At 36.9% G+C, this 64710-nt stretch overlaps 1 protein-coding gene across 1 annotated transcript; it reads left to right on the top strand.

The window, feature by feature from the left end:
• Positions 1 to 13009: 13009 nt before the first annotated feature.
• On the top strand, positions 13010 to 55168 carry Ccnb3 (cyclin B3). Its single transcript, XM_048796617.1, has 12 exons — positions 13010 to 13188; positions 17578 to 17689; positions 20066 to 20152; positions 25953 to 26083; positions 30956 to 33962; positions 35216 to 35311; positions 36685 to 36777; positions 47866 to 48003; positions 50367 to 50522; positions 51274 to 51423; positions 54562 to 54692; positions 54921 to 55168. Exons 1-12 carry the CDS (start codon positions 13076 to 13078, stop codon positions 54988 to 54990), a joined length of 4284 nt encoding a protein of 1427 aa, XP_048652574.1. The 5' UTR covers positions 13010 to 13075; the 3' UTR covers positions 54991 to 55168.
• Positions 55169 to 64710: the final 9542 nt, after the last annotated feature.

Genomic DNA, 64710 nt, shown 5'->3' with positions numbered 1-64710 from the left:
CCCCAACACCCAGGATAGACAGGCCTCCCCCCCTGATTGGGGGACTCCCTGGACCAAGGGTGCAGTGGCATACAAGCCCCCCCCCAGCAACCCAGTTTAGACGGGCCTTCCCACTCAGAGGGGGTTAGTCCACTAGACCGAGGTAGAGGGACATAGGAGCTCCCTCAGACACCATAGTTAGATGGGCCTCACCCCCTCAGAGGGGGACGTCACTTACACCAAGGGCGCAATGGCATATGAGCTCCTCCCTACACATGGTTAGGTTGTAGGGACAAAGGAGGCAAGGCACCAAAGATAGCAGGAAACAGTTTTATTTGGCTGCAGCCAGGTTCAGAGGGCACAGCTTTTGCTATAATCAATTAATTCCCCTAAACCCGGAGTTCAGGGAGTTTCAGAGTTTTATACCCAGCATGTAAGGGGAAGGGCTCAGAAGTTCACAATCTGCAAAAGTTCACATAAAAGCAACTTTTTCTTTCACTGTTCTGGGCAAATTAATTCTTCAAAGACAACACCTGAGAAGGGGAGAGCTTCTTCTCCCCTTTCTTTCCTCCCCCTGTCAGTTGTCATGGAGCCCAATTGTAACTTATCTTAAAAATGTAGACATCTCTGTGAAGCCCAGCTCAAGGCCAGAGGACTTGTGCACATTTTCTTCAAAGTACTATACTGGATATGTTTGTGAAACACACACATACTTATAATCGGCATGACATTTGAGACTTTTCTTGAACTTTAAAGCAGAAAACTCATTACCAATATTTATGACAGTAGCTTCTAAAGCATTTAGCTTAGTTTCAATACTTTCATCAATATTGATCTGATTATGAAGAGCTTTGGAAATGTTCTGAGCCAAATTATTAAGAAAATCTCAAATTTTGAGATATGGCCACTGAAGCTGTGACCATGGAAGCAATAAATGAAACTAAGCCAGCCACTCAGAGTATTCCAAGTCCAAAAGCTCGCTTAGGTCTAGACAGATGGGCATGTATTTGTTGTAAGACTTGAGAACCAGCATCAGCATACAATGGCTCTGAGATATTAGCTGGCAATAAGACAAAAGAGAGCTGGTGAAGTATCAATGTTCCCTTCCCTCTATTATATCTGGTGATACAATTAGTTACATTAAGTGTATTATAGGCTACAGATATTTATCATCTTTTCTTTGACTTTAACATCTCTAGTAATTAAAACATAAGGGGATTGAACTCAGGCTCACAGGTCATAACAAGAACCTTCCTTACAATTTCTGCCTACTAAGTAAAGGCTTGTCAGTAAAATATAAAAATTCTGAGGCTACAATCAAACACCAAACATCTTTTTGGATGCCCACCTTTGCTGAAGGTCAAGATGTTACTAATAAATCCTCCAGGGGTCACAGCAGCACCCTTGCATAATTGATTTCTTTTATTATTGGTTGTTCAAAACATTAACATAATTTTTGTCAATTCTAGGAGACCAGTCTAAAATATACCCACTATTTCTAGATACCTTATGTTATACTGGCAAGACATTTGCACAATCCATCCACTTAGGAAAGGTGCCAATTTCTGTTGTAGAATAATTAGGGCAATAATACATTGGTGGATATTTTATGTAAATAATGGGCCTGTATAGGAAAATTCTATTTCAGCAATCTTTCTATTTTGACAATTGTCCAGATATATAGTCTTAATTTCTAAGGACATGCATGATTGGCTGGTTTAGGTTTCTCATATGCTGTCTTTTCTCAAAATATACTCCCAGTCAGCCTGCTTACCATAGGATCAACATATAGATATAACTGACCATTATAGTCAGTACAATTAATCTGGTTTCATGAGTGGTCTTTCCAGTCCACACTGAAAGGCATATTAAAGTTGGACCTGAGAGACGGGTCCACAGAATTCTCTTCATAAATTTTACTTACCTGACAAGCTCGTGAAGCTACATGGCTGTAAACTCTGCAGCTGGAAATTTACCTTCCTGTGCCAGGTTTTTCAGTCATTTTCACAATGACAGGTGTAAACTCTCCTTTGAAATCTGATTTAATTTACTTAATTATGTTCAGCAGTAGTAAGACTCTCAATATTACAATTTAAGAAAATTTTTGAAATATTTGTAAGATCTAGTGTGTGCATATAGGGTCCTGTTTTTACCTTTTCTCTTTTTAATAAATTGAATAAAAGGCTGGTATAAGTCATAATATCATTAGTTTTAAGTTATAGATAATAGTAGACATATTTAAATAATAAGAAAGGATCTATTATCTTTAACTGGTCATAAAACTTTGCAAAGGTCACTTAAAGGGACTATGGCAAATATAAACTTAGTCTTTATTAATTATATGACTTGATTTTGACTTTAATAGAATTACCAAAAATGGAAAATATAATAAGTTGTATAGAAAATTTGTACTTTGAAATTAGCTTCAGATTAATTTAAATAATTATCTTAATTTGAGATGAGGCTAGAGAGACAGAGTTTTTAAATTAGCAGTGGTGGTCTTTACTAGGGGCATGAGAAAAATATAGATATCTATCCAAAATAGGAAGTACACATGTTAAATAAGCCTAGAGAAGATATTTTGTTGTTTTATTTTAACCATTACCAAGGAATGAAATAGAAGAATGAAGAGTATTTTATTTACCAATCTATGAAAAACTATTATTATTGTTATCACACTTAGTGTTGACCTAAGTATGGGGAGTTAGTATCAAATATTAATGGGTAAGAATGAGTCAACAACAGTATGGTTTGAGGCAATTATCTAGTTTAGAATTTTATATGACATTGAGCTACCAATGACATTTTGAGGGATCTATGTCAAAACAATATTTGCATATAAAGAAACAGTTGTTTGAATATCCTTAATAACTTTATTTAATGTAGCAAAATTTGCTCTATTAATTATGTTTAATTTATGACTTCACCAATTTTAAAAACATCAAAGTGTGATGTAGGCATTGTCTTGTTTTTAGTTAAGGCAGAGAATGGGCCTGTCACGTTTCAAGCTTTCCATTGGGACAAACTACTGGCTGTTGAACTGATTGCCATAAGCTGTCTGTCCAATATTTCAGGGGCAATCATTTTCAGAGATGTACTTCTCAGTGACAAACTGTTAACAAGGGCTCGAGATAAGGCCCTGTTTCAAAGTTTAAAGGCTTCTAAAGCTTTTTTTATAGCTTAAAAGATAAATAAATAAATAAGAGGAGTATTTTTACCCAGGTAGCTTATTTTTCTTGGGGCTAGGATTGCATTTTAATCTTTTTCTGTTTGAGTGTTTTTATTTCTTCTAGTTGATCTGTGTACAAATTGTGGGGTAACAGTTAAATTTGGCTAGGATTATGCCAATTTCTGTAATCCTTTGAAATTGGGTGGCCCTCTATAAATTTAGGGTGCTATGTACTGTCTTTTAGAGTCTCTCCATGAAAACAGTAGGATTTTTGAAAAGGCTTACTAAAATTATTTTTTTAATATTTAGTTTATTTGTTGGGTATTGATCTGTTTTTTGGTCCAGACAGATTATCAGGTTTGTCCCTACATTGTGCTATGGGACAACTGTTAAGATAAATATCCCCAAAACTGTTTTTTGGGTGGTCTTTTACCTTAAAATTTAGCTGAGTACTAGTATAATATCTTTTTTGGTGAGGTCAGACATTTGACATAAATTTTGAAACACTACAATACATGTATTTGGGCCTTTTAAAAAAATCTCTCTGAATTTGTTTTAGTCTATATCAAGTCTGAGAGGTTCATGTTGATCTTACTTTCCAGTAGGCAATTTTTAAAGGCCTTGTCTCATGAGTGATTGAGGCCAGATTTAACAATAAATGAAAATAAGATAACCTTTTATTAATCCTTGTAATTTCCCAGTATATAGACTAAGCTGATTCATCTTGATGTTGTATGTAAATGGACAATTTAAAAGAAACCTTTAATCTCTTCCTGAGAGAAGGTCTCAAAATATCCCTGTACTTTATAATAGTGTCCTTTAAATAGATGTCTCTTAATTGTCTTTAAAAATTATAATTAAGTTTACTTCCCAGAGTAGGAAGTGACATACAAGTCTTACAATAGGTTCAGTCAGAGAATCTCAAATGATATAAACAAATTTCCAATAAAGTTTTTAACTTTATGGTTTAACAATAACAAATGGAAGAATTAGCAGTAATTATTGAAATCAATTAAATCTTATTCTTAAAATGGAAGTTTCAAAATTGGAACAATTATTGTTTAATCAAGGATGTGTGAATTGGATTCACTAAAAATTGGTCCTTGTCTTAAACAGTAAGAATTACTAGGTAATCAATGACCTTATTTAATGAAAATAACTCAACATGTCAATGGTTTTTTTATCATGTCAAAATATGGACAAAATCTTGGTTCATATCAGTATAATAAAATAGGGGGGAAAAGATCTGAAACATATAAAAACTGATCACTTATATATTTATAGTCAATCCAGCTACATATAAGTCTGACTTTTAATTAGTTTGGACTTTTATCTCACTGTCTAGATAATCATATAAAGATTCCTTTATTAAGGGAAATCTTTTTTTTACCATAAAAGTCTTAAACATATAATGATTCTTTTCTTTTACCAAAAGATAATTTCTTTTTTCCTCTTATGACTCTCCGAAGTGTGTTTCTTTTCTGTTGAAGCATCTTCCTTTCCTTCTATAATTCTTTCTGGGCTATATTTGGAATAATTCCTGTAAATCTCAGAATCTAAATAATTATTATCTTTTAATAAGAAGAGATACTTTAAATGAAACACCTTTTGGATATCTCTGTTTATAAAATTTTATCTCTATTTTATAGTAAATTAATTTATCTTAAATGCCTACTCCTGGAGCTACACCTCTTGCTAGAGATTTGTCAGATTTTGATCTTTTGAAAGTCACTGCCTTTTTAGAGGGGGTATACAGGGGATTGAATTCAGGGGCACTCAACTACTGAGCCACATCCTCAGCCCTATTTTGCATTTTATTTAGAGACAGGGTCTCACTGACTTGCTTATCGCTTGCTTTCCATTGCTGTCAAAGTAACAGCTTTTTATATCATTGGTTTTCATTATTAGTTTTTCTGTTTTCAATTTCATTGATTTCTGCTTTTTGCTTTATTATTTTCTACATCATGCTTGCATGGTTTTATTTTGTTCTTGGTTTTATAGTCTGAAGTGGAAGCTTAGAGTATTGACTTTTAGATTTTCCCTCTTTTCCAATATAAATGTGCTGTAAATTTCCCTTTCTGCACTACTTTAGCTGTTTCACACAAATTTTGATACATTGCATTTTTCTTCATTCAGTGTAATTTTTTATTTGCATTAACACTTCATTTTTTATTCATGAGGTGGTATTGTTTAGTTTCCAGTTTTTTTGGAGATTTTCCTGTTATTTTTTTAAACTGATTTCTAGTTTGAGTCTATTATGGTTAGTTATGACTTCAGGTTTTTTTTTTTTTTTTTTTTTTTTTTTGGGTACTGGGGATTGAACCCAGGGGCACTTAACCACCAAGTCACATCCACAATTTTTTAATTTTAAAATTTGTTCTAATTAGTTATACATGATAGTAGAATGTTCCCCAGCCATTTTTATTTATTTATTTTTTATATTGAAAACAGGGTCTCTAAGTTGCCAAGGCTGACTTTGAACTTTCTTTCTTTTTTTTTTAATAATAAGAAAGATCATTTATTTCTTTTCAAACACAATGTAACAGAAGCCAATGCAATAATATTAAGTTCTGAAAGAACAAAATGATCAACCCAGAGTTATATATCTACCACAATATCTTTTGAAAATTAAGATGAAATACACAAATTACAATAGCCAAAGTATGGAACCAGTCTAGGTGACCATCAACAGATGAATGGATAAAGCAAATTCAATTCCTTCAATAGATAACAAACATATTCAAACTGTCAACTCCTTTTAGTATCATTATCGGTAATTGTATCTCAACGATTTTTTTTCTTTTCATCTAAATTGCCAAATTCATTGGTAAAAGTAATTAATGGTATTCCCTTAACTTTTTTTTTTTTTATTTAGGAATATTTATTTATTTTTTTAAAATATTTTTTATTGGTTGTTCAAAACATTACAAAGCCCATGATATATCATCTTTCATACATTTGACTCAATTGGGTTATGAACTCCCATTTTTACCCCAAATAAAAATTGCAGAATAGCAGAATACAACAGTCACTAATATGCCATTATGTAAAAATGTGAGTGTGTAACCGATGTGATTCTGCAATTTGACTTTGAACTTTCAATCCTCCTGGTCTCAGCCTATAGAGCTGCTGGGATTACAGGTGTGTGGCCACCATGCCCAGCTAATTTCAGTTCTTTTATTTTTGCTGAGGTTTGTTTTTTGACTGAGAGTATGATCTATCTTGGTAAGTGTCCCATGGGTGCTTGAAAGGAATGTGCATTCTTCTCTTATTAGGAGGGGTGTTTGTAAATGTGATTTAGATTGTTTGTTGTTGATTCTTCTATATCCTTGCTGATTTTTTTTTTGGGGGGTACTGGGGATTGAACTCAGGGGAACTCAACCAACTGAGGCACATCTTCAGCCCTATTTTGTATTTTATTTAGAGACAGGGTCTCAGTGAGTTGCTTAGTGCCTCGCAATTGCTAAGGCTGCCTTTGAACTCATGATTCTCCTGTCAGCTTCCCAGGCCACTGGGATTACAGGCATGTGCTACCGCGCCCAGCTGATTTTTTAATCTAGTTGTTTCAGCAGTTATTGAAATAGGGAAATTAAAATCTCTATAAAAATGGATTTGTCTATTTCTTCTTTCAGTCCTATTAGTGTTTATATATTTTACTGTTGGTTGGTACATACATATTTAGGATTGCTATATCTTCTTGGTGGATTAGCACTTTTTATCATTATATAATGTTCCTCTCGGTCCCTTATAGTTTATTTTTCTCTGAAATTCATTCATCAGACATTAGTATAGGTACTCTTGCTTTTTAAAATTAGTGTATGTATAAAATATATTTCCACATATTAACTTTTAAGCTACTTAATATATTTGTAGTGGGTTTCTTGGTGGTGGTGTATTGTTGGGATTGCCTTTTAAATCCAATTTCCCAATCTTTGTCTTTTAATTGCTCTGATGATTCACTGTTATTTTTGATATGTTATGGTTTAGGCCTGCCATTTTGTTTATTTCTTCTGTTTTTCATTTTTATGTTTCCCCTTTCATGCTTTCCGATTAACTTTTTTTTGGTAGTGGAGATGGAATCCAAGGGCACTGTACCATTGAGCTATATCCCCAGTCCTTTTTATTTTTTATTTTTTTGAGACAAGGTGTAACTAAATTGCTTAGGGCCTTGCTAAGTTGCTGAGGCTGGCCTTGAATTTGCGATCCTCCTGCCTCAGCCTCCTGAGTTGCTGATATTGCAGGTGTGAACCACCATGCCAAACTTGCTTGAGTATTTTTCAGAATTCAATTCTGATGTATCTAAAGTTCTTTTTTTGATTGTCTGTCTTTGTATAACAATTCCAGTGGTTGTTTTACATATATTTAATATATAAATTTTATGTATATTATGTGTAGCTTATAATATTCTACTTGAGTTGACATTTTCCCACTTTGAGAGGGGTATAGAAATCTTTGCTACATTTACATCTCTTTGCTCTTCTCTACTTATATTATTATTTTTTTTTAAAGAGAGAGGGGGAGGGAGAGAGAGAGAGAGAGAGAGAGAGAATTTTTATTTATTTCTTTTTTAGTTTTCGGCGGACACAACATCTTTGTTTGTATGTGGTGCTGAGGATCGAACCCGGGCCGCACGCATGCCAGGCGAGCGAGCTACCGCTTGAGCCACATCCCCAGCCCCCTCTACTTATATTATTGTTATACATTTATCTTCTGTGTACATTGGAAATCACATCAGACAATATTTGAATTTTTGCCATACCTTTTAAACATAATGGAGAATACTCAGGATCAGAAGGCAAGTCTATTGTATTTTTTCACACTTTTGTTCTTTCCACTATCCTTCCTGGTATTTCAAGTTTCTTCACTATTATCAGCTTTTTCTTTCATTTTGTGAACTTTCTATTCTTTTAGGTTAGGTTTGCTGGTGACAAATTCTTAGTTTTCCTTTATCTGGGAATTTCTTGTTTTCTCCATCATCCCTGAAGGATATTATCCCTTGATATAGATTTCTAAGTTGACAGCACTTTTGTTTTATTTCTTAGAAATTATGTGTCACTTCCTTTTTTCAACTTGGTTTCTGATGAGAGGTTTATTGTCATTCAAATTTTTTTATTCCCATTAGGAAGGAGTAAAAATTCCTCTCTTGCTACTTTCAAGGTTTTTTTTTTCCTTTGTTGATAATTTTCAGATGTTTTATTATGATGTGTTTTGTGTGAATTTCTTTAGTTTTATCCTGTTTATGGTTTCATTTAACTTCTCGAATAGGTTTGTCTCTTCCAAATTTGGGAATGTTTAAATCTTATTTCTTGGAATAAGTATTTTTAGAAAAGATTACCAAAATTAGAATCTCTTGATAAAAGGCTACAGACATTTAATATTCATTAGGTAGTTTCTAACAACTCTCCCAAAGTTTATGGCAGATTTTATTCCCATTAACAGTGAACAAAAGTGTATCTGTTTATCCACCCCCTCACCAACAGAAGTTATTAATCTATGAAACCATTTTCAATGTTATTAAACCAAAAACAATTAATTGCTGCATTTTTTTCTCTAATTAATTGTTAATTTTCATGCCAACTATTTTTTTTTTTTTTTTTTTGGTACCAGGGATTGAACACAGAGGCACTTAACCATGATGCCACATCCCCAGCCCTTTTTATTTTTTTATTTTGAGATGGGGTCTTGCTAAGTTACTTAGGGCCTGGCTAAGTTGCTGAGGCTGGTCTCAAACTTGAGATCCTTGTGCCTCAGCCTCGTGAGTCACTGGGATTACAGGCACACATCACCACATTGTCTCATGCCACTTCTTTTTTCTTTTCTTTCTTTCTTTCTTTTTTTTAACTATTTTTAGTTGTAGATGGTCATAATAACTTTATTTATTATGTAGTGCTGCATATCAAACCCAGTGTCTCATATGTACTTAGGCAAGTGGTCTACCACTAAGCCACAACCCCAGCCCTCATACCAATTCTTTTGATGGGTAGTTAGTTCATCTTTTTCTTATTAAACATAGAGTTCTCATTGTACATTTTGAAAATTATTCTTTTGTCATTTATATTGCCAATGTATTTTCCAGTTTCTTGTTAGATTTTTAAACATTTTTTTTACCAAACAGAAATTTTAAAATTTTAATATACTGAAATCTTCATTCTGTAAATTTAGAAAGGGCTTTCCCTTGAGATTATACAAATATAATTAATTAATTAATTTTTGGTACTTGGGATTGAATCCAGGAGTGTTCTGCCAGTGAGCTACATCTCCACTACTTTTTATTTTTAAATTCCAGGCAGGGTCTTGCTGAGTTACTGAGGCTAACCTTGATCTTGCCGTTCTCCTGCATTAGCCTCCCAAGTGGCTGGGATTATAGATGTGTGCTACTTTGCCTGGCATTATTTTATATTTTGTCTAGTATTTCCAAGGTTTCATTTTCCCATTTAAGTTTTGTATCCATCTGGAATATATTTTCATGTCAAAGTGAAATAGATAATAATAGATTTTATCTTTATTTTATTTATTTATTTATTTATTTATTTATTTATTATTATGTTGAGGATCGAACCCAGGGCCTCATGCATTCGGGGCAGGTGCTCTATCACTGAGCTACAACTCCAGCCCTAATCGATTTTTTTTTTTAAAATCAGATTTTGGTATAGGGATATACGGAAGAAGAGAAAGGGAAGTTTATAAGAATGTTGTATACCTGGAAAGAGGGAGATACTGGAAAATGGTGGAGTCAAGTGGCTGTCTCCTCTTTTCTCAGTGTTCTTTTTGGATGCTACATAAAGGAAAGGTTAAGGCAACTGGAGGTGTGAAGGCTGAGGGAAAAATAAATTTAAAAAGTTGTGGAAAATCACCACTTTTACTCAGTAACATTTTTGTTTTTATAAAAAGCTAGGAAGTAATAGGAGAATGAAATTACTTTTTTGGTGATTTTTGTATTGCTTTTGGTTGCTGGATGAACCTTTCCCTCTCTTGACTAGAGAAGAAGACTTATAGTGAATTTATATTAAACTTGCTTTGCCTTTATAGTGCATCCCATTGGAACACTGGTCCACAGTTTTGAGGCACATATTTACTTAGTTTACAAAATTTTCCAAGTATATATTAAGGATGAAGGTATAGGGGTCATGGTTATTATGTGTTTGGTCTCTGGAATAAGACAGCTTGTTTTTAAATCCTAAACCGATCACTTACTAGCTGTATGATCTTGGGCAAGTTACTAAACTTTTCTGTGCTTCATGTTCTTCATCTACAAAATAGGGATATTAATACCTCATAGAATTGCTCAGTGTATTAGAATAGTGTTAAGCATAAAATTAGCAACTCATTAGTGCTAATCATTGGCACAATACATATGGTCTGTGCCATTTTGGACTTTGCATTCTTGAGTGAGGAGATAGATTTAAAAATATAAATAAAAGTAATGATTACTCTAAAAAAGTTAAGGGACTGAGATAGAGTATCACAACACAGTGGGAGGAGAATCTTCTTTTAGATAACATGGTCAGGGAAGGCATCTCTGAAGAGGGAATGTTTAAAGCTGAGAGTAAAACCTTGAGAAAAAGCTAGTGGTTTTAAAAATGGAGGGGCTGGGGTTGTATCTCAGTGGTAGAGTGCTCGTCTAGCATGTGTGAGGCCCTGGGTTCAATCCTAAGCACCACATAAAAATAAATAAGTAAAATGAAGATATCGTGTCCAGTTACAACTAAAAAATAAATATTAAAAAAAATTTTTAAAAATAATAAAATAAAAAATGGAGAGAAAATATTCCAGGCAGGAGGAACATCATATGCAAAGAGCCCAAGGAGAGGGAGTTTGGTATACTAAAAACTTTGAAAGAAGACCATTATAACCAAAGTGGAGTGAAATGAGAAAGGAAGTGTTATGAGATGAGGTTCATGTAGTAGGGAGGAACCTTGTAGACCAGGAGAAGGAGTTTGGGTTTTAAGTTCTGTGGGAAGCCACACAGAAGTAAAGGAGGGACATGGAACTATTTTTCTTTTTCTCAAAAGTTGCTCTTGTTATTACGTTGCTTTTGTATTAGAGAAACACAGAGAGCAGTTGGGAGGTTGTTGACAGACAAATGAGAGACTCAGTGGTAATGGAGATGGAAAGAAATAGATGGGTATAAGATGTATTTTGAGGTAGAATCAACTGGACTTGGTGAAGGATTTATGAATAGGAGTGTAAGGGGATGGAAACAAGTTTGAGTTGAAGTCAATAGGTTTTTTTTTTTTTGCTTTTCTTATATTATTTAATACAGTCTTCATTTTATTTTAAAAAAATGTTCCCTTTTTTAAATTTTTAATTTTTTATTAGTGTTTTATGGTTATACACAGTAGTTGGTTCATTTCAAGAGACTCATACATGCATGGAAATGTATTTCAGTTGCTGGTCCCCTCTTTCCCTGCTGCCCTCCCCCTCCTTCTCCTTCCTCTACAAGATTTCCTTTTGCTTATCTATTAATTTTTATTTGAATGGTTCTTTATGACTGAGTAGCAGTTTTTGATGTGGTATCAATTTTTGAAATAGGGACGTTGGGGGAAGGATTAGGTTTGGGGACAGGATTGATAATTATGAGTTCTAATGTGAACATGTGGTGTTTGAAGTTTCTCTTACATGTCCAAGTGGAGATGTGGAATAGTCATTGGATTTGTGAGCCTGAAGTTTAGGGCCAACTTTTAGATGCTGTTTTAGGTCATGGATCTCAGTGAGATAACCCAGGGAGATTTTAAAAAAGAAGAGGGCCTGGGATGCTATGAATATCTTTAATGTGGATGCTATAAGAGATTAAAAAGAGAATGGGCTAATAATAAAGTTAGGGATGTAGTTCAGTGGTAGAGTGCCTGCTACATATGCAGGAAATCCTAGATTTTATCCCTAGCATCTACACTTTCTTTTTGCCTCCACAGAGGAAGGGCAGCATTATAAATTCTGCAAGTCTTTTGTCAGTGAAAGGAAAGGGAGGAACCAGGAGACAAATGAGGGAGAAACGAAAGACCATTATAACCAGACCAGGCAGAGATTCACACAAGAGCTTATTTGTCAGAGCTCACAAATAAAGGTCATCTTTCCATAGACGGAGAGAGGCCCCGAAATGTTCTGTCAGCTTCTGTGGGGTAGGAGTAGGGGTTGTAGCTGTGGCGCTATGGGATAGGCTCTGGGGGTGCTAGCTCAAATGTTAAATCAATACCCTATAGTCTGTTCCTCATATAATCTTCTAGTTCCTGGCACAAAGTAGGTGCTCATTAAATATTTTTTAAACAACTAAATTAATGTATAAATTAAAAAAAAAAGAATATCTGGGTTATAGTAGCTGCCCTGCCACAATGCAGCTTTGTGATATCGGGCAGTTAACAAGCTACAATTTTATCATATGTAAATTGGCAACTTAAAAAGTACCTATCTTTTCTGGACAGAATTTAAAGCAATAAAATGTTTACAGCAATTACCACAGAGCTACTCCTGAATTAATCTTAACTTCATTAGCTCCCTGCACTTGGAGTGTCCGTTTATAAAATAGGGGCAATAACTTCTGACTTGCTTCTTTTATAAGGCCATTTCTGAAGCCTGCAGGAGTTAATGTTTGACTCTGTAAGGGGTTATTAATATTCATGTTTTAGTTTGTTTGAAACGACACCATCTGGCTGCTCTCCTCTCGCCTTCCTCGGAGAGGATTATTTAAATGTAAACGTGTCTTTGGTGAAACCCATTACTCCCCGCCGGCAAGCCTAGCTGGACTGACTAATTACACTGGAAACCACACCCCAACACGAAGTCCTTTAGCTCCGGAGTTCCATTGAAAAATACTCGGCCCCCACCCGTTCCTTGCTAGTGGGAGGGAGCATCTTAGCTGTGCACGCTGATTGGCCCCCTGCTGGCCAATCACAACTGTGCTTCCTCCTTGGGCTACAGTTTTCAAAATCTATGGGCCAATTGGAAAGAGCACAGGCCAGGCTGAGATGGACTTGTGCCGGTAAGACACGGACCTCTGTATATTTCCCTCGCCTCTCCTGTTCTGTCCTCAGTCGCGGTGTGAGGTAGGCACCTTTGGGATTGTACTGCCAGCTGGAGTGTCTGACTTTGTCTCCTGACTCCTGCCGGTGGATCCTTGGGCGTCACTCCACCCCCTTGTTACCTGTGCTGGGATATGCAGCGTCCCAGCAACAAAAAGTCTCCTCCCATCACTCAGCAGTCTGACAAACTACTACAAGGTTGGGCAAGGAGTGTGGACAAGGGGGTAAGATGACAAAGCAAGGGAGTCTGGGTCCCAGCTTTTAGATGGAGTGACCAGTATACATGCCTGAACCAGAGTACTTTTTACAAAATATCTTTCACAAGTGAAAGTGTGCAGGATCAATTTCATTTCACAAGTGCTTGTGGGATCAGATGCATTTTTAACTTGGAGAATATTACTTTAAGGATGTCTTTTAAACTACAGGTTGAAGGACATGAAGAGAGGATAGAAACATGCCCTCTCTGTTATACCTTTTATTTCCACTGGCTCTTTTCTATCCTGTCTCCAACACACTTAAGTTCTGGCTTGCCTGCCCACCCCCTGCCCCTTCCACTAAGGTCCATTTAGAATTCTAGAACGTCTGAGGTGGACCCTTAAACCATTACCTCTTAAACTTTAAGTAGTATGCAGATCACCTGGGCATATTGTTAATTTGGGATTTGGAAGGTTTAGCTTGGGGCCTGAGGTTTTAAATTTTAAATTGCTGACAGGTTCCCAGGTGATGCTAATGTTGCACATCCATTGACCACACTTTGAATATGGAAGAAGCTCTGGTCCCATTGCCTGATTTTATTAGGTGAGGAAATTGAGGCCCACGTTGCCCAGTGCCACCCAGCTAGAACTAGACCCTATGCATCCTTCCTAGCCCAGTACTCTTTTCAGCTGACTTTTTTTTTTAACTGGGGAGGGGTGGCCTAACCACAGAGCCATATCCCCAGCCCTTTTTATTTTTTATTTTGTGACAGGTTCTTGCTAAGTTGCTGAGGCTGGCTTTGAACTTGTGATCCTCCTGCCTCAGCCTCAAAGCTGCTGGGATTATAGGTGTGCACCTCTGCACTTGGCCTTTCAGCTGTTTTCATTGAAACCTTGCTGTGTTCTCTCTCCAGTGCCTTGCTGTATGTAACCTGCCTTTACATGTAAAATGAAGCTGCTACTCCTTCCTTGAGACTATTTTGCTCAACTTCACTGCTGCCTTGTGTAGGTTTCAGCACCAGCCCTAGGATGCCCAACACTGTCTCTAACAATTATCAGTGTGTATATAGGGGAGATGGAAAGTCTGAAAAGGGGAAAGGATTCTAATTTTCTTGACCAAGTAAAGCTCAGGATTGTGTTTGTGGTGCAAGTGGAAAATGTCCTTTTATAAAAGAATGTTTTTGGTGGTATTAGTCCTCCCCTCCTCCTCTCTTTACCCTTAATGGCAGGGAAGTTAGTTTATAGGTCATTGTATTTATCTTCAAGTTATTAGAGTTCAGGACAATGAATGTAGCATTTGACCATTATCTGAATATCCTTATTTTCTCTGAGGTTCAGTCTGTAATATCAGCTGAGGTTTTTCTAGCCTGTTGATTCCAGATTTATTCTTTCCCCTGGAAAGATAAAGGTTTCAAAGCATGAGTTTTTGGTCATCCATAAAAAAATGTATAAGGCATGAATAATAATCGTGGTTTTCATAAAGTGTAGTTAAGCGTGGGTGCACCCAATTTTGCTTTATTGTTGCTTGGCTGAGTTTTGAGGGATGAGATGGAAAATAGATTTGGATCCAAGGCAATAGGAGAGTAAGATGCTCTATTTATTACATACCTACCATGTGTGCTTTGTAATACAGATTTATATTTGATCTGTATGCCTCCTCTTTAAGTGGTATTATAGTTGTCTTGTAAATGAGGAATCAGAGATGTTAAGTTAGCTGATGTAGAAGTTATATTGCTCAGACTCCAAAACCTGTGCCAGTTTTACTTCCCATCACTACAGCCTTTAGCTTTTTTGGAATGTTTTTAATGTGATCTGAGAGACTTCATGGTATTTTACAAAGAGCCCTAGAAGGAGCTGAATAATTTATACTGCTTAATAGTTTGTCTTGGGTAATAAGCCACGTAACTTATCTGGGGCTATAAAGTGGAGAGTTGTACCTGCTCTGCTTAATCTCATTGTTTTATTATGTTTAACTGAAATAAAATGTCAAGGCATACTTGTGTTGGCCTTTCCTCACCTACAAAATATTTAATATTCTCCATCCAAAGCAAAACCCAAATCAGCCTTCATCCTTTCTTAGGTTTCCTCCCAAGCTATAGTCTTAACTGCTTCCTTTCTTTTTTAAATTTTTTTTAACTACATGACAGCAGTGGAATGCATTACAATTCTTATTACACATATAGGACATAATTTTTCATATCTCTGTATATAAAGTATGTTCACGCCAATTTATGCCTTTATACATGTACTTATACATGTACTTTTTTTTTTTGCGTTACAATTCTTAATACACATATATACCACAAGTTTTCTATCTCTGTATATAAAGTATTTTTGACACCCAATTCAAGTCTCATACATGTACTTTGTATAAAGATGTCCATCACATTCCACCATCCTTGCTAATCCCTTGCCCCCTCCCTTCCCCTCCCACCCCNCCCTCTTCCCTATCTAGAATTCATCTATTCCTCCCATGCTCTCCCTCCCTACCCCACTATGAGTTAACCTCTTTATATCAGAGAAAACATTTGGCATTTGTTTTTTGCGGGGATTGGCTGACTTCACTTATTAACTGCTTCCTTTCTTAACTGGCTTGGCCCTCACCTAGCATATCAATTTCATTCTAACCAGGCCCCAACATATTCTTTCTTTTCCTATTTTTTTAAGGTACCGAGGATTGAATTCAGGTCTTGCACATGTTGGGCAGGTGTTCTACCACTGAGCTACATCCCTAAGTCCCCCTCCCCTAACATACTCTTTATATTCAGTACTCTGAGACAAGTGAGATGTCACTGAACTCTGCATATTCAACAGCTCTGCTGGGCTTGAGCTTTCTTTGCCTGGAAGTCTACTTGGGAACCTCTTTGTCATTTAAGTCCAGATCAACTGTTATCTCCTCCATGAAGCCTTCCCCATCTCCTGACTTTCCATTACCTATTTATAGTACTGTGTTCGTTCAGGCTGCCATGACAAAATGCACAGACTGAACAGCTTCAACAATAAACATATCAACTAATCACCTCCTACAGGTCCCATCTAATACCATCAAATGGGGGGTGGTTAGAATATCAATATGAATTTTTTGGAGGGGGCAGACAAACATTCAGTCCATAAGAAGTAACTGCCTTTATTAAATCATTTGCTACATTTTTATGCTAATGTTAAGAGTTGTGCATGTAAATACCTCAAGGGTAAATTGCACAATTTATTTCTGTTTGCATCTCTTTCCTAAAGCTACTGTTACATAGTGGTAAGTTTGTTGCATTGCCTTTGGGGGTCTTTCTTAGGAAAGTTTATTTTTTGTTAAATGAACTTGGAAATTGAATGTGGGTGGAATTGCAAGGACATTTGTATCTAAGCAGAAATGGTCTCTTGTGTATCCAAACAATGATTGCTTTTAATAATAATGTATTTACTTGTTTCTCTTTCTCTCTCTCTCTCTCTCTCTCTCTCTCTCTCTCATTATTGAGGACTCACAAACTAAAAGAACCTTTAAGGAGATAAAGTGGGGTCTCATACTGAGATGGGAAAAGGACTCTCCTCTGGGTTATAATGACTGTTAAATTCTTATGAGAAATGATTTTCAATAATTTCACTTCTTCTGCTATCTCATCTTTTGAATTTTTTTTCCTACCAGGTGTCTAGGATTGGATAAGAGTTTCTTCTGATTAAATGCAGCCTCTGAATACTGTCTGCTCTGTCATGCATAATGTGTGTGGACATCGGCTTGTCTTCTCTATTAACTGTTGTGGCCAGGACCCCATGACTTATTAAAGAACATTAAATCTATCAGCTTATCTCCAGACCATATGAGCTACTTTGGACTTGATTGTTTTCAACTCAAAACTCTCATATAATTTATTCCCAGTATTTATAAGCCTGTATGATGGGCGAAGTCATAGGCTGAGTGCCTCCAGAGGATGGGAGACATTATGCTGGGCTTTTTATATAGAGTATCTCATTTAATTTGAACAACGCTTTAGAGGTAGATATGCGTATTTTCATTTTATAGATGAGGTCACTGAAACCCAGGGAGTTTTAAGTAGCTTACCCAAGCTTAATTGTGATCGAACCAAGATTTAATCCCAGATCTAACCAACTTCAAAGTATGTTTTCTCCTCGCGATGCTATAGAGAGACTGAGTTTTTTAAAGAGTTTCCAGAGAATTCTGTGATGTTTCTGGTGAATGGTGATTTAAAGAATCCCTTTCTGATTACAGCCCTGTCTTGTACAAGATGCCACTGCCACTACTACGACAAAGCTCCAAACCTGAAACAAAGAAATTTCAGTCTGGCAAAATTGTGCCCTGTGATCATGACCTCTCCAACAAGGTTAGAACAAGTCATTTTTTTTCTCACATAGTCTTTGTATTAGCTCAGTACTATTTTTACCCCAAATCTTTTAGAATATTTCTGATTAATCTGAGAAAGTGGTGAGGGTTGGAAGCCCTTAAAAGTTGGATAATACCAGCAAGTTAGAACCTGGGGAGAAAGTTCTTTCTCATAAATATATGATTCACATGAAGGCCTCACTCCACAATTTTCAAAACCAAACAATATTCATTTCTCATTAGTGAAGTTGTCTATACTCTTTCTCTGAGAAGTTCTAAGCAACTTGCCAGGAGGCTGTACATCCTGGAAAGAGTATGAAGATTATATCAGCAAATGTGTTACCATGCTTTTTATAGAAACAGGTTGAGCATCACATTTGAAGAATGTGGGTACAGTTTAACTCTGATGTTTTGACCTTTAAGATAGTCTGACATTGTTATTCTGACCCTGATATGTTCTATGTTCATCATCACATATATTCTAATCAGAATTATATTGACACTGATGAACTGTCATCAAGAGAATATTTCCTAGAGCAAACATAATTAGGCCAATTTAATTTTCTTGATTGATTTCTCTCAGTGCACATAAACATTTGCTAATCATTTTCACTTTTCTTATTAAAATGATTTTCACAGAGGGTTCAGTTTTATTCCATGTAAATTTATCAGGAAAGATTTGTTATATTGGTCAAGATTTTGTCTATATCCATTTTTCTTATAGGATATCTGCCATTTTAAGTTTCTTTTGTGGCAGTTATTTCTCCAAACCAAACTTTCTTGGAGCACATTTTTGCAAATCTAAGTTCTATTAGGCTCAGTTTCTACTGTTGTACTGATTATTTCTACCAGTAATACTAAGTAGGAATTGGATAATAGCCTGACATTTTATTTCTCATCTAATTTGTGAGAAAATAATATTTAGTTTTTTTGCTAATAATTTCTACTAAGATTATTTATCATGAATAAGATAAAAGACTAATACTTATTTCTCAGCTTAATCAGTTAGAAAACAAAAGTAGTTTTTCTCAGATCTTCAAGGAATGTTACATTGTGCTGGAATAGTTTGTTGTATCATGAATCCAATTCTTTAAATTTCTGATCACTTACTATGCCATGTACTGATGGTTACTGGCATACCTGGAGAATAGAGCAAATGAGTCAGATCCTAGTGTCCTGTTTCACATTGTAAGAACTGTCTCATATAGGTAGAAGGTAGGGTTGTTCTCAGAGTTTCATAAAGGAAATCTAAGACCTAGGAGACATTAACTAAACAAAAGCTGTTAAGGAATAGAAGAGCCCTGCAGTATGGCTTGCCCTGACTTCTTGCATAGATACCTAGGAAGAAAACCCCCTCTGCTCTAGAATATTCACTCTTCTTCTTCTCCCTTATATTCACTAACAATTATTAAAGATTAATCTGATTAACCAAACTCTTCTTAAAATTATAAATCTTTCCATGTGAGGTTTATAATCATATTGGACAGCATACTTTTTTTGTGGTGCTGGGGATTGAACCCAAGGCCTTGTACATGTGAGGCAAACACTCTACCAACTGAGCTATATCCCCAGCCCCAACAGCATATTTTTATAGGACTGGGGATGTGGCTTAGTGGTCAAGTGCCCCTGAATTCAATTCCTGATAACCCCCCAAATGCTATTTATGTTCATTTATAGTTATATAAATATTTTTGATGGTGCTGGGGATTGAACATATGCACGCTAGGAAAACACCCTACCATTGAGCTACACCCCCAGCCCTTTATACAAACTTAAAAAAAACTGTATTCTCTTTTTTTGATCCTTAAGTACTTAGTCAAGTAGGTTATCATTCTAATTTTACTGATAAGAAATTGAGGCTCAGAGATTAAGTGATTTGTCTATGGTCAGCAGTTAGTAAAGAGCTGATTCTGAATCAGGATTTAGGTATGTACACTATTATCCTTATTAGAAATGTCTTAGATCAGCTACTTTAACATAAATATTTGTTAGATTATTGAACTAAGTTACCAGGAAGCACCAATATTAAAGCAACGACTAGGAGTGGTGGTGGTTAATCTTGGATAGGATATCCATAATTATGAAAAGAGTAAGGGGAAAAATGAGCTTCATCAAGCTATTTCCCCATTTTGAGAGTTACTCTGAAGGTTACCTTGTCTCTTCACAGTCTTGTCTCCATCATCAGTGACAGTTATCTTCTGGGATTCTACTAGCATCTCTGAGGACTGAAATTTTCTTTTGCTGTAGTTTATGCAGCTTATCATATGTATCCCTAGTTACTTGGAAATTCTGGAGTTTTTCTAAGCCTTGAAGATGACCCATAGTCCCTGAAGAGACTGTTCATAATTGGATATGTCATTTACCTCTTCTTTTTCAGAAGGGGGAGAATCACCAAGCAAAAATATCTCCATTTTCACCTCAGGGGATGGTCAAAAAGAGATCAGCTTTTGAAGATCTTACCAATGTGAGTATACTAGTTCAATTCTTTGCTGTGATTTTTGCACAAGCCTTATATAACCTCTTCCTTGAAGGATCTTTCCAGTTACTAGACACTGACCCTCTTTGGAATGGTAAGAGCGGGTTTTATTTGGAATCAATGACCTAATTTCACAAACTGCAGGGGCTCTTCTACTGATACAAACCATTTGGGTCAATTGGTAGGATTCTCTGGGCGTGGCAGATAGTGTGATTAGCAGATATGAAATTGTGGATCACTATGAAAACAATGGGATATTGTGTTTTCCTCAGGTCCAGAGGTGGCTCAGCTGTCTTCCTAGGCTCTGGAGATAAGTATTTTGGTGTAATCATTGTATTCTATGGTAGTATTTATCGATTCAAGCACTATGGATATTTTGGGCAGGACAATTTTTTTTATTGTTTAGGCTGGACCTCAACCAGCGTATCTGTCTCCCAGATATTATATTCCAGCATCATCCCAGTCATAGTGACAATCAAAAATACCTCCTGAATCCACAGAACCATTGAGAACCAAAGTTCAAAGATCTGGTCTTCAACTATGAAAATCTAGAATCTCAATTTTTATTTGAATTCTTGAGTATACCTCCAAGTCACCTACCTTCTGGTATTATTAAGGTACCAGCAAAAATAATGATTAATAGGCTATTGTTAGTTGAATATAAAATCAGGACAAATGATAGTCTTTGGTCATAGAAAATAGTAATAACTGATGCCTACTGAATGCTTACTATGTGCTTATTAGGCAATAATTTAAGTACTTTTTTCCTATATCCACTTACTTAAACCTTGTATAACTCTATGAGGTAGATACTGTAATTATCTCTATTTTACAGATGAGGACTTTATCATTATTGACATTGAAGTCTATTTCATCCAGGCTGTAGAGAAACCTGGTGAACTATTCTTGCCTCTTATAATAGAGTGCTTCTGTGGCTGCCAAAATACCTGTATCTACCAGGTGATGCTTTAACTCACTGGGCAAGACAGGATAAGCTTTAGCAAGGTTCTTTTCTTTGGATCCCTGCTATTTAGAATCAGTGTGACCACCTTTCTACTAATGCAGTGTCTTTTCTCTGCAGATTTCAGCATGTATGTTAGCTTTCCGTGTAATTTCAGATTTGCTATCAGTTGGTAGAAAGAGCTCCCTTACATACATATACCTATAATTTAGGTTCTTTCATGGCTTATTTAAACACACATCTAGAAACTTGATTGAAATAAGGTAGCCACAGATGCAGTCCATCTTTTTTGTAACTTTCGTTTACCTGCAGAGCCCATGGAGGAATGCAGTGGAACTGTCCAAGGTGTCTTTGTCCATTTAGGCTACTATAACAAAATACCTTAAGCTGGGTAACCTGTTGTTTATACAACAAAAATTTATTGCTCACAGTTTTAGAGACTGGGAAATCCAAACTCAGGGTGCTGGTGAATTTGTTATCTGGTAAAGTATTCATTTTTCATGATCGATGTTTTCTAGCTCTGTCCTCACAAGCCAGTGGGGAAATCAAGCTTCTTTAGGCCTCTTTTATAAGGATACTAGTCCCATTCATGAGAGCTCTCCTCTCATGACTTAATCACTGCCCAAAAGGCCCCATCTCCTAATATTACCACATTGGGGATTAGGTTTCAACATATGAGTTGAGGTGCAGACACAGCTATTCAGATCATAGTAGTCTCAAAGCATGTGAGAGACCAACATTCTTGCCAAGTCTCTGTCCTTTTTCCCATGATGTTTATTTCACCATTCAGAAATAACAGACACAAACGAATTGTACCAATAATAGGAAATACATGTAGATATGCAGGACTTCCTTATAGGGGGCAGAAAGTGGGGAACAGGGCATCCCAAAGCAGCATCTCTGCCTGTAGCTTTCCAGAAGCTCAGTAAGCCCATTTCTCTTCTATCATGTGCCACCACACCTGGCTAAAGTTCTAAAGATTGTTTTGGTCACCTTGAATGATCTTTGGTGCTTTCCACAGAAAGTTCCACCAATATAATGTACCTAAGCTATTCCTAGGGTCTAGAGTCTACAGATGTCTGAACTTATCAATTTTAGGTTTGAGGGCTGTGAGTTTTAGGGATTCCCTATCTGGTAATTTGCTTCTTCCTTTCAATAGTACTAGATTTCCATGTCCCTATCTCTGTCATCTTTTCAACATTTGCTATAGTCAGGTCCTGGCCTGACAACTAGAATTGATCTGTTTTGATTCTTTAATAAACTGAGTTTTTCTTTCCATCTCCTTTATCATTTTTAGCATGGGAAGAATTTTTGATACGTTAGAACTGGTGCTAAGCTAGTAGACAAGGAGATGGGGCCTATATCTATAAACCATTTGCCTAAATGGTTTTGTGACAATAGGATTTTCATCTCTATTCTCTCGTTTCATATTATGAAGAAGTATAGGTAAAGGTCCCCTTAAGCTTAGGTCTGAAAGTAACAATGCTTTGAATCTGCACATATGGCAGATAGAAGGGTTCCACCTTGGGGGTTAGGGTCTCCACCTCTCTTCTGCCAAAAATGCACCTACTGTCTCATTCTGAATCTTGATTGCACATATGAGTACTTTGTAAAACTCTAGGTGAAATTAAATGAAAACTCCCCTCTTCAAAAAAAGAGCAGTCCTCATTTTGTATTTGTCAGTGGGAAATGAAGCCAGAGGTGGATAACCTGAGGTATTAAGAAAGAATTTCCTACTGATTTGTAGTTGCTTATTATGATCTAATCATACAGAAGCACTCTTTTTTTCTACTGTTCATTTGGAAATAAATTTAAATTTACAGTGTTGTAGAAATAAAAAAATAGTGCAACAAACATCCCTATACATTATCCTATACACTCTAGGACTTCCTCGTAGGAGGCAGAGAGTGGGGAACAAGGCCCTTTATCCCTAATGACTTAAGTCTTTATTTCCTAAGAATAGGTAAATTGTCTTATACAACCACAGAACAGTTATCAATTCATATTGATAAATTTATATTCATATTGAATAGCACTATAGTTATACATTTACATGATACAGCACTTTTATGTAATCAGTCATCCATATTCCAGTTTTGTCAGTTGGCCTATAAATATCCTTGATGACATTTTCCCCCTCCAGTAAAGGATCCAGTCTAGGATCACATATTACATTACTTTGTGTTTTTAGCCTCTTATCTGGGACATTTCCATAGCCTTGTTCTTTAATAATATTACCACTTATGAAAGATACAGTCACACCCAACTCCCCTCTTCAAAAAAAGAGCAGTCCTCATTTTGTATTTGTCAGATTATTTTTCTTGTGATTAGATTGATGTTATACATTGTTGGCTAAAATGTTGTGCAGGTGATGTACTGTCCTCGTAGAATCACATCTTAAGCACATGCTGCCTATTGGCCTTTCATTGGTAATGTTATTTATTTATTTATTTATTTATTTTTGTGGTATTGGGAATTGGACCCAGGGGTGCTCTACCAATTGAGCTACATCCCAAGCCCCCTTTTTTTTTATTTGAGATAGGGTCTTTCTACATTGCTGAGGTTGGCCTCAAACTTGTAATTCCCCTGCCTTATACTTCCGGGTAGCTGCAATTCTAGGCATGTGCTACTGTGACCAGCTGCTAATGTTATTTTGATCACCTGGTTAAGCTGTTGCCTGATTTCTCCCCTGCATAATTATTGTTTATTTTTTTCCTCTTGCAACTAATAAGTAGTCTGTAGGACATATTCTTAAGAGCTTGCAAATAATCTGCTCTTCATCAAAATGTCCCCTAGGTGGGACACCATCCTTGATGATTTCTGCCTAAATTAATCTTTATTATGATTTTTCTTACTCCAGCACTCACTCCTCATTTACCAGTCTTTCCCTGGCATTCTGCTACAAGCTTGAGCCTTCCCTTCTCCCCTGTAATTATTGGTGTGGGCTCATCAATTCCTGTTGTTTTCAGTGGTTCATTGTTCACTATACTTTATTTTAGTGCTCAAATTGTTTTAGAGTTTTCCAGTAGGAGTCCTTGCAATTTTATTACTCTGTCCTTGTGACATGCTTTCAATATTTTTTGAGCATTTTCTTTCTAACATAAACAAGATGTTCCAAGCTCATCTTACTCCAACTCTGTCCCCAGCCCTATAGCAAACCATTTCTCCAAAGAGTTCTGGTTTCTCTCAATGGAAGTGGTATTAGATACCAAGGTCTCAGTACTACGTGTTACTGGGATATTTGCTTTTTCTGCTCTTCCAGAAGACAGAGGTAAGAAATTTCTGTACACATGTTATGGTTTGGATATATGGTGTCCCCTAAAAGCTCATTGTGAGACAATGCAAGGAAGTTTATAGGTAAAATGATTGAGTTATGAGAGCTTTAACTTAATCAGTGCATTAATCTACTGATATGGATTAATTGGGCTGTAACTATAGGCAAGAAAGGTGTAGGTAGAGGAGGTAGGTCACTGGGGGCATGCCTTTGGGGGTTATAGTTTGTCCCTGGTGAGCAGAGCTTTCTATCTGCTTCCTGATTGTCATGTCCTGAGCTGCTCTTCTCTTCCACACCTTTCTGCCATGATGTTCTGCCTTACCTTGGGCCCAGAGTAACACAATGAAACTTTTGTGGAACTGAGGAGACCTCTGAAAATATGGGCTGTAAATTAACTTTTCCTTCTATTTGTTATTCTTGTCAGGTCTTTTGGTCACAGAGGTGAAAAAACTGAAATAACACACAAACCCACAAATAAGTGTATTTAAGCACATGTATAGCTATATATATATATATATATATATATATATATATATATATATATATATATATNATATATATACAGATATACATCCAATATACGGACACATACTTACTTTGAGAATTCATGAATTTTCACAACTCTAATTCTAATACACAGATTTTTGTATTCCCTGATTCATATTTGTATATTCCTTCTTTTACAGTAACCTGAGTTTCTAAGAATATCAACATGTTTAATCAATACTGTAATATAACCAAGAGTTTCAACATTATTTCATTTATACCTCTGTAATAAAGATAGCCCACTGAAAAGTTTCAGATTTATTTGTTATATCCATTCTCCACAAACCATCCTGACTGAGAATATATACTTTGAGGGTATATAATTGAATTGTTTTTTTCTTGACTTTGGTTTTCTCTTCCTTTTTCCTTTAATGTGATTATAGTATTTATTCAAATTAAGTTCATTTATTTCATTTCAAAACTGTAATTTTTAAGTTTATTTTTCCTGACATTATTCGTAATTCCATAATTTTTCATATTGTTTAATAGAGTTTGTCAGGATTAGAGTCTGGTCAAACTCTTGTGAATCCCATGTTAAATAAACGTCACTAAATGAGACAGGATAGTTTTATCACAGGTAGTGTTGTGTTAGAGGTCTATCCCCCCAAATTCGTTGGTCTTGGCATATCCAGACAGAAAAGCCAGTCATATTCCATTTTTCTCCTTTGAACATCTTTTCAGGTCAAAGTAGAATGTGATATTAACAAAAATTCTTTTCAGTTATTTGCCAGTCAGTATGCCTGGCATGGTGATCAAAATTATATCTCATATTCCATGGAATAGCAGCATTTAGGGTTCTACTTAGCTAATATATACTAGTACTTTATACTGATTTTTTTTTCTGCTGGCTTCCACTGTTATCGGTTGTAAGATATTTGGATTATCACTCCTGGGAACACACAGTTGTTCAGGATGGAGATGTGGGTCCAGACTTTCTTATAAGAATCACTTATTGGGTAAGTCGTGGTTCTCTTCAATTTCTGGTCTGCTCCTCCCATTTTTTATAGGCTTCTCAAAGTCAACCTGCACAGTCCAAGAAGGAAGCCAATAAGGAGATTGTAAAAGATGTTTTCAAGAATATAAGCAAGAATAGGTGTGTTTACGGATCTGCTAAACACAAGGAGATGAAAATGAAAAGGTAAGAGGTGACTCAGATGGTATTGTTTTTGATGGTAAAGAAAAGTGTGTGACATCCTTTTGTCTTCCCTAAGAACATGTTTAGTGAGCCACAGTGGTGACTAGCACATTTACCCTGAATGCTGAAGAGTTACAGGCCACTTCTCTCTCCTCTTTCATGGTGTGTGTGCTTTTGAAAGATCCATTGTTGTTATTGAGAATTTTCCAAAAGACCTTATGTTAATCTTTTCTCTATTTTGGTAATTCAGTCTCTGTTTGAGCTGGTCTGTGCAAGGGAGTGTGGAGGCAACTTAACATTTCAAGGGACTCTCAGCATGTGACTGATAGTTCACCAGTTATCTCATCAGAAGCTTTGCCCCTTGTCACTTAAGAGGAATTACTATCTCCATGGGCCAAATCCATGTGTCTTCCAACTGTTACAGATAACTGTTTACATGCTGGACAAGCAGAGATGAGCATTGCCCATCTAAGATGGGAAAAATAATTTGCTTCTGAGAAAACTTTTCTTTGTGGTGCTGGGGATCAAACCCAGGGCCTTATGAATGCTAAGCAACACTCCAAAACTGAGCCATATCCCCAGCCCACTCTTACTGGAAAAAGACTTAGAAAGTAGAGAGTGACACCTTTCTGTATTCTCTCTTTATTCTAGTGGGAATTACTTCTTTAGAATTTCTTATTCCAATCTGCATTTGAATAGATTAGGTAAATGACTATGCAGGGCTATGCATAGGTTCCTGTGAGTAGGACATAAAGGTTGGGAGCTGAGTGTGGTGGTGCACAGCTGTAATCTAGAGACTTAAGAGGCTGAGACAGTAGAATCTCAAGTTCAAGGTCAGTCTTAGCACTTAGTGAGGGCCTAAGCAACTTAGCAAGACCCTGCCTCAAAATAAAATATAAAAAGGGCTTGGGGATATGGCTCAATGATAAAGTACACCTCTGAGTTCAATCCCTAGTACTCTACAAAAAACAAAAAAGAAAAGGTTAGGAACTCCAGAAAATTAACCTGCTGTGTGCATAGAACTCTTTGCTAATTGCCCAGCAGAAAGAAATCAAACCAGAAAATTAGCATTTATACCTACTTGGTTTCCTGCTGAAATGTAATTCTGAGGTTGGGTTTACATGTATATTTGACCTGATGCTGGCTCTTAATTGGATATTTGATTTATTTTTAGTTAATCTTTGTTGTTGGTTAGGGGTCTAACTTCATTATTTTGCATGGAGATATTTACTTTACCCAGTCTTGAGAAGATTAATCTTTTTCCTCTTGTATTGGCATACTTGTCAAAACAATTCAATATAAATATAAGGGTTTATATCTGGACTCTCAGTTTTATTCCACTGACCTATATGTCTGTCATTACCTATCATTATGCCAGTACCACACTGTCTGGATAACTGTACCTTTGTAGTACATTTTGAAATTGGGGATTGTGAATCCTGTGTTATGGCTTGGATCTGAAATGTCCCCCCAGAAGCTTGTGTGTTGAAAGCATAATTCTCAGTGCAACAAGGTTCAGAGATGGAGCTATTAGGATATGATTAGGGCTCTGATCTTATCACTAGATTAATCTATTGATAGCTGAATGGGCTATTGAATGGTAACTATAGGCAGGTGGGGTGTGGCTGGAGGAACTAGGTTGGGGGTGCAGATTTGGACTATATATGTCCTTAGCCCCTTCCTCTCTCTCTCTCCTCCCAGGCTGCCATAAGCTGAGCAGCTTTCATCTACAATGCCCTTCTTTCATGATGTTCTGCCTCACCTCATACCCAGAGTGATAGAGTCACCTAACATCGACTGAACTTCTGAAGCTGTGAACCCAAAATAAAACTTTTCCTTCTCCAAGTTGTTCTTGTCAGGTATTTTGGTCACAATGACGAAAAACTGACTAACACATCCTCCAAACCTTTTTCTTTTTAAAGATTGTTTTCACCATTCTGAGTGCCTAGCAATTCCACATAAATTTTAGGTTCAGCCTGTCAAATTCTACAAATAAGTCAGCTAGGATTCTTGTAGAAATTGCCTTATATCTGTAAATCAACTTGGCAAATACTGCCATCTTAACAATTCTAAGTCTTCTAATCCATGAACATATAATGTCTTTCTATTTATCTAGATCTTTATTCCAACATTTTAAATAGTTTTCAGAGTGTAAGTTTTACATGTGTTTTATTAAATTTGTTTCTAGCATTTCATTATTATTGATATTACCATAATTGGATTTTTTCCTTTAATTTCATTTTCAGACAGATCATTACAAGTATGGTGACGCACAGATTATTGATTAAATTATTTATTCTAATAGTTTTTTTTTTTTTTGTGTGTGTGTGTGTGTGTGTGTGTGTGGAGGAGTTCCTTAGGCTTTTCTCTATATAAAATCATTGTCATTTGCTGACACAGACAATTTTACTTATTCATTTCCAATAGGGATGTCTTTGTGTAGAATTTTGTTGCCTCATTTATTAAAAAAAAATTTGGAGCCAGCTATGGTGGTGCACACCTATAATCCCAATGGTTCAGAACACTGAGGCAGGAAGATTGCAAGTTCAAAGCCAGCCTCAGCAGCTTGGTGAGGCCCTAAGCAACTTAGTGAGATCCTGTATCTAAATAAAAAATAAAAAGGGCTGGGAATGTAGTTCAATGGTTAAGTGCCTCTGGGTTCAATCCTGGGTATAAAAAAATGGTACTGGGAATTTAACCCAGGGGTACTTTACCAATGAAGAATATCCCTAACTCTATTTATTTATTTATATTTTGTGATAGGGTCTCTTTAAGTTGCTTAGAGTCTCATTAAAATGTTAAGGCTGGCCTTGAACTTGTGATCCTCCTATCTGACCACCAAAGTCACTGGGATTACAGGTGTGTGCCACTGCTCCCAGCTTTCTTGCCTTATTGCCCTAGTTAGAACCTTTGGTACAGTGCTGAATAAAAGAGTGTCAGAGTTGGGCCTCCTTATCTTTTTCCTCATCATGGGGGGGGAGATATTGTATCACCATTAACCATGATGTTATCTTTTGTATTTTTTTGTATATGCCTTTATTAGTTTATGGAATTTCCTTCCTAATCCTAGTTTGTTGGGTGCTTTTTATTATGAAAGGCTGGGATTTTGTCATGATTTTTCTTAATGTAATGATAATGATCAATTTTTTTTTATTCCATTGGTGTATTATAGTACATGAATTGAATTTTGGATGTTAAACTAAGCTTGTATTCCTGGGTTAAGTCCTACTGGATTAAGGTTTCTTAACCCTTTATACATTGCTGGGTTTGACTTGTTAGTATTTTGTTGTGGATTTCTACATCTCTAGTCATAAGAGGTATTGATCTTTAGTTTTCTTGTGATATCTTTGTGGTTTAGGGTATCTTCATGAAGAACTGGTATTAATTCTTTAAATATTTTATAGAATTCACCATTGAAGCCATCTATTCCTGGAGTTTTCTTTGAGGATAGGTTTTTGATTATTATTCAGTGTTTTTACTTATTACAGGTCTATTCAGATTTTTAAATTTCTTCCTTAATAGGATTTGGTAGTTTGCATCTTCCTAGGAATTTGTCCATTTCATCTAAATTATCTAACTTATTGGCATGAAATTATTTATATCATTTCTGTAAGTGTTTTAAGCATATTAATTTGTCAGATAGTCACAACAAGTCTATGAGGGGGACATTATTATGATCCCCATTTTATAGGTGGAAAAACTGAAATACAGAGAGTTAAACTTGCCCAGTGTAACCCAGGTCATAAGTGGAGGAGCCAGGATTTGAATTCAGGCAATCTGTTTCCAATAAGCATGGATATTCCTATCATAGCTAGACTATTTGAATATTGCCTCTAAAAGTTCTCATTAGGAAGGACCTGGAACCTGTCTTGTCTGGTAAAACTTTTGAGGCAATTTTATTTAAATTGCTCAATTAATTTTTACAATACAGTGTTTTTAAATTACATTTCTGGAGTTCTATAGCTATTACCACTATCTGATTTTGTTTTTTATTACCATCAAAAATACCCCAACCCTATTAAGAGTCCCTTTCCTTTTCCAGTCCCCCTCTCCAACTCCTCCTGATCCCAGCCTCAGTAACCATTAATCTACTTTCTGTTATTGATATATATTTATGGATGTATTTATTCTGAATATTTCATATAAGTGGAGTTATATGAGATCTAATCTTTAGAGGCAGATATTCCCCCTGCTCAGAGATTTTATTTACCTTTAATTATCACTCTTTTTTATTCTGATTTCTAGTCTTCCAGTGATTTGGTCACACTAGGTTAGGCACTCTAATTGGTCATAAAATGCTATTCAGAACAAAGCTTTGCACTGACACATGTGACAAATTTCTATTTTGGTCTCTTTTTATTACTTTCATTGGGAAAGTGTCTTTTGAATAACCCAAGGTGAAGGGAATGTGATTAGATCCCACCAAAATTAATTACAACCCTGCCTCTCTCATTAGCCTCCAAACAATATTAATTTGAGCCTGTGTTTTACCAGATGTTCGGTGCTAATAGACAAAGACAAATAATTGCAGCTGGTGAGGAAGACTGATACATAAGCAGATAACTCATACAATGTGATAAGTATTATAACAAAAGTCGTTGTATAAAATAAAAGTAATAAATCATATGAGAGACAGCATAAAATGGATTTCAGGGGGAAATTGTAAAAAAGTGTAGGGACCTAGGCATAGAAACTATATAGTATGCTGCTTACTTGATTTAATATGGTTCCCATTATTTTTTACCCTCTACTTTGTCTCTTGGGATTGAAGCCCTTTCTTCTTCCAGACCTTAATTCATGTAGCAACAAAATGAGATGGTAGGTGAGGACTGCAAGAACTATATTCTTCTTACTCAGACATTGTTTGCTTTGCAGGTATAAGTTGGAAATCTCACCAGTAACAGCTTCTACCACCTCAGTGCTAAATATTATGGAGAAAACACTCATTGTAGACATATCCTCCAACTTCAAAACACCAGCTACCGAAGAGGCATCCCTCATCAATAAGTCATTAGTTTTAAAAGAGGAAACAACTACTGAGGAGACAAACATCAACAAGATGTCAATGAAGAAGTGCAGAAATCATGAGGAGATGCCTCTATTAAAGCAGTCACTATCCTTGCAGGAGCAGACTGACAGTGATGATGAGTTTGTTATAGAGACAGTGACTTTGGGGAAGAAGCATAAAGTTGAAGAGACTGCCATCAGTGAGAAGACATTATCCTTAAAGAAGAAGACATGCACACATCAGGGGAAGAAGTCTTATTGGGAGGAGTTGTGGACTTCCCAGGACAACAATGATGATGACAAAGTTTTTGATATGGAGCCAATAAGTTTTCGGAAGAAACCTAAAACTGAGAAGTCATCTCCCACTAAGAAGCAATTAACCCTAAAGAAGCAGCAGCATGCCACAAAGGGGAGGATCTCCAATGTGATGAAGCCACTAGTTTTGCAGAAGGTCACTTCTGAAGAGAAGTCACTCTCTAAGGAGCCACTGTCCTTTAAGAGAAAGTCTGCTTCTGAGAAGGTGTCTGTTTTTTGGAAGTCATCTACACTGCAAGAAAAGCCTGCCACCGAACAAGAGGTGTCCATCTCGAAGACATCATTGACCTTGTGGGAGAAGATAGACTTGGAAGAAGAGTCCTTCTTCAAGGAGTCATCAACTTTTAAGGAGAAGCCTACCACTGAGGAGACTTTTTCAAACAGGAAATGCATTACTCAAGGGAAGATATCATATTCGAAGAAACCATTAGTACTGCAGAAGGTCACCTCTGGAGAGAAGTCACTCATCACAAAGCCATCGCCCTTTAGAAAGATGCCTACCACTGAACAGGAGTCTCTCTCCTGGGAGTCATCTACGCTGCAGGAGAAGCACACGACTCAAGAGGTGGTGGGATTCTTGAAGAAGCCACGGCCATTGCAGGAGAATAGGAACCATGAAGATAAATCTTTTATGGAGCTAGTTTCTTATAAGAAGAAGCATATTATTAAGCAGACAACATACACAAAGAAGCCATCACCTTTGAATAAGAAGTTTAATACTCAGGGGGTGATCTCCTGCTTGAAGCCTCAGACAGTAACCTTGGGGAGGAAGTCACTCACTAAGGAGCCATTGACTCCCCAAAAGTCTCCCACTAAGGAGGAATCACTTCTTGAGGAAGCTGTGGGTTTTCCAAAGGAACATACCATTGAGAAAGCAACCCTTTCCAAAAATCCTTTGTCTTTAAAGAAGCAGCAGCCCACCACTCAAGGGACAGTGTCCCACATGAAGAAGCCACTAGTATTGCAAATGGTTACTTCTGAAGAGAAGTCTCTGGTTAAGGAGCCATTGTCCTTTAAAGAAGAAAATGTGTCTTTAGAGAAAAAAAAGGGTACCACTTACTCAGTGCCCTTCTGGAAAGAACTGTCAGACTGGCAGGATATAATTGATAAAGAAAGTAATTCCTTCTATGTGAAGCCAGTGTCACTTAGGAAGAAGCCTACAGCTGAAGAGATAGTCCTTTCTAAGATACCATTGTCTTTAAAAAAGAAGGAAACCACTCATGGGAAGGTGTTCCTGGTAAAGAATCCATTGGTCTTGCAGAAGACCACATCTGAAAAGTCATCACTCTATAAGAAGCTGTTGCCTTTAAAGAAGAAGCCTACAACTGAAGAGAAGTTCTCCCAGGAGCCATCTTCACTGAAAAAGAAGCATACCACTCAGCAGGAAGTGTCCTTCTTAAAGCAACCATCATTCTTTCAGGAGATCACCACTGAAGAAAAATCAGATAGTAAGGATCCAGCAACTTTGAAGGAGAAGCTTATCACTGAGAAGAAATTCCTCTTTCAGGAGCCACATTCTTTGCATTTTAAGCCTACCAGTGAAGATGAGTCCCTTTTTCAGAAAGCTTTGGTTTTGCAAGAGAAGACCAGTACCAAAGAAGACTCCCCAGAGAAGCTGTTGGCTTTGCAGGAAAAAAGCATCAGTGAAGAGAAGTCCCTTTTCAATAAGCTCTCCAATTTGGAGAAAGAGCCCTCCACTGAGGAAGTACCAAGCATAGAGGGGCAATTATCTTTAATGAAGCTTGATGCTCAGGGGCAGTTGGCTTTGCATGAGAACATTACTAGTGATGAGAAGTTCATTATTAATCAGCCAATGATCTTGCAGGAGTTTCTGAACATAGAGAAAGAGATCCTCTTGGAGGAGCCCTTGGTCATACAGGAGAATCCCAGCATTGAGAAGGAGACTGTACTCAAGAAGCCATTGATCTTGCCGAGGAATTCCACCATTAAGAAGCAGAATACCATGGACACAGGAGCTCACTTCAAGGAAGCTTTGGCTTTCCACGAGAAACCCAGCATCGAGGAGCAACAGAAACCCACAGTTGGTGGGGGAGGCCTTTTCATGGAACCATTGGCCTTGCAGGAGAATCCCAGTGCTGAGATGGAGGCTACCCTGAAAGAGCTCTGGGCCTTGCAGGAGAAGCTCAACATTCAGAAGGTGACCATACCTGAAGAGACATTAGTCATTCAGGAGAAGTCCAACGTGGAGAAAGAGCCATTAGCCATGCAGGAGAAAACTACCACAAAGGAGATATTCCTTTTCAAGGAGATATTAGACTTGGATGAGAAACCCATCACTGGGAAGGAGTTCTCCTTTAAAGATCCTTTGGCTTTGGAAGAAAATCCTACTCACAAGGAAGACACTTTTTCCAAAACATTCTTGACCCTTGATATTAAGAACGACCCATGTGTATCTAGCACTACCCTTGAATCCAGTACAGACAAATCCAGTGCTGCCAACATGTGCAATGCACAGTACAGTACCACCAGCCAGTCCAGTGAATGTGAACCTGATTCCAAAGGACCTTTTTCATCTCAGAGTGAGAGCATAGAAAAGGAGGTATTTATCTTTCTTCTTAAATTCGATGATGTGTTCTCTGTATTTTTGTAGCTCCTAGAAAAGAGATTTTTGTTGAATTTGCTGCTGGGGAGATTGAAACAGAGCCTTGCATATGCAAAGAATGTGTTCTGCAAGGAGCTATACCCATAGCCCCAAAGAGGTTTCTTCTTATTTGCTTTCCTAAGGAATTGAACTGTATGTAGTAATTTATAGGAGCACCTTCTACTTCGGGAGAGGGGGATATTTTGGGAGTTTACTTCTAGTTTTATTTAATGATAGGTGATGCAGAATCACCTTATTTTTCATAGCTTGAAGTTACTAGGCTCTTTGATATTTTTCTTTTGTTGCTGGCCCTATAGCTAGAATATTTTGTTTTGTACCAGGGATTGAACACAGGGGCACTTAACAACTGAGCCATATTCCCAGCCCTTTATACATATATATTTTAAATTTAAGACAGGGTCTCAACAAGTTGCTCAGGACCTCGCTAAATTGTTGAGGCTGGCTTTGAACTCATAATTCTCCTGCCTCAGTCTCCAAGCTACTGGGATTACAGGCATGTGCCACCACGGCCTTGTAGAATATCTTGACTTCTGATTGTCATAGTGATAGACCTAGGCAATCAGAAAGTATTTAAATCCAAAAGCATCTGGAATATTGTCCTATATATTTGGACTTTGCAATAGTGTTTAGCCAATTTCATTCAGGAAATTACCTTTCTTAGTAATTTTAATCAGCATTACAGTGGACTTCAGTCAAATATGAGCAGAATTCACAGGGACATATCCCAAGGAAGGTGGTCTCCATGTTGTAAAGTAGAAGAATGAAGCGATGAGATTTAGCATCCAGTAGGAGAAATAACCCTCATATGGGCAAAACATTCTGGGAAAATATGTAGAAGGAAGGAAAAGGCTACTAAGAATAATTGGCCATAAAAGGAACTTAAGAAGGCAGGTGATATAGCTAAAATAATAAAATAAGATGCCTTTATTAGAGAATTGAGTATTCTTGTAAAAAGCATACCCTGTTCCTAGGGCATGATATTCGTATATTAGGCATTTCTGGATCACTGGACAGTATGAGTATTAGGGGGCCAAGAGGTTCTCTGTTATAGCCCAGGATACATGAGGCTTGAGGAACTTAGCATAAGAAGTCAGTGGGGAGAAAGGAGTCATCCTTGATGTGTATGAGCTAAGATTTTCTTGGACTTTCTCTTCTTCTTCCAATATATCCTTTTGGTGATTTCTAAATAGATGACCATACCAGAAGATATTGACAAGGACCACAGCGATCCATGTTTCAATTCAATATATGCCAAGGATATTTTCAGTTACTTGAAAAAGAGAGAGGTATGTAGGTATCTGGGGGTGGGCAATGATTTCTAGTCCTCATTTCCTCCTTTAGCCTACAAGTTGACAGGGAAGGGAATAATAATGATGAAAACAACAATAATAGCAACTAGTATCTATTGGTAGCTTACTATGAGTTGGAAACTGTGTTTAGAGATTTATAGACATTATCTTGTTTAATTCTCCCATTAATTTCATGATAGATGGTATTACTATCTCCCTTTTACATTTAGAGGAAACTGCCCAGAGTCTTACTATTAGCTTGTAGTAGAGCTGGGACAGGGACTAAAGTCTGATTACCTTGAAGACCATAATCATGCTGTTCTAGGTATGAAGGAGATATTCTCAGACACAAAATTGATCAAGTAGTTTATTTCTGGGTAGTTGCTTTTAGAAATCTCCTTCTTCTGTGTATGTTTCTGGCATTGAATTTAAGAATACAACTTTTTTTTGTTTGTTTAGATCACAGCTTTTTGTAGCTCTCTAATCTGGTGCAGTTTTCTTTTTCTTTTGAAATCTGCCAGTCTCCTTTACTACTAATATTTATCAATTCCAGATTTCTTCTGTCTCTCTCAAGGGACTGGACAAGATCAAGATTATTAACCACCTAGAATTTTTAGTAGGTGAATATCTTATCTTCTCTATAGGTAGAGAACAATTAATTATCTGACTTCAGAATCCATGCTTTTTCTAATATATCTCATACTCCTTGAATCATGAGGGGGGTTATATCCAGATAAACCCATCATGAATTGAAGCATCGTAGCTGAGACATACAGATCTCTATGGAGTATAGATTATTTCCCCTGGTAACCATCATCAAATTGAAATTTATTAAGTTAACCACTGGTAGTCAGGAACTATCTATACCTTAGGGAAAGTAAGAGACAATTTTGCTTTTCTAAACATGTGAACCTTGGCTCAGAAGTATCAGTTTCACTTGGAATCTTTAATCTAGTTATAAATGCAGAAACTTAGCCCCACCCCAGACCTTCTAAATCAGAATCTGAAGTTCTTCCAGATCCTCAAGTAGTGCATATATAAAATTTTGAGACATACTGTTCTACGTAGCATGGTATTATGATTTAGACTGGCTTGCAAAAAGGGACAGACTCTTTTTAGCATTCATCTATAGCCACAGGTGGAATAATAGTCCTTATTCATCCTGGATTACTCAATACTTTTTCTAACACTTTAATAAGTGTCCATTTTCCAAGCATAACTGGAACTTATCTAGAAAAAAATTATTTTGAGCTGCCCCTATCTGATACCAGTTGAAAATAATGAGTTAGAACTGGTGAGAGAGAAGTTAATTGAGTTATAATTTGGAACTAAAATGAGAGTTTATAACATTTCTTTCTCATTGATACTAGGAAAACTTCATACTTATTAAATACATGGACAAACAGACTGACATCAACAGTGATATGAGGGCCATTCTTGTCGACTGGTTGGTGGAGGTACAGGTAAGCCTGAAAACTGCTGCCTTAAGGAGCTTCTGTCTCTTTCTTTGGTTATTCATTCCACAGTACCAGCCAAAACATGGTAAAATTTTACTGGATCCCCAGAGCTGAAGAAACTATAATTCCTGCTCTAAAGGAGCTTATGATTTAGGGGGGCAAGATAAAATATGCAGACACATAAGTATAACAAAGTAGAATATACTAAGTACTCTAAGTATGTTATAAATAAAATACTGTGAGAACCTATTATAAGGAGAGACTTTCTAAAAGAGACAGTGATGATATGTTGGTTCTATCATTCTCAAAGTCTTATAAAAGTGTATCTAGTGATTTGAATTTGGGGTCATTGAAAAAGTCTTCCAAGTTTGAGTGGAATGGGTGATAGGGAGGACAATATGGCAACAGACATGATAGGCAGATGTCTGTTGAGGGATTGAGGAAATTCCACTATGGATACTTTATTATTTTATACTAAGGAATGAGAGCCCAGAATACTACCTGGCACATAGTAGGGAGTCAATAAATATTTGTCAAATGTATGGAATGAATTGCTATAAAATTTGCAAGGAAATATAAGGCATAGTCAGTATATTCTGAGCACAGTTTTACTATATAATTGAGAAGAAAAAGTAGTAGAGTTTTCTAAGCTTGATTAAGTGCCAGAAAAGTGATTTAGGCTCGCTTTGGTGTGGCAAACAAGGGAAATGTGGTAGATACAGTATATTTTGACATCAACAAAGCATGAAAATGTCTCTCCTCTTATGGACATTACTAGTAAATTAGTTTAAGAGTAGAAATTGAGTAGATCTTAAGTAGATGAAATAGAACCCCAAAGTTTCTGATCATTACCAAGTTAGAAATTTCTAGTGAATTGCCATTGGACTCTGAAATTTAAAGAGGCCTTTTCTATTGTTATTGCATTTTTTAATTTTGAGAAACAGTCTTGCTGAGTTGCTTAGGGCCTCCCTACGTTGCTGAGGCTGGGTTTGGACTTGTGATCCTCCTGCCTCAGCCTCCTGTGCTGCTGGGATTATAGGTGTGCACCACTGTACCTGGCAGGTTTCATTCTTTCTGTGGGCGAATTATATTCCATGGTGTATACGTACTGCACTTTCTTTATTCATTTATCTCTTGATGGACACTTAACTTTCCATTTCTTGGCTATTGTTAATAGTGCTGTAATAAACATGGGAATGCAGACTGCTCTTTGAAATGCTGATTTCATTTCTTTTGGAATGGGATTTTATTTTATTTTCTATTTTTAGTTTTTGGAGGAATCCCCATACAGTTTTCCATAGTAGCTGTACTAATTTACATTCCTTCCAGTGGTGTGCAAGGATTCTTTTTCTTCCCTTCATCACCAACACTTGTTATCTTTAATTTTTTTATAACAACCATTCTTACTAGAGTGAAGTGATGTCTCATTGTGGTTTTGATTTGCATTTCCCTTATAATTACTGATGTTGATCATTTTGTCATGCACCTGTTGGTCATTTGTATGTCTTTGAAAAATGTCTATTTAGATCTATTGTCCATTTTTAATGTTTTTTCTTATTGAGTTTTGAAGCTCCTTATATATTTTGAATATTAACCTCTTGTCAGATTTATCGTTTGCAAATATTTTGTTCATTCTGTTGGTTATCTCTTCACTGTTCATTGTTTCCTTTGATGTATAGAAGCTTTTTAATTTGATGTAATCCCATTTGCCTGTTTTTTAATGCTTCCATTTTCTGTGCTTTGGGGATCTCGACCAAAAAAATACTTGCCTATTCCAATGTCTCATATTTTATATGTTGATTTTGTATTGTACAACTTTGCTGAATTCATTTATTTGTTTTAATTATGGGTTTGGTTTGCTCTTGTTTTTCAAGTTCCTTGAGGTGCAATGATAAGTTTTTTAATATATTTTTTTAGTTGTTGATAGACCTTTATTTTATTTATTTATATGCGGTGCTGAGAATCGAACCCAGTGCCTCACATACACCAGGCAAGTGTGGTACTACTGAGCCAGAGCCACAGCCCCTAGGTATAATGATAAGTTTGAGATCTTTCTTCTTTCCTTCATTTTTTTCTTCTTTTTTGTTTTCATACTGGGGGTTGAACCCAGGGGTGCTTAACCACTGCCACTGAGCCACATCCCCAGCCCTATTTTGTATTTTATTTAGAGACAGGGACTCAATGAGTTGCTTAGTGCCTCTCAGTTGCTGAGGCTGGCTTTGAACTCACAATCCTCCTGTATCAGTCTCCAGAGCAGCTGGGGTTACAGGCATGCACCACTGTGCCCGACTCCTCAACCATTTTTGTATTGAAGTCTCTCTTTCACTTTAAGTCTACTAATATTATCTTGTATATTGTTCCAATATTTGGGTGTATATATATTTAGAATTTTTTTATCAATCATTATATAATAGCCTCTAGTCTCTTTTTACTGTTTTTCATTTAAAGTCTATTTTATTTGAAGGAAGAATGGGCACTTATACTCTCTTTTTTATTCCATTTTGCATGGAATATTTTATTCCTTACTTTTTACTTTCATTCTATGTGTTTCCTTAGGGGTGAAGTGAGTTTCTTGTAAGCAACATATAGGTGGGTCTTGCTTTTTTTTTTAACTCTTTTCAGTCACTGTGTCTTTCCATTGGAGAATTCAATCCATTTAAATTTGATGTGATTGTTGATAGATAAGGTCTTAATTTCAGCCATTATGTAACTTATTTTCTAATTTTGTGTAGTTCCTTTTTTCTCCTCCTCTTAACAGTCTTCCTTGGTGCTTAAGTGAATTACTCTAGTACTATGTTTTGATTCCTTGCTTATTATTTTTAGTTTGTCTATTATAGATTTTTGCTTTATGCTTACCACGAGGCTTAAAAACCCATCTTTTGATCATAACAAGCTATTGTGAAATAATATTTGTTTAACATGATCATAAAGAACAGAAACAAAAGCAGAAAATATGTTAATAAGAAAACTCTACAGTTGTGTTTCATTCCTCCCCATATTTTGAAAATTTGATTTTCCATTTAATATTTTTCTATGTTGCCTATCTCTTAACATATATTAAGGTAGCTATTATTTTTAATTGTTTCTTAATATTAAAGATATGAATGGTATATATATATATATATATATATTCATTCTGAAATTTCTTGCATATTTACTCTTACCGGTGAGTTTTATACCTTCCTGTGTATTTTAGTTTGATGCACAGATGTATTGGCATTTTAAAAAAATTGTAGTAGTAGATGGACAGAATGCCTTTATTTTATTTGTTTTATTTTTATATGGTGCTAAGGATTAAACCCAGTGCCTCACACATGCTAGGCAAGTGCTCTGCCACTGAGCTACTGCCTCAGCCCTGTATTGGCATTTTAAGTAATCAATTCTATATCAGTTCTTTTCCTTTTTGGTTTAGAAAGGTCTTTTTCAGTTCAAAATTACATAAATATTTCTCTGAATTTTTTCTAGAACATTTATAATTTCATCTTCACTTTAAACCCTTAGTCTGGAATTTATTTTGGTTTTATGTCAGCCTCTAAATACATATACCCAGTGATTATCCATTTATCCTAACCCCATTTATTGGTTTCATTGTGCACTGCTTTGAAATGTTATCTTTAGCCTATATGCTTGAGTTTATTTATGGTATTTCCAATTCCATTCTGTTGCTCTGATTGCCTGTTCTAACACCAGTAATATATTGTTTTTATTATTATGGCTCTGTAATACATTTTATTGCCTCTTTACTTTTCTTTTACAAAATATCCCTTGTTGTTCTTTATATATTATTTCTTTCAGGTAGAATACTTTTGTCAAGTTTTCAAAAATAGTCCACTGGGATTAATTCAGGGAAAATTCACATATTTACAATACTGAAATTTCCAAGCCAATTATGCCATATCTGTTTAGTTATCAGATCTTTTTTTTACCATTTTAATTTAAAAAATCATCTTAATATTGGTCCTACTGACTTAAAAATGTTTTTTCTGGGTATTGAACATTTTTAGAATGTTATGAATATCATCCTTTTTTCTTTTAAATGTATTGCTTGTATATTAAGAAAGCAATTAATATTTTTTTATATTTATTGTGTGCTCATCCACTTTGCTGAATTTAGTAATAGTTTATTTAATTTACTCTTATACCTTATTTGGAATTTCTGCATCTCTATTCATAAATAAGATTCTTTTGTAAGTTTTTGGTGAAGGGTACTATCACTTCTAAACTGTGTTTAGTGCTTTAGCAAGTTAATACAATTAGGGAAAAGTTCCCATAATATTAATTTAATGCAAGAGTTATATTTTCCTTGAAGAGCTTGCCTATGATCCCACTAATTCATGGTACCATTTATGTGTGTGATTCTTTGAGAATTTTTTCTGATAACATCAATGATTATTGGCCTACTCTCCTAGACTCATTTTTGTAGGTTTTCTTTTCTTAAACTATCTATTTCAAGGATATTTTCACAGTTATCATAGATTATTCATGGCATTCTTGCATAATCCTTGAAATGATTGTTTTTCACATTCATAATGAATGTGCTATGTTATCCTTCTCCCAGGTGCTGTGTACAAGTACGTTGTGTCTTTTCCTTAGAAGAGATTTTTTTTCCAGTCCTCTAGTCATTTTCAGAAAACAATTTCGTGGAAAAATATATAACTTTTTCTGGTTTTTAAGTTCATCATCAATATTATTTTTTTCTTATGAAATTGTATTTCATTTCCCTAGCTTCTTAAATTAAATACTTAGTCTATTTTAGTTATTTCTGACTTTGCTACACATTTTCTTCTACATATGGTTCTAACTTACCCCATTAGGTTTTTTTTTTTTTTTTTTTGGTGGTGCTGGGATTGAACTCAGGATCCTTATGCATGTGAGGCAAGCACTTTACCAACTGAGCTGTATCCCCAGCCCTTACCCCATTAGTTTTGAAATATAATTTTGCACCTGTTTTGATTTTTCTCAGTTATCTGAAATTATAGTTTTTATTTAATTTTTGACCCAGGTTTAGTTTCTGTTGTCATTGTTTTCTTTTCTTTTTTTGTGGTGCTAGGGATTGAACCCAGGGCCTTATGTATGCGAGGCAAGCACTCTACCAACTGAGCTATATCTCCAACCTGTCATTGTTTTCTTTAAACCACTGCTTACCTTTTTGTTTCAAATACTTTCCTTTTCTTTATTTTGTTTGGTTTACTATCAGTGTCTAGATTTGTTATATTGTGCATAAACAATGTGACCCAAATGATAATTTCTGCTTTTTAAAAGCTAATGAGATTTTCTTCAGATATAACAAGTTTTTTTATGAATAACTCACTGAAGAACTGTATTTTCCATAGGGTACAGAGGTCTAATAATTATATAATTTATATGCCAATTTATGTTTTTCTTAATATACTGAAGTCTGAGAACATTGTGATAATTACCCACAATTGTTGTTTTCTTAATTTCTACTGGCATTCACTCAACTCTTTCATACCACCTTAGCTTCCCTGCCTCTTACATTTTTTAAAAGTGCACAATTAATATATGTTTATAATATGTATATGGATATGTATTCGTGTATATTTTTGTATATATGCATAAAATCAACCACCCTTTCCTCCTATGTAAAGGAACATCATACAAGTTCAATTTAACAGTTTACTTGATCATGAAAATGTTCCTAGAACATTCTAGACCAAAGGTGTTCAGACCACTACATAAGCAGGTTATACCTATAGCTGGAGACAAGTAAGTGACATACACAAGCAGCCTGATTGACTGCACTTGCATTTGCTTTATGTGGTCATGTTTTGTCAGTTTTCAATCTCAGATTGGCTGGAAGTTCAGCCTCTGTGATTGGCTAAGACTCAGTTGCTTAGTTACAGGGATATACTCTTGTTTAGGTTACCACCTGCTTGCATATCAAGCTAGGTTGTAATTCACAAAAGCATGCTTTAGGCCAAAATTATCCCTCAAATACAGAGGCTAGTTTAGGCCAAATTTATTTTGCTTCAACACTCCTTTTCTTACTCTCTGGGGATAATAATATAAACATTTAGAGTGTATCCATCCAGTTCATTTTTTGTGTGTCTTATCATAAAGTTTTAACTGTCCTTTCTTTAAAAATCTTAAATTATATGAGTAATATATTAATACATACGTATATACTCATGTATGACCTTATAGAGATATAGCTTTTTAAATCGGTATGTATTTCACAATATTTTTGTTATATGAATAGATCATGCTGTATTCATTGATCTGCAACTTGCTGTTTTAATAATAAATCTTAGTAGTCTTTCAATATAAGTGTAGTTACACTACATTCTCTTAAGCTGCTTTATAATTCTCTTAAATGGCTATGATCTTTATTTAAGCAACCCCTTTGATAGAATTTATTAATTTCCCCTCGAGCAAGATGAGATAATTTGCACATTTTAGTTCACTTCTTTATCTGCTTTTTAAAATAAGCTAGACTTTTAAATACAAATCATCAATGTTTAATACATTATGTTCCCTATGAATAATTATTTTCACATTTCTAGATGTGGGCCTTTTTTCTCTTATTTTTTTCTGTTATATTGTAAGTTCTTTTAACCTAAAGGTCCAGTCTTTCTTTGCCCAAGAAAGAAATTTGTATCTACACTTTCTGCCGCAGTCCGGCTGCAGCAAAATAACCGGGGGGTGACGAACAACTTGTGTAGATTGATACAGTAGGAGCGGGAGCAGTTTATTGCAGGACAGGAGCAGTATTTATACATTCCACACAGCTTATCTAATTAGCATAAACTAGATACATCAGTCAACCAATCAGGAATCTCTACACCTAATGGCTCGGTTTTGTTACTTCTCAAACCACTCCCTCTGACATTTTGCCAGGCACCATCCAGACTTGTTTACGAACTTTAACATTCCCCTGGCAAAATGCCAGGTGTTATTTTGACTTGTTTACAGACTCTAACAACTTTCTTTGATAATTTTACCCTTCTACTTTTTCTCTCATCTTTTCTTTTTCTATTTTTTTTTTTTTACAAACTTTGTGCCTGTGGCTGAGTTTCAATAGTTAGCAGAGTGGGAGCTGCTTTGCCACCTATGAAATCTTGACCCAGAAGCAGGTTGTCTATAAGTGGTTTACCACCATATTCCCTAGGAACATGGCTCACGTAAACACACGCAGGGCCCACTGCCCCAGGCTAACTGAACCTCCGTTGGTCCTACAGTGATACCCTGTACTTTGTTTTTTTTAAAAATATTTTTATTTGTAGATATACACAATACCTTTCTTTTATTTATTTATTTTTATGTGGTGCTAAGGATCAAACCTAGTGCCTCACGTGTGCTAGGCAAGCACTCTAACACTGAGCTACAGTCCTAGCCCTGTTGCTCTGTATTTTGCCTGGAAGAATTCTGATCTTTGCCCTTCCTTTTGAAGAGAGCATAGGAGATAGTTTGTATGTATCTCCAGGATCTATTCTCTATGTCTCTGAAGTTTTCATTTATTATCTTTCATCTCTCAGTTTCATGAGAATTTTCTTAAAGTAGTCTTTGGAATGTTGATTTGTTTTTTTGGCATTATCTAACATCCTGTTTACTGTTACAAATTTTTTTAAAACTAAGTAACCATGTTATATCATAAACCAGTATTTTAAAAAAATTTAGTTGTAAATGGACACAATACCTTTATTTTACTTATTTATGTTTTATGTGGTGCTGAGGATCAAACCCCATGCCTCACACGTGCTAGGCGAATGCTCTACCACTGAGTCACAATACCAGCACCATAAACTATAGTCTTCCTTGATCCCAGAATTTCTATTTTCATAGGTTCAGGGTCCTTTCAGATCTTGTTAAGAATATACTTTTTAAAATTTCATTCTGTTCTTGAGAATGAAAAGGTTTTTTAGGTAGATGCTTGCTGATTCCTAAAAATGTTGCTCTTTTTAAAATTACTTGTTCCTTTTCATATGTCTGGTTGATGTTTTTCTGTTTATTCCTCTTTATAGAAGATGTTCTTTGAGTTTTGGAATTTGAGATGGATTTTGACCAATTTGTCTTCTAGTTCATGACATAGTGTATCTTTTATTACTAGTTTTGATTTATCTATTGCTTCCTTTTCATTTTCTCTTACCTATTTCCACTAAGAATAATAGTTATTTATTGAGAATTGGAAGAGTACTCTAGCCAGAGGCTGTTGTAAAGAGAGGGAGAGAATATTAGTACTGTGTTGAAGGGCTTCTTGTCACATTTGTTGGAGCTGCTTGAAATTACCTAGAATATCACCCCTTCTTCTCTAACCAGCACAAATACTTTCATTTGGAACCTGACACTGAGGGAACAGAAAACCATATAATGTAAAGAATAAAGGAAGTCAAGTTGCTTGGTCTTGAATGGGGAAGATTTATGGGAGTTATGATAACCGTCTTCAATAGCTGAAGAGCTGTCACAAGAAGGATTAGACTTCTTTCACATAGTTTCAAGTGGTAGAATAACATTAGAAAGATATTGCCTAACATTCAAGAAGAGGTATTACTATAATGGACACAGCTAATTTAAACTTTTTTGATACAGGGGATTGAACCCAAGGGTGCTTGACCATTGAGCCACATCCTCATGTTTTATTTTGAGACAGGGTCTTGCTTAAGTTGCTTAGGGCCTTGCTAAATTCCTGATGCTGGCACTGAACTCACAATCCCTCTGCCTCAGCTTCCTGAGCTGCAGAGATTACAGGAATGCACCACCACAACCAGCAAAGTTAAATACTTATTGTCTCTAAATTTTGACCATTCATTCAGATATTACCCACACACTTAGATGCTACCATCTGATACCCACATGTATATATGGGCAGCTAAGGGCCTATGTAAGGGACTAGAAGGAATTTATGTAAATAATGGCTGTGTTGTTTGTTCACAAGCATTATCCTCAAATGACTGCTGCTTTCCATTCCTACCCTCTTTTATCTTTATTTTTTATAATTACCTGAACCTTGATTTCTTGATATTTATGGTGATAGTCATTATCTTTCATCTCCATAAACTCTTCCCATCCTTTTCTTCCCATCTTATTTCTTTGGGCAGTGTGGTAGACAGAATAAAATATCCATGTCCTAATCCCCAGAACCTGTGAATACATTACCTTACACAGTAAAGTTGAATTAAAATCACTAATGAACGGAATTTAAGAAAGGGGAAATATTGCCTGTAGCTGTGGCGCACACCTGTAATCCCAACAACTTGGGAGGCTGAGGCAAGAGGATCTAAGTTCAAAACCAGCCTCAGCAAAAGTGAGGCCCTAAGCGACTCAGTGAGACCTTCTGTCTAAATAAAATACAAAATAGGGCTGGGGATGTGGCTCAGTGGTCGAGTGCCCCCAAACAACAACAAAAACAAAATAGACTCAAGAAAGAGGAATTATCCTGGGTTGTCTGAGTGAGTGGGTCCATTGTAATCACAAAAGTCCTTAAATGTGGGAGAGGGAAGTGGATTGTGATTTAATGTGAGACTTAGCTGATTTTGAATGAGGAAGGAGCCATAAACCAAGGAATATGGGCTTCCTCTAGATGCTAGAAAAAGCAAGATGATGGATTCTGTAGTAGAACCTCCAGAAAGGAACACATACCTGCTGACACCTTGAATTTTAGTTCAAGAGGACCTATTTTGGACTTCTGACATTCAGATCCCTAATATAATGAATTTGTGTTGTTTAAGTTATTGAGTTGTTGGCAATTTAATTACAGCAGTAATAGGAAACCAGTACAGATTTCTGAGAAAATTCAAAGCCATATTCATGGAACAGTTTAGAACTGCTTCTTGGTATTTCCATGATCATAACTTACTATGTGTATTGCTGAATTGTTGTATTCAGCCATTTTCTGATAATCATTTGCTTATGTAATATATACATCCATTTCTCCAATGCTTCTCATTCACCTGCTTTTTGGTCATCTGGGTTCCTGGCCACAAGATTAGCCTGTACAAAAGAAGGCCCAAGGAAGTGAAGCTTACAGGGAGGGTGATTTCACTTAAGATAAGGGAGAATTTTCTGTTAAAACCATTCAAAGAGGGATTAGTCTGTATTTGAAGATTTGGAAGGCAGGAACTGAATAGCTATCTTGTGGAGATGTTGGGAGGGGGCTATTAGTTAGGTGTTATGCTAGGAAAGATTTTTGTTGTTCTTGAATCCTTGGAACCTGGGAGTTATGGAGAAGAAGTATCACTGATGGTTGGTGGGCCCTCTGTGTACAGTTGTGTAAATTGTGTTTATACAAGGGCTTTAGCCAAGGCAAAAGCAGCCAGTGAAATTGAATTCATACTGCTTGCCAAGCCATGCATTCTGGCTATAGGGCTGCTGTGTACCTTTGCTGATTCATATAAAGATATTATGTAATTGATTTCTATCTGAAGGGCTTTATTTGCCCAAAGAAGCCACCTCTTTTTTTTCTTCTAATTTCCACAAAGGTACTGCATGGGCCAGCATACATTCTGGGACTGGGGTTATAGGAGAAGATTTCTTGGAGTTGGTGAAGAAAAGATAATGATAACTAAGAAAAAGAAAGGAAGGGGAGTTATACTGCTAATGATTTAATTTCACTCTGGCTCCCCGTATCTCTTAGTTCTCTTCCAAATTGTGCTATTGATACTTGCTCCCAATCAATATATTCTAATAGCATAGCTAGTTGAGAAAAGAAACTAATAATAAATCAGTTAATAGACTCTGTATTTCAACTAAATAAACGTGATCTCTTCATGTAGTTTACAAGTTGGTAACAAATGCGGAAAGCAAGAACCTCAGTATCAGAGATCAAAGAGAGAGAGAGAGTGTATATCCACTCAAGGTGCCCCCAGAGAAGGCAAAACAGCTTATCTCTCTCTCTCTCTGGCTTGAAAGACTATTTACCTATTCAAATATGTGAGGGCAGATAATACCGGGGTCCTTAAAGGCATGGGAGATTTATGCAGGTACCTTACTGAAGTAGTTTTCTGCATTCCTAGCACAGTCCCAACTGGCCAGGACTATCCATGATGTTACAGATAGTCCAGGAATATAGATCAGTATGGAGATTTTTATGGATCTGTAAGATGTGTTGATTCTTGTCCTGTTTGTGTATTCCTCCAGATGACCTTTGAGATTTGTCATGAGACCTTGTACTTGGCAGTAAAGCTGGTGGATCACTACCTGATGAAGGTAGTATGCCAGAAAGACAAGCTACAACTCCTTGGTTCAACTGCCTTTCTGATTGCAGCAAAATTTGAGGTGAGCATGAGTCCCTAAGAGAGAACTAATCTGATTTCTACCTAAAATAGTGAATGAACACGTATGTGTAGTTAGGCATGCATACACACATATGTACACAAACTTATGCATACACTTGTGTGCGTGTATCTATCCATGTGTTCCCAATTACATACTTGCATACAAATAATTTTTCCCATCAATTTTTTATCTGTCTTCCTAAAGCAGGAAAACTGATGCTTATTGGCTATGGTGCTCTATTGGTTTCCTGGAATCAGCAAGGGTCTTCCATTTCCTCTTTGAAGATGTTATGTATGCATGTGCCTAATTAAATGGGTGGTTCTTTTTAAAACTTCTTTCTGGTCCATGATTCTCTGCTTTCCAGCCTTTTCTGTTCTTCCAACTCTATCCCCATCTACTAGAGTCTTGATCTGCATATAGAACAAAATTTTTCCAAACCAGGATGCTTGGAGCTATTTAAGAGAAAATGGCTTGATATAGAAGGTAGTGAGTCTAAATGCTCCAAGTAAAGTAGTCATTTTTGAAGTTGCACTGAAGTGAGTTTCTGGTCTTTGTGTGTGTGTGTGTGTGTGTGTGTGTGAGAGAGAGAGAGAGAGAGAGAGAGAGAGAGAGACTGACTGACTGACTGACTGTAATCCTCCTAGCTACATCTCTGATGCTTTCTCCTTTCCTGGGTGCCAACTGAACTTGTTTAACTTGTTTAACTGTTATTTCTCCTTTATTTATGCTAGCAGTCATCTTAATTATATAATACCTTAAGGTTTGGCAGCAGAGAGGAAGTAACTTTTATTAAGAAATTCAAAGAACTTTAGAAATATGGATTTGTTTTTATGCTGGCTCCCTTACTCCCTCCCCAGTTCCTACTTCCTATCAGAATCCTCACTACTTCCCTTTCTACCTGCCCCCTCCCTTCTCTATCTCTTCCCCTCCTACTTTGGTCATGCCCCCTCCTTTCCTGCTTACCCCAAGAGATACCTTACACCTTAGCTTCTGTTTGGGCCTTGGCTAAAAGAAAAAGGGATGGTAGTGGAATAAAAGGGGTACTTCCTGGCACAGACCTTCAGAGTTGCTCTGAGAGCCACCAGATTCTGTTTGATTTGAGTTCCTCCACAGAAAAACAAAACCAGAGAGCTGAGAGGAAAGAGGCCTATTTACAAAAGTGTATTACCACCAGAAGGAAGATAGGACCTTTTGGGGTGGATTTTTACAGTGCCAGAAGCACCATCACAAGGCATAGGGACTGAGAGCAGTGATCTACTGTCCTGATGAGTGAGAACCAGGCATAGGAAATCTAAGGCCTTGTCAGGGTAAGGGAGGGAAGGAGGCCACAGAAAGGGGAGATAGAGGTGAGGAGAATGTACTGGATGAAGCTGGACAAAGGGGCTAAGGATTAGAAGAACTACTGTCCTGGGTGCTCCCTATTATTCCCTATCCTCTGGAGCCTGAACTTGATCATAGGAAGATCAGGAGGAGGCAGAAAGGCTCTTAACTCTTTTTCTTACCAGGCAGTTACTGCCTACCCCAGCCTTCTTCCTACAGCTCTCGCTCTCTTTGTCTCTCTTTCCTCTTCTTCCCTCCCTCCCTCCCTCCCTCCCCTTCCCTGTTTGCAGATCACAGATTGGACCAATCCTATAGTATTAGAGAAAAGGAAGCTAAGGCCCAGAGAGTGGAAGTGACTTGTTCAGGTTCTCACACTGCTGCTTTCTTTCTTCTCTCATCATCCCATCTCCACAAGTCTCCTCACAAAAGTCCTTTTGTACTTTTCAATTCTGTGAGGAAAAGATATCCCTCCTCCATAGCACTTAGTAGGGACTCTCTGTCCTGGCCACCAGAGGATGGGTGTTCTTGGCTCTAAGATTTGCTAAGAGGTGCCCCTCCCTTTCCCGTTCCTCCTCTTTTCCTCCTCTGCTCTCCCTTCCTCTTTGTTGGCCAGGGCCCAAATGAAGCTAAGGTGTAGGGTATCTCTGAGGGTAAGCAGGAAAGGGGCATGACCAGAGAAGGAGGGGAAGTGAGATAGAAGGGAGGAGAGGGAAGGGAGCAAGAAGAGAAGGAGGTAGTAAGAACTCTGCCAGGAGACAGGAACTGGGAAGGGAGTGGGGGAGCCAGCATTGTGCTGTGTGATTTTTGTAGCAATCCATAGTTATAAAGTTCTTTGAACTCCTTAATGAAAGTTGCTACTTCTCTGCTCCCAAACCCTAAGGTTTCATAAAACTAATAAATTCGAATAAACAAAATTTAAAAAGACTAACATGAAGGATAGGTTGCCTCCTACCCTTCACCCTTCTTCCCCTTTGCCTTCATCTATAAGCAGAGAGGAGAGGGATATCTGTCTGGTTGTGACTGACTGTCCTCTCCACCCACAGGAACCCAGCCCTCCTTGTGTAGATGACTTCCTGTACATCTGTGATGATATTTACAAGCGAGATGAACTGCTTGCCATGGAAATCAGTATCCTGCAAGCCCTCAACTTTGACATCAACATTCCCATTGCCTATCATTTTCTGCGCAGATATGCTAGGGTAAGAGGGAGGAGGAACATCTTTGTTCCTCCACTTCTGGGTTATAGCCACTCTATAAGCAGAGTGGCTGGCTGACAACTTCTTGGCTTAAAGTTTGGTAATCTTTATGAGGGAGTTGGGGTGGGGGGCAAGTTGCAGATTAACCCAATGTACCTATAAGATTTGAAATGAGGACAGAATCAGGGGATTTGATCAGAAAGGGACACCTGAGACATTTTGGGGGAATGTGGGCAATGTTTTCTTTCTTGAGTTTTGGTTACAGAGGAGGCCATTTTATAATTATTCATTGTATCCTACAAGTGTGTGTTCTGCACGTTTATCTCTGTGTTATAGATTATTGGGTTTTTTTCAAATAAAAAAAGGGAAGGGGCTATTTGGGAGAGTGGGACATCTTCTAGGGTAGAACCAGGTGCATAGTTGTAGTTGTGAGACTGACTCTTTGGAGGATGACTCCCACAGAAAGGGGAGGAGGGAGAACCTACAATTGATAATTTCATTTAAAATCCTAAAGGTAGCAAATTGCACTGCCAATTTCAGAATTTCCCTGTAAAAAGTCTGCTTTTGCAGACACAGACTGCTGGCCCTGTGCTTTTGTAAGTGTACAACTTTAGGGTGATCCATGATGGCAGGAGAGATACATTGCTCAAGCAGAAAGCTATTTGGACTGGGGATAGGATAATTGGAAAGGAGGTCTTCCACCTGGTACTGTTTTCTGAATTGATTGTTGAACCAGTCTTCTTGCTGTCTTTAGTGTGTCCATGCCAGCATGAAGACACTGACCTTGTCTCGCTTCATCTGTGAGATGACCCTGCAGGAATATGACTATGTCCAAGAGAGAGCTTCCAAACTAGCAGCTGGCTCCTTCCTCCTGGCCCTCTACATGAAGAAGCTTGAACACTGTGTAAATATTTGTGATGGGGGTTGGGGGTAGGGGGGAGTGAAAATTAGGGCTGTGGGAAACTCTTGGTGACAAAGCTGCCATGTATCCATAGTTTTGATTTATTTCATACCTGTACAACCTAGGGACATGGGTTTTGAAATACTTGTTTCCTTTTTCTTAGTCATAGTACCCCGTATTACAAAGAAAGCTTCCTTAAAATTCTGGTATTACAAAACAGAGTAATGAGAAGTTATTCAGGTTGTCGCAGGGGTTGGGGTGGGCCCACTTCTTATCCCTGACCCTATTCCAACCCTGTTCTTTGCAGTCCCCTCAGCAAAGCTGGCCCCTGAGGGAATTTGTTAGAATAGGACTTGAAAAGCCCTGGCCCAGAGAATATAGAGTAGTGAAAGTAACTGTGTGTATAACAGGGTACTCAGAGGCATATCAGCAGTGTGGTCTTCAAAAGAGGAAGGCCCTCAAAGCCATCTACCCCCATACAAGTAAAACTCATAATTGATGCTTTTTCAATATTATAAAATGTTGTAGATAAAGACAGCTTTAGAGAGCTTTAAATTCTTACTGCTGTGTTACATGCAATTCATAGAGAGATTATGCTTACAAATAAAGCACCCACTGTCAGTTCAATCACCTCTAAGTCCCTCTTATGTAGAAATCCTGAGCCACGACTGATGGGGAAACTTCTGAGTGCTGAGAAAGAACTGCACAACAATTGTGTAATCCCAGATAAGTCATAATGAAATGGGGGACATTTTGGGAGGACAGAGAATGTATTTAATAAAGTGATCATGATGAAAAATAATAAGCAATAATAATGTCTAGCAGGGGGTTAAAAATCTAAATCTACTATATAATCAGCATGGGTATTAGCCATAGCTCTGGAACTGTGGCCCTGGAGGCCCCTGTTGAGCCAGACTTTGATCCATGGATCCTGCTGAAGTTCATAGTTCTTAAAGGGGGCAATTGAGGGGTTTCAGGGTAGCAAACTGTGTACCAACTAGGCTAGAAATATTTTGGTGTTTTCATACTTGGTGGCTAAACCAATGAGCATCAGCTGAAGACTACAATCTTCATAATCCTGTTTTATATACACTGCCTCTCCTACAGAAAAGTAATGCAGTACAGAAGAGGTGACTTTTGAGTTGTGTCTTGAAAGATGAGTGGAAACTTGTGATAGGAGACATTCAAGGTGGAGGGAGAAATAATGGAAAAAATGTGAAGGTGCTAAGGAAGGAGTGTGATATGTTTAGGTCTGAATAAGACATCCCCTGTGAATACAGCAAAGGGTGTGTTAAAAGGGAATGGTGAAAGGTGAGACCAGAATGGTAGGTTGGTAAGTTGTGGTCATAAATGCCATGCTCAGGGAACCCACTTGACGTGTGTGTGTGTAGTACTGGTTATTGAACCCTGGACCTTGGGCATGATAAGCAAATGCACTACCACTGAGCTATATCTCCAGCCAAAGAGACCCAATTCTTATTAAGGCATTGAAGGATTTTTTAGGGAAATAACATACTCTTGTTTGTGTGTTTTGGAAACAATCCTTGTATGGCAGTATAGAAGGAATGCTAGTGAGGGAGACTATAAAGGTGGGAATACCAGTGAGTAGGGTGTTGTAATAGTCAAGGGGAAGAATCCAGGGCCTGAACTGACAGTGGCAGTGGCACTATGTAATTTTTAAAAATATTTTTTAGTTGTAGATGGACACAAAACCTTTATTTATTTTTATGTGCTGAGGATTGAACACAGTGCTTCATATGTGCCAGGCAAGTGCTGTGCCACTGAGCCACAACCCAAGTCCAACTTTCTAATCTTATTTAACATGCCCAAATATTGTGTTAGTCCCTTGATTGGCACCTTTCGTGATTACCTTTTGTCTGTGGCAGTGGTTTCCAGATAGTACTCAGGGGACTCCTGGGTTTCTAGCAGAAGTATCTAAGGGACCATGTAAATGGTAAAGGGTTCTAAATTGATAGGTTTCTTAACCCCACCCTGACTTCCTGGTAACCCCAAATATGGGCTTCCAGGTAAGCTATTTGTGGAACAAAGGAGTTCATGTCAAATACTTGAAGATATGTTTAGAAAACCACCAGCTTACAGATAAATCCTCTTCCTTTCTCTGCCTGTTGAGCTCTTGCTTGACTTTCAGCATGCACTGCAAATGTGCCCTCCTCTGTGAAGTTTTCTGTGACTCTCTGAGTTGGAGTTCATGGGTTCTGCTGCTCTGTTCCTCCAGTGTCCTGTACTCACTTCCATCATAGCACTTAGCATACATTTTGCAACTCTCTGTTTGCATGTTTGTCTCTTTCTCTAAACTAAACTCATCAAGGGAGATGGGTCCCTTATTCATCTTGGTATTACCAGCATCTTACATGGGGCTTGATAATATTAATCCTAGCTAGCATTATTTGGGCATCTCCTATGTGTTAGACTCTATTTTCTCTCTCTCTCCCTCGCTCCCTTTCCCTCTCCCTCCCCCCCCTTTCTTCCTTCCCTCCCTCTTTGTGTTTACACATTCATTTAATCCTGTAATAAAAGTACTATAAAAATCTCCATTTGACAGACTGAGAAACTGAGCCATGATGAAGTTAAAGAACTCTCTAGGCCATGCTGTTAATGGAGCTGGAATTTAAACAGGTACTGTCTCCAGTACCTTTGCTCTTAAACATTGCCATATTGCTTTGGCCAGAGGATTCTTATAGTCAAGTGAGAAAATGAATATATGGAATGACAGTTGTTAGAGCCAGAGATGAGAAACAATGTTAAGTTCCTGTTGGCTGGTGGGTTGGGAGTCAGATTTTGTTTGGGGTTTTACTTGGCCATTGGCTCTGGGCCTCATAGTAAATTACAAAATCAATCTTATTCCTTATGACTTTGGAGGTTTTCAGCTTATGTGAATGCCTGTGACCAGGGCTAACATCTAAGAGGTACATGTAAATATGGCCATCCTAGAACTTTGTGTATGAAAACTTTTGTTCTAGATAGTACCCTATAATTATTGGTTGGTGACTGTACTGTATAAATCTTTGAATATTATTCCTGCCTAAATGATAGATGGAGAGTTTGGATTTAGGGTAGGAGGGATGGAGGAAGGTTATGCTTCTTGTGGTAAAAGTCAACTGTTCGTGCTTCTTCTTCTAGATTCCTATCTTGGAGTATTACAGTGGCTACAAGTCCTCTGAGCTCCACCCCCTGGTTAGGCGGCTGAACTTCATGCTGACTTTCAGTTCTTACAATAGGCTCAAGACTGTGTATTCCAAGTATTCTCACCAGTAAGTAACTGATATTGGGCTCGTGTTCATTCATGGGGACACATTAAAATGCCAGGCCCAGACTAGTCTCACTTAAAAGAAAAAAGAATTCAGACACATTTCATATTCCTTTCTACTCTATGGTTAAAAAGTAAGAGAAAACTAAGGGCCTTAAGTCTTATTTGTTCCATGGAGTCTGTTTGGCTTTGACCTATTTTACACTGAGCAGACCCACTCTTCCTTTTGCAGGATCTTCTTTGAAGTCGCCAAAATTCCACCCTTGGACACGTCGAAGCTGGAGGAGATTTTGGGCTCTTAATTATGAGGCTGAGGGGTCTGGCACTCTGGCAGTAGCCACAAGGGCTAAGAAAGCATGAAAAGAAAATAGGCTGTATTTATTCTGTGCTTGAATTTGTCTTTTGGTTACTTTTCTTCATTCTTTACTTCTCTTTGTTCGTCTTTTTCCAAACTGATAATGTTGTAAAAATTTAAGTTGTTTTTATGAAAGAGAAGAAATTATTGTTATATTTAACAAGAAACTTAATAAAAAATTAATGGTTGTTGTTCAAATGGCTTACCTCCCTTCTTCTCTCAGAAGCTCCATGCAGAGCCCAAGACATTTTCTTTCCTGCCTAGTAAAGGCTGTGTCTCAGCATCTAGCTTAATCAGTTTCTTCCTCTCTTAGAAGGTTTTCTCCTCATGTGAAAAGGAATTGTGAACTGATGGGATGGGTGTATAGGAAGGAAGAAACTGGGGAGTGGTGCCCACACGAATGAGAAAGTCCCTTATCCCCCAGGCAGACCTCAATATTCAGAGCTGGGGCAGCTGATAGTGCAGGCTAATAGCCTTTGGTCCCAATCTCAAATTCCTTGCTTTATTTGCTGCTTTTTTTTTTTTTTTTAGAGAGAGAGAGAGAGAATTTTTTTAATATTTATTTTTTAGTTTTTGGTGGACACAGCATCTTTATTTTACTTTTATGTGGTGCTGAGGATCAAACTCAGTGCCCCACGCATGCTAAGTGAGCACGCTACCGCTTGAGCCACATCCCCAGCCCAATATTTGCTGCTGCTTAAATGATGAAAAGGTAGGGATAAGACTTTTAACCCAAATATAGCCCTATTTTCATAGTAAGGTAGCTCTTCAGAGTGTAAACATGAAAAGATACTGCTTGAAGTGGTATATTGAAATCTTTTGTTTTAAATATTTTTTTCTTAGTTGTTAATAGACCTTGATTTTATTTATTTTATGTGCAATGCTGAGAATAGAACCCAGTGCCCCACACAGGTCAGGCAAGTGCACTACCACTGAGCTCTAACCCCAGTCCCCATTGAAATCTTTTTTGACTCTAATCTGCCAAGAGAAGAAATTTCTAGCTGCAAAATCAGTAAGATGAATGCAGTATCAACCACTTGCCCAATGTTTCATTCATCAAACCTTACTAACTTTTGTTCTCTTCCTCTCTGTATCCTATCTTTGGGGTAATGTGTACTGGGAAGTTGTTTCATGTGTTATTAGAGGAGTTGAGCATCTTCTGAGACAATTGTCCAAGAACTTTTGTTCAATTCCACGTCTAGGGCCTCCCTGTAATCTTACAAGTAATGTCTGCTACATTAGCAGACATCCAGAACTCTATTTTAGTATTGTGGCAGGCAACTGCCCTAAATGATCTGTGGCCATTTGTTACCACTTGTCAGATATTTTGAATATCAGTCCTGGGGTAGACATTTGATGGAAGGGACAATCAATGAAGATGTTATGGGGAAAATGCTTCCTCGATTCTGATCTAAGACTTCCTGTGCTATTCTGATCACATCACCTTTTCTGATGGATTGGGGACAGGAGTGTGAGCATGACAAGCCCTTAGGTATCTCCCTGCCTTTTTTTCCCCCTTTGAATCTGTTTCCCATTCCCCCCCCCAACTTGCTTTGCCTTGGAAACCAGGCATCAATTATTTCCCTCCTGCCAAATTTCACTACATTTCAGGATGACTAAAGGGTTTATTCAGATAGGACCAAGCCATTTGGTAGTTCAGTCTGCTAACATAATTAATTTTGCGTAAATGTCCCAAAAGCACTGGACTATAAGCCAACTTGAACATCTCCATCCTCACTAAAAAGAAGGTATCTTTTACTTGATTTTTAATTCTGGAGCTTCATATCAGGGAAACAATTAACTAATTGAATTACTCCCCCCCTTTTCCAACCCTGCTATCTATCTATCTATCTGTCTGTCTATCTATCTATCTATCTATCTATCTATCTATTTAATTTTAGTACCAGGGATTGACCCCAGCGGTGCTTAACCACCACTCAGCCACTTCCCCAGCCATTTTAATTTTATATTTTGAGACAGCGTCTCGCTAAGTTGCTTAGAGCTTTGCAAAGTTGCTGAGGCTGGCTTCGAACCTGTGATCCTCCTGCCTCAGCCTCCCAACCTGCTGAGATTACAAGTGTATGTTACCATGCCTTCCATCCCTGTTCTTTAGAGGTTGGAAAACATCAGTCATTTTTGTTGTTATTGCAAATGCATCAAAATTTATTTTACACTCATCACTACATCAAAATTAAGATAGCTATTAGAACTGTATCTTGTTATTTTTTGTCTTATTAAAGAAGCACATATATTTCTTTATCAAGTAATTGTTTCCATATTTTGATGACTCTAGTTCAATATAACTGATTTTCTTTGTAGCTGTGTGTGTTTTTAACAGTTTTATCAAGATAAAGTTTACAGACTGTACAATTCAGGTTCCAATTTCTCCACATCCTCTCCAACACTTATTAATTTTGATTATAGCCATCCTAGTAGGTATGAAGTGAGATCTTTTTTATGTGTGTGGTGCTGGGAATTGAACTCAGGGCCTTGTGCATGTGAGGCAAGCACTCTACCAACTGAGCTATACCTGCAGCCCTGAAGTGGAGTCTTATTGTGGTTTTGGTTTGCATTGCCCTGATGGATAATGATGTTGAATCTGTTTTCATATGCTCATTGGCCTTTTGTGTATCCTCTTTGGAGAAATGTATATTCCAATTTTTGGCATATTTTAAGTGGGTAATTTATCTCTTTATTATTGAATGGTAAGAGTTCTTTAGATATTCTAGATCATACATATGATTTATAAATATTTTCCTGATAATATAGATTATCTTTTCTCTTTCCTCATAGTGTTTTTTGAAACATAAAGTTTTTCATTTTGATAAGGCCCAATTTTACCTGTTTTTTGACATTTTTATTTTGATGCCATAGCTGAGACACCATCACACAATCCAAGTTTATAATAATTTATGCAGAAGCTAGACATGGTTACACATGTCTGTAGTTTCAGCTACTCAGGAGGCTGACGTGGGTGGATCACTTGAGCCCACACATTCTCTATATGGCAACATAGACACTATCTTTGAAATTTTTAATGTTTTCTTCAAAGATTTTTTTGGTCTTATATTTAATTTCAAATCCATTTTGGGTTGATTTTGGTATGTGGTATGAGGTAAGGGGCCCAACTTCATTCTTTTGCATGTGGATATTCAGTTGTTTGGCCAAGCAGCATTTGTTGAAAAAAAGTATATTTCCCCCCAATTACTTGTTTTGGCATCTGTGTAGAAAATTAACTATAAATATGAGATTTTTGGATTCTCAATTCTGTATCTTTTACCTGTGTTATGCCTGTCTGCCACAACCGACAGGTGAGGAGTCAGGGGAGATTAGAAAAGACAGACAGAGAGAGAGAGAGAAAGCTGAGACCAGGTGGGACATCATACCCATATAGAGAACAATGACCCAGAGCTAGCTCAGCATGTTTATTACATAGATATTATCATCAAAAGTGTTTTCTGTGAGAAAATCTCTTCAAAGCAGGCAGGCTGAAGGACAAAGTAATGGACAGTCAATTATAATTGTCTTTTTTGCACTCATAATTCTCTACCCCCAGGAGCTAGTGTCTGAACTCAGGGTCAAGATTGATAGTGTTGTACCTAACACAGAACCTCCTTTAAGTAGGGTGTTACCATAGCGACTGGGCAGTCTTGACCTGTGCCTTTGCACAAGAAGTACCTAGCACAGGCACTCAGCTCCTGCCATAGGACAGTAAGAGACCGTAATTCAAATCACTACTCCTAACACCTATCCTTTTGCCAGTACCACATGTTTTTAGAAAGATTTTTTAAATTGGTATATAAATTTGCATTACTCTAGCTTTGTAGAAAGTTCTGAAATTGGGAAATGTGAGTCCTCTATTTTTTTCTCCCTCTCAAGATAATTTTGACTATTCTGGGTCCTTTATGTTTCCTTCTGAATTTTAGTATCATCTTGTCAATTTCTGAAAAGAAGTCAATAGTGATTGTGTTAAGGATTTCATGAAATGTGTAGGTCATTGAAAAGTATTATCATCTTAACCATATTAAATTTTATAATCTAAGAATATTGCCTATCTATCTTTCCTTCTGTTTAAGTCGTCTTTAATATTTTTCAGCAACGCTTTGTGGTTTTCAAAATATAAGTTTTATACTACATTTATTCCTAAGTATTTTGTTTTGTGATAGAGCCATCGGTCTCATGTCATTTTTAATTTCTTACTTCATTCCCCCCAAACATATTTACCTCTGAACCTATTTGAAGTATCTTCATTTTCTGTCTTGGGTTGACTCACCTCCTGTTCAAGGCATCCTATTTATCTTGGGACTTTTCTACATCAATTTTCCTCACTTTTCTCAGCCTTCTTCCTGCTTTTTTCTGCCACCATTTTCTGTACTTTCATTCTCTTTTTCTAGTTTCCTCTTCTAGCTTAATTATAATCTCTGTACACACATACACAATGAAAAGCAAAACTATCTTTTTATGTTTTTATTGATGCATTATAATTGCAAATAATAGTGGGATTCATTGTGACATATTCATACATGCACACAACATTATTTGATCAATTTCATTCCCTGGAACTTCCCCCTTCTCTTCTTTCTTCCCTCCCCCATGCCTCCTACTACTCTACTGGGCTCCATTCCATTATTCTTTTAATTAGTTCATTATAATTATACACAAAGTGGGATTCATTTTTGGTATATTTGTACATGGATATAGCATAATTTGGTTGATTTAGTTTCCCAATATCTCTCCTTGCCTTCCCCTCTTCCCTCCCTCTAGATCCCTTTCCTCTACTCTGTTGGTCTTCCTTCTGCTTTTGTGAGATACCTTTTTATTCCTTTATTTTTTCCTCTCTCTACCTTCCACATATGAGAGAAAATATTTGACCATTGACTTTGTTAGTCTGGCCTATTTAACTTAGCATGATGTCTTCCAGTCCTTTCCATTTACCATCAAATAACATAATTTCATCCTTTATGACCCCAGTAAAACTCAATTGTCTATATATACTGCATTTTCTTTATCTGTTCATCTGTTGATGGGTTGGTTCCATAACGTGCCTATGGTGCATTCTGCTGCTATAAGCCTGGGAATGCATGTAACACCATAGTATGCTGATTTTAGGTTTTTTTTGGGGGGGATAAATACCGAGGAATGGAATAGCTGGGTCATATGGCATATCCATTCCTATTCTTGAGGAATCTCCATACTGATTTCTATAATGATTGTATTAATTCACACTTCTGCCAACAATGTTAAAGTGTATTTTTTTCCCTGTGAATCAGCAACATTTATTGTTAACAAAATAAAACTTTATTTTCATCCCTTTCCTATCTTCTGTCCATTACATCTCTTGTTACTGAACTTTGTTTAAAGGTATACAGACTCACATTCTCTACTTATGTTCTATTTAGTCTATTTAGTCATTTTTGCCTCCCACCACTTCATTGACATACCTTTTGCTGAGTCTACTGATAACATTCTAATTGTCAAATCCAACAGATAGCTTTCAGCTCTTAATCTCACTTGGGCCACTTTTTTGCTACATTTGACACCAATATCTTTTTGTATCTTCTTGGCATTTTCTAATCTCTTAGTTTCTGGGCCACTGGATATTTCTAATACTCTTTTTACTGAAAACCTGGTCCTTGACCTGGATGCCAATTTAATGAGGACACAATTTTGAAAAAAAAGGAAAAAAAGAAATTTTATTGCTTGCTGGCAAAGAAGAAGCACAGGGGATTCCTGTCCTAGAGGCTGTGATTCTGCCCATCAGGGACAGCAGAAGGCTTTTTAAAGAGGATTCAAAAGCTATAATTTCAGGTGTGCCCTGCAGGCCCGGAGCAGGGATCCCACCTACGCCCCAATGGTATGTTGAAATTCACCTGTTAATTTGGGAGATAGTCACCTCCTACATCTTTTGGGGACATCGCCTTCCTGGGGTGGGTATGTTCTCAAGGACAGATAACTAAGCCTAAGATGGGGAAGAAAAGATAACCCTGTCTCCCTAATCTTTTTAGGGAAAGGGAGAGGGAAAAGAGAGAGAAAAAGACATGTCCCCTTTAAAATAAACTTCATTGACAAAACATCAAGTGTTATGTTTGAAGCATTTGGTAAACCACTGTTACATTTCCCCATTGTCAATTTTTACATTCCATTTCTATGGAAAAATGAGAAACAACAACTTCAAACTGCTTCCTGCTAGGAGAGGGTGAAGTTGCTGGAAGGGTTGTTCTTTGTCAGGTGGGGTATGGACAGTTAAGGGTATTTAGCATCAGGGCAGTCCAGAGGTCCATGATATCAGTTAGCAGGTGACAGGACAAGGCATACATAGGGAAGGGATCATGCTAGGACAACAATGAATGAAACAGCAAAGTATTACATTTTTGTAAACAATTAACACAAAAGTAGTTTAGCCAGTCTATGAAATTCAGGACAAACTTGTGACTCTAGAGTTCTTTTGTGATAGTTATTATTAGGCACTCCCACATAAGAATCCTTCCTTTATAGCTTCCAGCTTTATTTACTTTTGGTGTGGCTTACACAAGTGTACATCTCAAATGATACTAGAAGAGCCATTGTCTCTCCTAAATGTTCATGTAGGGCTGGTTCTTTGGTTATATTCTCCTGTTGAGTGTTTAAGACAAAGTTGGTAAAAAGTGACCTTGGTCCTATCTACTGTTAAAGGTCATCTGAGATTCCTCAACAGGTCATTCTTGGGAACATGTGAAAAGGCTCTTGGTTCCTATAGCCTTCATCTACCAATTGTGCCATCTGCTAGGATAGGTCAGAGTTTTTAATGTCCATATGTTGCTTACTTCAGAATCATCAGGGACATTCCCTGTCCAATGCTTTTCCTCTTTGCAGAAGTACACTGTTGGCTTCCTGTTCACTAGGGTCCTCTTGATCCCTAGAGAGGGTTCCTGTCATTTCCTGGATCCTGGCTGACCCTAGAGGGCAACCGCCAAATATTGGCTGCTTTCTTCTTGACTCTTTTACTTCCTTGACTTTAGTCTCTGATTTTTTTGGTTTTAAACATCTCTAGCAATTAGAGAAATGTAATTTAAAACTACTGAGATTCCATCTTACTCCAGTCAGAATGGCAATTATAAAGAAAACAAGTAACAATAAATGTTGGGGAGGATATGGGGAGAAAGGTACTCTCATACATTGCTGGTGGGACTGCTAATTGGTGCAACTCCTCTGGAAAGCAGTATGGAGATTCCTTAAAAAACTTGGACTAGAACCACAATTTGACCCAGTAATCTCACTCCTCGGTATATACCCAAAGAACAGCATGCTACAATGATACGGTCACATCCATGTTTATAGTAATTCAACTCACAATAGCCAAGCTATGGAAACAACCTAGGTGTCTTTCAATGGATGAATGGATAAAGAGAATGTGGGGTATATACACAATGGAATATTACTCAGCCATAAAGAAGAATGAAATTATAGCATTTACTGGTAAATAGATGGAACTGGAGAATATCATGCTAATATGAAATAAGTCAATCCCCAAAAAACCAAAGGCCAAATGTTCTCTCTGATTTGTGGATGCTAACCCAAAACAAGTGAGGTTGGGAAGGGGCATAATAGAAATCCTTTGGATTAGACAAAGGGAAATGAAGGGAAGGGAGGGGGTGGGGAAAAGGAAAGACAGTAGAATTAATTGGACATAACTTTCCTAGTCTTGCATTTGTATTCACAACCAGAGTAAGTCCACATCATGTACAACCACAAGAGGGGGATCCTAAATAGAATAAGTTATACTCTATGTATGTATAATCTGCAAAATACACTCTACTACATGTATAACTAAAAAGAACACCCCACCCAATAAAGATACATATTTCTTTCATTACAAAAAAAAAGCAGACCAGTTTTACCAGTGTTGAAGTAAGAATAATGGGTTTTGACTTCCATGTTTATAATTTTATGGTTACCTCTTCCATTGGGGTCAGCATTAGTACTGGAATTCAGCCTTATACCTTGTCTGTCCTGTACGTGATGGCTTATTATCTCAAATTAACTCAGTTGTTCTATTAGTAGGAATACCCCTGCAAAACACTAACAGGCAACAGTTATAAAGTTTACAAAGAGGGGCTGGGGTTGTGGCTCAGAGGTAGAGTGCTTGCCAACCATGTGTGAGGCACTGGGTTCGATCCTCAGCACCACATAAAAATAAAATAAAGATATTGTGTCCACCTATAACTAAAAAAATAAATAAATATTAAAAAATAAAGTTTACAAGGAAAATAAAAATGAAACAAACAGTAGCAAAAACATATTCAGTTATGTATAATAGCTATGATTCAAGAAGCATTTTTATAATCTTAAACCTTTACTTAGTTATGTATTATATTCCTTGTTTATATTGAGCTCACAATAATCTTTATAATAAAAATCCATCCTTTGAGCATAACTTTAAATGAGCTTAGGCCTAAGTTATTTTTGAGCCATCCTGACATGTAATAAGGTGAGAGGCAGAGCCTTATCTCACGTAAGGCAAGTCTCTTGACAGAAACAACAACAAAAAATACAATATCACTTCTGAAACATGAGTTAAACAAAAACTAAGAGAACTTTTAACTTTCTTTTTTTTTGGGAAAAAGTGGCAAAATGCTTCCATGCAACCTTAAAGAGATCAGGCTTTCCTTATTATCTTTCAAAAATACATTTAAATTTCCATCCCAGTGTAAAAAATAACATTGTTATAATTGATAACAGGTTACTTTTATCCAGTTACAGAACATTACATGGCATAAATAAATCCCCAGCCAGTCATGGTGGCACACCCTTGTAATCCCAGTGGCTAGGGAGGCTGAGGCAGGAGGATCATGAGTTTAAAGCCAGCCTCAGCAACAATGAGGCGCTAAGCAACTCAGTGAGACCCTGTCTCTAAATAAAATACAAAATAGGGCTGGGGATGTGGCTCAGTGGTTGAGTGCCACTGAGTTCAATCCCCAGTACCAAAAATCAATCAATCAATCAATCAATCAATCCCCAATAAAATTTGTATTTTGAAGTATTTTTATACGTCTAAAAGAGATACTAATACAGACAAGTTTAGTTTGGAGAATACCAGAGCTTGGTAATGTGCTCTCCTAAGCTTTATATTTTCAACGACTTTTATACTAGAAGAACAATACATCTAATATACAAAAGAAGCCAGTAATTGTTAGTGCCACAATTATACAGATGTTCTTATATTAACTAGGTTTAACTTTTAAAGGAAAAATTTACAACCCATAGTGTATGATAATGATAATTACAGGCCTGTATAGTTTAGCAGTATTAGCAAAAATCAAAGGATAGCTTTCAATCTCTTACAAATTGAGGAAACACTGTTAATGATCAGAAATACTTAATCAAAGCAGACAGATATAAGTCAATATTTCAAATGTCATTGTGGCTCTTTTATGCCAGACCAAATGTATAAAAAAGAGCAGGGCTGGGGTTGTGGCTCAGTGGTAGAGCGCTCCCCTAGCATGTGTGAGGCATTGGGTTCAATCCTCAGCACCACATCAACATAAAATAAAGATATTGTGTACACCTATAACTAAAAAATAAATATTTTTTAAAAAAGAGCAAATAGTACTTATTGGTTACTTTGTCTATAAACCTACAGGAAATTTAATTTTATAAACTCTTTAGTAGAACATTTAGTCAAATATAT

This window comes from Marmota marmota, unplaced genomic scaffold (genome assembly GCF_001458135.2).
Source record: "Marmota marmota marmota unplaced genomic scaffold, marMar, whole genome shotgun sequence".
Lineage (NCBI taxonomy): Eukaryota > Metazoa > Chordata > Mammalia > Rodentia > Sciuridae > Marmota > Marmota marmota.
The sequence above is the reverse complement of the archived record's forward strand: the minus strand, read 5'-3'. Positions and strand labels throughout refer to the sequence as shown.

What these genes read in the sequence shown, in the direction of transcription:
- Ccnb3 (XM_048796617.1), top strand. Translation starts at nt 13,076, where the DNA reads ATGGGCCAATTGGAAAGAGCACAGGCCAGGCTGAGATGGACTTGTGCC. An exon ending in TTCTGCGCAGATATGCTAGG is followed by an intron (nt 50,523 to 51,273) that starts GTAAGAGGGAGG and finishes TGCTGTCTTTAG; the next exon opens with TGTGTCCATGCCAGCATGAA. An exon ending in TGAAGAAGCTTGAACACTGT is followed by an intron (nt 51,424 to 54,561) that starts GTAAATATTTGT and finishes TTCTTCTTCTAG; the next exon opens with ATTCCTATCTTGGAGTATTA.